We start from the raw sequence: 61,759 nt of genomic DNA on the forward strand, positions 1-61,759 counted from the left end.
GAATTCAATCTAGTTCATTTTATTGATTTTCTTCACATTTTACAATTATTTCGATTTGATCCCTTTGTATTGTTGAATTTATTTAAATTTTTATTTGTAATTTCATTTTTGTTCAATTTAGTCCTTAAAATTATATTTGCATATGAAATTAACTCATACTTATTACTTATTTATATTTTTTAATTTGCCCATAACTTTTTAAATGGGTATAATTTAGTATTTTTTATATTAATTTCCACCTCACATTTTAAAATTATTTCGATTTGGTCTCTCATCAGTGTTTGTTGTTTAATTTATTTAAATTTTTACTTCTAAATATATATTTGTTCAATTTAGTTCTTAAATTTATATTTTTCATAAAATTGATCCATGATTATTTATATTCTTAGTAATATACTCTAAATCATATACAATTACAAATTGCAATTCAACGTTTGCGAAAGACGAAAATAATTAATCAAAAACTAAAAATTAACCCTATTTGAACTCAATTTGTGTTTGATAGAGATCCGACCTGAATTTTATCTGCCAATGATATGACCTGATCTGAACGAGATCCGCCTGAAGTCTATCCGAACCTAAATTAAACTGATCTTTAATTGCTCCAGACCTGAATTGTTTTGACATGAACTAACATCAATCTGAACTGAAAGTAACTCGACTTGAACTCGAACTGTACCTGATGTCAAATCAACCTGAAAATGACCCGACTTGATTTGACATGGACCCAACCTGATCCAAGTCGAAGCATCAAATTTACCTGACTTGACTTGTATCTGATTTTACCCGACCTAACAGTATCCGACTGAAACTTGAACGATTATCCGATTTAAACTTGAACGATTATCCGATTTTGCATCCCTAGTGCTGATGAATTTATGAATTAAAAGTGTGAAATATACAAAATTTATATCAAGGTGGAAAAACACAAAAAGATAAGTATTTATGGGTCGATGAGTTGGTGTTGATTGCGAAAGGAAACTACATATTTTGATACTTCAATTATTTTTAATGTTTAATTTAATTCAATACATAAGTTTTTTTTATAAAAGATTTACCCTCTGTAAGTACATGTTGTACAGGCACATCAATCAATCTATCAATGTAAACGATGAGAGTAATACTCTCTATGTCAAAGACAACACGCTGCTGTCTCCATAGTAGATAGAATCATCTAAACGTAGTGTGATAATCTTGTTGGTAAATTGGCTTTGCTACAGCTGTTGAAATTCTAATACTCAGGTTTCTTGTCTATGATTCTTGAACAAACTTGTATTGCTTGAAATCTACTAGGCTTTAGTCTTCTCGGATGCAATCGGAGATTATTTCCGACCGATCGTGCTGACTCTGATACCATGACATATTATGTTGATATGTGTAAACACACATCTTTAGAAGTGAACCACGATAACACACCTGGTTGATTTGCTGAGGTTTTCCAGGTCCTTGGTGAGTTAGCATATGATTTGATAATGCAATTGCTAGTAAGGACCCTATCCTTTCTCCGAAGTGGTTTCCAAATGCTTCCATGGATGCATACATCGAATCTTTTGCAGCTTCGCAACCTGATTAGATTCTAAGAAGTTGACTTTCGTTTCAATGAAATCGAGTTCTTGATCTCTTTTGTTCAACCATGATTGATATTGCAACAAATTCCGATCTTCCTTCTTATATATTCATCATCTCATATGCAGCCGTCTTGAGTCTCATGTCATATATACTGGCTCGACATAGACTAAAAACTCTGAAATTGAAACCTCGGATCTTAAACATTTGATCCCAGGGTTTGTCAATCCTGTCCCTAATGTGGTCTGCATATAATAAATGCATTTGAAGCTATTGAGCCGTATGCACTGAGCTATTTTGATGGAGAAAGCCCTCCACTTTATCCAGTTGTACCAGTGGTTGACTTCAATGATCTGATTAACTCGATTGACAGTCATGAAATGCAAGGCTAGATGATCAGATCATCAGTAGTGCTCTTTACTTCCTTAGCTTCAGAAGCAAGGGAAGCTGTAAAGCACTCCAAGTAAAAGAAATAGCATTTGGGCTCGAGCAAAGCGGGTTCAGGTTCTTATGGTCCTTGTTTGTGTCACTGTCACGTCCACAAAATGATGCTTCAGAAATGTTGCCAAAAGGGTTCCTGGAAAGGGTCTAAGGGAGGGGGATGATATGCACTTGGAACAATCCAGGAAAGCTTGTAGTTCGGTACCAATCGCAACATGGCCTTTGCAGAACAGCAGATTAATGCATTCACGATGTCAAAGGAATCAGGGTTAATAATGGAATTCATGTTGGACTACATGAAAGATGGTGATGACAACAAATTGAAGATTCAAGGTAGAATGTTCTCCAGAAATATAAGGTATGTAGTATAAGATTAATTCAAACTATAATTAGTTAATTAGTTAGATTTGTTAATAGTTAGTTATGGTTTTGGGTTATATAAACCCAATAGTTGTGAGTGAGCTACCAGGTTGTATTGCAATTACTTCATCAAAATACACTTTTATTGTTTCTCTTCTCTATATTCATTCTAATCAATTACTAAACCCTAGCCGTTTACATTTATCACCATCAGTAATCTCCGGCCACCATGACACCTTTCCCACAAGGTAAAATGGAATTGTGCAGGAGTAACACAAATACACCTTACATGACGAACACTTATTAACAGATATGTCATAGTTATGTTACTTAAAACCTTGAAACAGCATCCTTAAAGTGATTAATTCAAGGTAGAGTGTTCTCCAGAAATATAAGAAAGTTGCATCATCAGCATTACAGTCTTAATAACAATTTGCCCGAGTCATCAAGAATCAAAGCAGAAAAAACCAAGTAGATGGAAATCAATCATTGAGAAAAGTTAACCTTTGGTTATGTTGAAAGAAAGAAAGAACGAATCTTTTGTGAGGCTTCAGCTTCACAGTGACAGCAGATAACAGATAAGGATACTTTAGCCCGAACAACATTGAATTACGAGGCAACGACAACAATTAGATTTTAGCTGTTGAAAAAAAAATGATTAAAAAGATTGAAAAAAAAGGGAATTATAGATAAGGGTAGTACAATTATGGATGGTGGGTTTGCAATGTTTTAAAAAGTGGATTTTTGTTTTCTTTATTATTTTTCATGTCTAATGAGGTGCTGCATATGTTTCTTTTAATAATGCATTTACATATTAGTATATGTTTAAAATTTCTTAACAATTAATAATATACATATACTTGCAGGCATAGATGTTTAAATCCAAATTTTTGAAAAAAACATTGCTTATTTTTACCATAAAAATTAATATGATAAATAATCAATCCTTCTGATTTGCCTAACTAAATTTAATTTATGGCAAAATAATAATAAAAAGTTAACATTTTAATCTTGATTGACTGCTAATAATATTTTTCCTTTATATATATATAAAAAAAATATTGATATAAAAGGAAAAATTTGTGGCATTGGTGAAAGCATGGTGGAGAATGTAACAGGCAATGAGGAGTAGGAATCTCCCGAGTGTATGGTAAAGCTAGTAAAGTTAACAGACTTGATGGGCAATCACTGTCTGAAGAACCAGGTTCTTGCCTATTGTCGACCACCTGTTAAAAGTTTGGTATACTTTGATAAATGATGCATTAGGTGTCCATGTGTCAATATATGTATTTGTAAGTCCAAAATCAATACCTCTATCAACAAGTGTAAAGAACATTCAACAAAAATCATTGTTGAATCACATTAATCTTGACCTCACTATAGTCACCTTCCAAACAATCTATGATTTCAAATAGACTCATAATTAATTCTAAATGTAATCATCTCAGGATTTAAATATCCACATTATTAAGAGACTTAATATTTCGTCTTATCTTATAATTGAATTTCAAGGGATTTTTAATTTTAATTCGAGGAAGAACTAGAGATATATAGCAAAAGATGTATTCCTTGAGCTATAAGAAAGCAGGAAAGTATGGTAAATAGAAAAAATTTAGCATAAAAAGAGGAAAGCAGTTAAAAGAAGCTTCAAGGCACCAACAACAATTCCTAGTATTGGGCCAAATATCCTATAGCAAACTCAGATATGGAGCCCATAAATCAATGCTTAACATATATATATATACACACACATGATCATGCATGCTGCTGCTTCTTCAAGGGTTTTCATTTCTGGTTTTGTTTGATTTTTTTCCTGTTGTTGTTGAAAGCAAACGAAAATGGTGTTGAATCCAGCGAAGAGGGAAAAGAAAGCTCAATACGATCAAAAAATATGCCGTCTCCTCGATGAGTACTCCAGATACTGGTTGTGGCCGCCGATAACGTGGGATCCAAACAAATGCAGAGCATCAGGCAAGGCTTGAGGGGTGACTCCGTTATTCTGAGGGCAGAATACTATGATGAAAAGGTCCATTAGGATCCACTCTGAGAACACCGGCAACGATGCTATCAAGAACCTCATTCCTTTGCTCGCGGTAATCCATTTTTTTACTTTTTAGAAACTTTTCTATCCTTGGGATTTTTTTTCATTTCATTTTTTCTTAAGTTTGTTGCGTTGCGTTGTTTTAATCAGGGTAATGTGGGTTCATCTTTACCAAGGGTGATTGAAGGAAGTTCGTGAAGAACTTGGGAAATACAGGTATACACGTACATAGAGTTGTTTTAATTAATTAATCTCATGATTATATGTTGTTTTAATTTGGTAACCGATCATTGATTACCATGTTGTTACCACTTTGATTAGGGTTTGTTCCGTTTCCCACTCCATGATTGATGATTATGTTCTTTCTGTTCCTGATTTTGATAATTTTATGTTCTATATTGGACATCATAGTATTAAATTACAGCCGCATCTTATTCGCAACGCAATTTAGTACTATGATGAACATGGAACATGGATAGTTTACATTAGCCCCTGTTTTTCCTTATATGTGTGCTTTTGACTGATCTTCAGGTTGGGGCTCCAGCACGTGTGGGTCTCGTTGCTCCAATTGATGTTGTTGTTCCCCGGCAACACTGGCCTTGATCCTTCTCAAACATCCTTCTTTCAGGTTTATATATATAACTATAAATATATATATATATACACACGCATATATAAGCATTTGATTTGTGTTTGTAGCTCTCATGTGTGCTATAATCTCACAGTGACATCCTCTAATCAGGTGCTCACATTCGACCAAGATCAACAAAGGCACGGTGGAAATCGTGACGGCAGTGGAGTGGTTAGGAAGGGTGAGAAGGTAGGCTCATCCGAGGCAGCCCTGCTTTCGAAGCTCGGGAAAGCCATTCTCTTACGGACTCTCCGTGGTATCTGTGTCGACAACGGGACGGTTCAGCCCTGAGGTGCTAGACCTAACTGAAGACGATCCATGGAGAAGTTTGCGGGTTGGCTCTCCAATGTCACTTCCCTTGCCTACAAGAATGCTCTTGCTCTTGCTGTGGCTACAGAGTACACCTTCCCCCAGGCTGACAAATCAAGAATACCTCAAGGTTGATTTTTATTAATGCATTTCATTTAGTTTGGTTCAATTTATGACTTGTGATTGCTTGACAATGCTAAGCGGTGGCAGTTGGTGGGGTGCAGCTGCTCAGCAGATTCGGATGCAGCCAAGGAAGAGAAGGTGGAAGAGGCGAAGAAGGAGGAGTCGGAGGAATCCGATGAGGATCTTGTTGCTGGTCTTTTTGACTAAGAAATGGTGAATGAGTTTGGAATTGGGGAGATACTAGTAACTGAACTTTGTATAGTAAGTTTTAGCATTAGCTTTTGAGTTCATTTGGTACGTACTCTATATTTAATATCATCTACCCTTTCCTTCGCTACATCAATTCTTTCTTCTCAATTTTTGGCACATTGATAGCCGATGGTCAAGATTGAATGTGTTAACAAGGGTTAAGGAAAATTTTATCAACTAAAAATGTACAGTTTTGGGGATTAAAAGAAAATGTTTTAAAATTATGGAGCCAAAGAAATATTTTTTCAACTAAAATTTTATTGATTTAAAGGCTGAAGTAATAATTTTACCTAGCCAGAGGGCTAAGGCCTTGTCTAACATCCGATACATTATTAATTTGATCATATAGATGTGCATTTATGCCTACTATAGGTCTATAACATAGCTGTCACGTTCTTTTCAGGAATACATTTATAATCACATATTTAGAATTTTTTTTGAGAATACACACATATTAATATTATAAAAAATTTATATGAAATAAATATAATTAAAATTTTCAATATGAACAAAATAAAATTAATTAATTAATTAAATTTTAAAAAAACACGTGTCTATCTTAAATAAAGCGTATATCCACCATTGTATATCAAGGGCGGATGCATTAAGCTCCCTAGGGGGCCAATGTATCCCTATTATTTTAAAAAAAATAGTTAAATTTAATTTAGTGTAAGAAAAATAAATAAAAATAAATTGCATACCCATCAAATATGCATTACTAAATAAGGATATGATCCCACCTTGTCCCTTGTACCAACAACACATTCATGCAGATATGAGAAGATATTGTATCTTTCATGCATCATATTATATTATATCTTAACACTTTAATCTAAACTTTTAATTAATAAATTTTATGTTTATTCTAAGTCTGAATTTTACTAACATTTTTTAAAATGATCAAATTAATATACATACGAATAAAATATCATTCAATGAAACAAAAAATACACTGAATCTTCTAAGCACTCGCAAAAACCAATTAGAAAAAAATATAATTTGCTTTGTATTTTATATACTTAAGGACCTCTTAACTTATTCCCCGTCAGAAAACCACCCATTACATAACATTATTTAGATCATGGGACATGCTTCCCGTTACATTACAACGGTTTACAAAACTGTCATGCCACGTAATCATCACTTCCCATGATCTCACAATGCAAACCAAACGATATTCAATATGTTTTTTTTTATTATAAAATTAACAAATAAAAGAACAAATATATATGAAATTACCAATCAATTAAAAAAGAACAAAAATACACATAATAGATGAAATTTACAATTTGCATGGAATTGCCAACAATTACAAGTTCTGCTTTAAACAGTGGCCGAATAGCCAATAGTACCTCGACACTCCCCTCATGGGTTGGTTTGGACTTAATCGTTGCAATATGCCAATATTGAAGCAGACTAAACTTGGCCACCATCTACGATTGCCATGCCTGCGGAAATGTGTGATTTTATTTACAAGTTAATGGATAAACTAGAAAGTGAAAAGCAATAAGCTCCTTGAGCAAACACACAGAAATATAAACCAATGTTTAGAGACCAAGGAAGACATTAGAAATATTGTACTAAGTAGAAAAGTTTTTTTCCAAACCTTAAGTCATGAATTGAGCAGGCATGCTGAAGATTGAAGACAGCTAACATATCAAAGCTGTCACAAGTCGTACGATACATTTGTGCAAAATTACTGAAGACAATTCCGAAATAAACGAACTCCCTGTACAAGATAAATTGTTAATGTTAAGAAACAGGTTAATTATTCGAAAAGATAGAATGTTGTCTGCGCTGAAATAATGAATCTATACCTGCAAAGCGAAGGAGATGTCAGCTTCATTAACTTTAGCATTACTCTTTTGAACTTACCATCACGAGATTGAACCAGTTTAAAGAGCCCCTGTATAATGAATCATGTCAATGTCAACCTCCCTTTCAATATTTGGTCTAGTTAGATACTTATGCCTCTTGCAAAAACAGCTACTGCAGTCATTTTAAGCTAGTTTTGAGCATGAACCAAGCGACCTCAGTGGTTCGGGTTTCGGATTCAAGCATTATGTATGTCAAGGATATGAGCACTCAATGTTAAATGGTTGAGAGTTTTGAACATATATACCTTGTATTCAACTCAGATTAATAAATAAATAACGCTAGCTTATAAGTTCAAACCGAAGAATAGGTATACTAAAGTTACCTGGTCATTTAGCACTGCATGCTTGAAAATTCCGAAATTCCAACTGGTGCGATCAGTGCTGATGTGCAGATGTCAATATATGATTTTTAGCTGCAGAAAATGCAAACTGTCAATTAAGTAACTACTCGGTGAGTCAGCACATCATTGTCAAACATTAAGAAAAAAACACCTCCCCAATAGTTGTATCCTTCTTCCCACCACGGAAATACTTCACGGCAGAGCAAGTATAATCTGCAGCCAAACTTAACAACATAAGTTGAAGTAGAAGAGACATGACTATAGATGAACTTTGGACTGCTGTATTCCTTATAGGCTCCAAGCTTACTTGTTGATGCTGAGAAGAGACTGTATAGTGTCAACTATAGGTGATCTGAATGTCTTTGACAATGGAAGTGCCATATGATCAATCCTCACCTGAAACATATCATTATGTAAGCAAACTGTAGGAGCAGTGATGGGGGTAAGTATAATGTGTAAGATTGATGTAACAAGTTCAAGATTGGAAACAGTAACATTAAGCTGTTGAAGGACACTTACAGTACTATTCTCTTGAGATGGATAGATTTCAAGAGCAGTTAAGTCTGTGGACTGATAAGCTCCCCCCTCTTCTGATGTCAAACTCAAATTACTTGCAGCTTCCCTTAATTCTGCTTCAAGAATTTCAACCGCACTCCTGGAACAACTCAAGAACATTAGCTAATAATTAAGAACACCTACTCTATTCAAAGGGTGATATACAAAGTAAAATATACATATGTGAAACATGATTCTCCAAAGACCATCACCTTTTTCCGTGCTAAACAGAAAAGGAAAGATAAATGCCTTGACATCAAATTATTTTTATTATCAGATATCTAGCTCACAAGGCATTAAATTCCTGCATCAGCAGTCAATTTTAATATCACTTCTAGGCCTAATTGGCTAAAACTGAACTATCTAATATTTCATATTAAAGTTCCGATAAAACACTGACCTACAAACAAAAGAGCTTTCCGCATATCTCCAGATGCAGCTGCAACTTCTGTTAATTTCAAGCAATTAGTATCTATTGAAAGTAGATTGATGAAGGTGTGAGGAGGTTTTCAAAGAAGCAGTATAATCACTCTGGCACAAAGTTCTAATGCTTGTTGGTGGAAGACAATGTATGGAAGTACCTGTTAAGTAGAAAGCCATTAAAATTCAATAACGTTGAGCTAGCGCACAATCAAATTCCAAGTAATTGAAACCAGGAGTGAAAGTGGAACTAGTAATTACCAAGAGCCTCTCCTGAAGTGTTGAAAGGATTTGATCTTTAGAGCACGGAAGGTTACAACCATGGCTTGCCTAACATAGAGAAGTGGTAGTTTAATACATTAGAATTACTTCCAGAACAGCTAAGCGTCTATATTGCATCATTGCAAGTAGCTACTTCTACAAAAAGGGACTAAAAAGCATTCTTTGAAGATAATATCAGCAAAGAATAAATAACGGTAACAATTTAGAAAGTATTGGACTAGCATTACTAAGGAGTAAATCCACAACCCCAAACCAGTAAATATAAGACTATGCTCTAGATGCTTCATTCTCAACTCTGGTGCTTAGGTGAGAAACTAGGAAGATGCCAGATGACATTCATTATTATAGTTGAACATATAAGGACAAGCAAAGTTACAGCCACTTCCAAAGCAAGGATAACTCCTAGAAAAGAAATTTCTATCACATAATCAAGCTTATATCAGTGTCAACCAATGTAATTATAGTAATTAACTCACAGTTCAATGACTGGAGTCTTGGAAGAAACCTATCTGCTAGATCAATGGAATTTGCTATTCCTGCAGGAAATAAATAAAAACAAAATCATGAGTGAATGTTGGCATGAATAAGACAAGCAACATAGAAATAAGCATAGTGAATGATACCTATCAATATACATCTTGAGAATGGAAATGTTGTAAGCATGAAAGATCATGAAGTACTTCCCTATCCCTTGTAATCAAATAATCCAACTCATCAGCATAATTAACCTGCAAAAATTCATGGTTTTATTAAGGCCAAGTGGGGGAATAAAGAGTTTCATTCAGTGAGGGCATTTTTCTCACATATCTTTGAGCCCGATGGCACCTGCTTGTTAGAATACAGGTTTTGTAGATGTTGTAAAGGTGATGTTGAGCCCGTGATTTTCTTCTTTGATTGGTGCATGCCAAGAATCTGCCAAGTCAATCATCAGGGGGTGCAAACCTTCCTGTTACAAAAGGAAAATTGAAAATGATAACTCACTTCAATAATATTTCAAGGTAAGAGGGGCTACATAACAATGAGCATACCATTGTTGCCCAATCAATCACTTGTTGTTTTACTTTCTCCATCGATACGATTTCCCGGTCCCGGACATCCGCATACATACAAGCTCCCAGCTTTCTCTTGTTCGACACATGTCTTGCAAAATCCAAAACCTTTTATTGTTCATCTTCTCGGCACACAACAGTTGATGGGGCTGTTGAACATGTAGAGCCCCTTCACAGCCCTCATTTGCTCAACATCTTTAAATAAAGTAAAAAAACTAATTCATACTATCATTGATTGCTCAAAATTAAAAAGGCACATTGTGGGGGTGGACTAGCTACAAAATTACCCTCGGATTCCAGCATTTCTTCACTAGTTTTCCGCTCGGGTCTTCCTTAATTTTCTGTTAATGTATAAATTTAAGGAATATCAGCAATCTTTTAAACCTGATCCAGTGCTTTTGTAGAACACGAATTTCATCAAACACTAAAAAGGAACTAAGCCATGAATAACTAGTTCTTATTTTAGTTTGTCAATAAATCAAATAAGTCTCATATTAATTCATTTTGCTTACCCCGTACATTATAACATATTACATTTGCAGTGCTGCTTGGACTTGAAATTAGGCGACGGCGAGGCGATTTGAGTTTCATCGGCTTTGAAAACGGACTCTCTTTGAACGCCTCCGAGTTGGACCTTAACCTTCGTTTCTGAGGAGTACAACTCCGTTGGATACAGCCACGTCGCAGCTCTCGGCGACCGACACTCCTTTGAATGGAGACGAATTGCGATCTGCAATTGCAGGCATTGTTAAACATTATACGATTTAGACAAATGTGAACTAAAATAAACGGGCTTCAATTCGATTGAAGAGTGGGGAAATATTGGAGCAATATACAAGAGAAAAACACCATTTAAAGAATATGAAGATGAAACTGAGAAGCGGGGAAATGTTTATTATCGCGGGAAACTTAACGTAACAATTTCGCCTTCCGCCTTTTATTGGATTAATCATAATTCTATAGAATGGGCTTCATACAATAAATCCAATGGGCCTTTGCTAATTCGAAAATTAATATGAGTTTTTGTATAATCCAACAACAACTCAACTACAAAAATAGAGTAATCAAGTAAATAATTATGCGAACATATCTCTAATACCAGCTTATTAACAGAATTATGATCCACCGTCATCAAAAATGGCAAATGCTATGATCAGAAAGCAAGGGATCCACCATTGTTGTCATTACAACCAGGCAAGTCGTTTGTTTCACAACTTACTTTGCACAAACAAGAGTGTTCACAGTCGTATACATGTGTTTTTCTTATATCATTGACACAATAAATTAGTCACTCAGATCGACAATAAACATTGAAAAATCATTGAACTACGTATCAGATTCGAGCGGCGTGAGATAAATATCCACGAACGTAATCGCAAATCTAAATCCAATCAGATTTTCCAAAACAGAAAAGATAAGCAATATAATAAATAAGTATCATCTTGATCAATCGAAGCGTTGTCAAATTCAATCATGATAAAAAGATAAAATGTAAATAACAATCAAATAACTAGGGATGGGCATGAGACCCGAATCCGATAGATCTAAATCCAATCAGATTTTCCAAAACAGAAAAGATAAGCAATATAATAAATAAGTATCATCTTGATCAATCGAAGCGTTGTCAAATTCAATCATGAGAAAAAGATAAAATGTAAATAACAATCAAATAACTAGGGATGGGCATGAGACCCGAATCCGATAGGTTCTGATTGGGTCGGGTTAAAAAATGGGTTTGGGTCGAGTTCAAGTTTAGGGTGAAAAAATATCCGACCTAACTCGAGAAAAACATATAAATTTACTTTTATATTTAGGGATAATCGCAATAATGCTCCTCCATATATTATTATTTTTAATTAAATCCCTAATTTATTGAATAAAAATAATATTTTTAATAAATATATTATTTCAGATCGAGTCGGTCGAGTTCGGATTTTATCTAAAAATTTGGGTTAGGTGGAAGGTGTATATTTTTCGGGTTTGGTCGATCGACCAACCCATGCCCATTCCTACAAATGACCAATAAAAAAAACATCCCACAAGACAAAGAAAAATGTATCAAAAAGACAGATAAAAATGTGTCATAAAAATAAAGTTATTAAAAAAATAAATCAAATATGTAATATAAAAAAATAACAAAAAAATTAAAGAATGTCAACGGTCAACGATTAACACTAAAACTAATATCACTATAGAAAAAAAGTTTCAAACGATACGAAAGAAACTTATAATAACCTATTTTTAGATACAGTAAAAAGAAAAATTAAATATATACGAAACTAATTTTAGTTATTCAAAATTTCGAAATCAAAGGCAGTTTTTATTTTATTTGTCAGTCTAGTCCAAAGGTTTGTCAAGAATTTAAGGTCGTGGAACCGTCAGTACGATGATTACATATTTTCCTGAAGGGAGCATATAAAGTTTCCGATACTGATTCATTTATTTCATCAATGTCAAAGCTAAAATGGAGAACCCTCACGTAGCAAATACGATATCATAAAAGGAAGAGTTATTCAGTGTCAACCTTTTTTTCTCAATACCTTTATAATTACTCTGTTAATTATTTCTATAATTTGTTTTATTATGTGATATACTGATAATGAAATTTGTTAACTGTCAAATTAAGATTCTATTAGGTGTCTCATTCATATATATAATCATCATCAATGGATTATATCCTATACCTTTGAAAATTACAATTTTCACCCAAACCAAAATTTTAGTTTTGATGCCTAAATTAAGCGCTTAATTTCGTTGTTTAAAACAAAATATCAAATTATAAATCTTTTAGTATATATCTAGAATATTTATTTATCATTGATTATGCACACACGTCCTTTAGATGATGTAACTGTTGTGACACATATTTTTTTAAAGATAACAACTCTTTCTTTTTTCATTAAGATCACTCAATAAATTCAAGTAAGTCCTTTATCTATCGTTTTTTAATATATTTACTTACTTGCCTAACAAGATATTTTTCTTCAATTGTCTTTTCCATGAGGCTTTTGTTGGAAGAATATGGAAGACACCTTAATTACAAGAATTGCCACAACTTTGTTTCAATCAATGACCAAGAATCTCGATTTGGATCCGGAATAATCCGAGCCTATAATAGAAGAATCCGCTGGATTCATTCGAGTTTATCGATATCCGTCGTGCCACTCCATCGGTGGTGAGGCTTGGGGCATGATCCCACATACGGTTAGCTCGGTGCTTTCGATAGTGAACCAAGACCATGTCGGGGACTTGAAATTTTAAAGGACACAACAAATGGCTCCTGGTTAACCCAATTCCAAACACTCCCATAGTTCATATTGGTGACATGATGCAGGTCTATAAAACATTCCTTGATTCAACTTTCATTTATAAATGCAATTATGAGATCTTACATTTTTTGTATTAAACGTTACCAGTTTAGGTCATAAGCGACGATGAATCATATGTGAAACACATGGTGAGATTAATAATAATTACATTCATTATTACAAATTGTCTTTTTTTCTTTTTAACCATGGTGATGATATTCATAATTTTTATTAGTTATTGATAATGTACACACTCTACAGATATATTTGCTCGAACTCGAAGTTTAAAATATATTTTATTTTACCGCTAAAGTTAGGCAATGACTTAGATAAATTGTGTTTCTCTAACTTTACTTATTGTAAATTTCTTATAATCATATTAATTTTATGTTTCATTGTTTTTACACTATACATTTTTTGAATTATTTAGAAGTGTAGAAAACTCGTTACTTGACGAGAAAGCATAAAGAAGGGAAAAAAAGGGGAGAAAATTTATTGTTCTCTCTCTGTATATTATAAATAAGCTGTTATTTTTTCCCCTTTTTTCAGTTACCACTCAATAACGTTCTTCAGTTGTAAGGGTATCAAGTTTTTTTTTCCTACTTTGGGGTCTTCGATGGCGGCGATCGGTGTTTTAGAAGACTCCGTTTGGAAGAAAAGGAAACGTATGAGAATTTTTGAAAGAAAGAAATTTGATATTAACGAAAAAGTTGAGGTAATGTGGCTATTCCCATTATCGTTTTTTTTTTCAGATTCTGGGTTGTAATTTTCTTGGGTCTCAATACAGTTCTCTTTATGTGGGTGTTTTTTTTTTGTTTTTGAATTTTTTTATTTTTTTAGAATGGTAGAATTGGGTTGTATTTGGTTTTTTCTATTGATGAAAATTTCGAATTCTTTTAATCAGTGTTGTTAGAGTTGCATTCTGCTGTTTAATTGTTTATCTCATTGATAATGCGCGTATTAGCGTGGCTTAGTGTCTGTTTGGTTGCCATGCAATGTTCATTAGTAGATCGTTTCAGACTTCTCCTCGTTTTGATCATTTAAATTTTGAATATGAATATCTAGTTGTTTCAGAATATGAATATGAATATTAATATTGTTTTGATCATTTAAATTTTGAATTTGAATATGCATTTTGTAGGTGAGGAGTGTTGAAGAAGGGTTTCGGGGTTCATGGCATCAAGGAACTGTTATTTCATGGGATAAGAGAGGGTGTCACGTAAAGTATGATCATCTTCTTCTTGATGATGGTTCCGATAGGCTGGTCGACATCGTCGGTGTTTCTCCTGTAATGAATGTTTTTTCTTGTCCGTGTGAGACTCACTATAACTGTCGAGCGACTATAAGGAAATTACCACCTAAACTAGAGTTCTGCAAATGGAACCTTTACTACGGGCTCTGCATTGATGTATGGTATAATGATGCTTGGTGGGAAGGTGTGATTTTGGACCATGAATATGATTCAGAGAAGAGGAGAGTTTTCTTCCCTGATTTGGGTGATGAAATGACTGCTAAAATCGACAACTTACGGATTACTCAAGATTGGAACGACTTCAAAGAGGAGTGGCAACAACGAGGAACCTGGTTGTTTCTTGAGTTGATTGAACAATATGGGCAAGAGTGGTTTCTTTCTGTTTCTGTGCAACAATTTTGGTATGATTTACGGGAAAAAGACGATTTTCAAAATGTTAGAGAGTGGACATTTTCTTGTGAGTCTTTGTGGAAAGAATTGGTACTGGAAGTAATAAAAGATAACCATAAAATCACCGTGGATCATTTTGTGAAGGTATTAGGCCTTCCTGGTTCCTCCCAACCAGAATCCCAATCGCAAGAGGAGCCTGCTATACCAGATGCAGATGTTAGTATGGGTACTGATGCAAATTTAGGTGATACTTTTGCTATTGTTCCCGTTAAGAATCAATTTAACAATCAATTTAACAGTACTTTGTTGAGTCCAGACAAAGCTATAATTACGCCGAGTCAAGAGAAATCTAGTTCTGGTCAGTCGATGCATATTTTCAAGGATGATAACAATGTTTTGGCTGAACCTAACGAACCCTGTGCTGATAATGCTGTCTGTAGTTTACCTGAGGCTTTGATGGTCTCACCCTCTGTTGCAGATGGAATTTCCTGCATCTGTTCTGTAACTAGCAATGAAGGATTTTCTGGAACTGATACAGATATGGCTGAAAGGAGGGCTAAACATTCAGGGCCCAATGTAACTGCTACATGGATTCCTGCTGACCCTGAGCTTGTTTCTAAAGCTGAGTCATGTCCTGATGTCATTGCCAAATACATTCATGCTGGTAAGAAACCCAATAATTCTCTGCTAACTGACGTTAGGAAGCATCTTCTATATCAGGGATGGAAAATGGAGTCTAAGCAATACGGAAAACTTATCAGATGGCGATACGTCTCACCAACTGGGCACCTTTATTACTCTCTTTATCAGATCTGTTTAGATCTGACCGATCACTCCAGAAAGCATATTTGTTCAAACACCAAAGATGTACATGTTGAACCAAACGTCAACCATCTAGGTGTTGTTGAACCAAACATCAGGGTACTACATTTTGTTGAACCAGAATATTGCCCTCAAGCTGTTTTGGAGTGGTCTAAGGCTGAATTGGATGAGATTCGCAAATGCAAGAGAAGTCATATGACACTGAAGGCAAAAAAGCATCTCTCATGGCTGGGTTGGGTGTTTCACTATGCTTCCAGTAATGGAAGGCGCTATTTGTGTTACACTTCACCAAGAGGAAGGATGTACCAGTCACTTAGGGAAGCCTGCAAAATCTGTATAAAAGAAGGTGGAGTTTCTCAAACTGATGCTACTCCTAGATCAGTAGAAGAAATTAATGCTGTTGAGGAGATTGAACGTCAGTTAGCAAGTGAAAAGCTTTCTTCTGCACTTGCGACCCTCGATATCCAGAGAAGCTCTATGCCATCAAATACTGAATCTGAAAACTGGTCCAAGAAGTGTTATTCGAGATTTGAGGGAAGAAATGTTGTTGAGCAAAGTAGAGTCAGTCAGAGAACTCAAAAGCCTAAAAGGAAGAGAAGGGATAGTTCATCATATCTTGCATTTCACTTACAAAAAGGGCGAGCTGACTTACCTGTTAAATACACTAGGATCTCAAGATTGAAAGGTGGAAAGTCACCTTCGACATTGATCAAACTAAGAGAGAATCTGAAAGGTAGTCAACACAACCGTGTGCTACGATCAACAAAAAGAGTGCAACAGACTGTAACTCCTAGTTCATTGCATCAAAATTCACGAACTGTGCTGTCTTGGTTAATAGACAAAAATATTGTTTTGCCAAGGTCAAAAGTACATTACCAGAGGAAGGAACAGAGGTTGAAAGCTGAAGGGAGGATAACTCGTAGTGGAATTATGTGCAAATGTTGTGACAAGGTATACACTCTTGGCGGTTTTGTAGCACATGGCGGCGGTGAAAACCACAGACCAGCTGCCAAGATATTCTTGGAAGATGGAAGGTCTCTATTGGACTGCCAGATGCAAGTAATACAAAATAGTAGAGTGGAGTTGGGAAAAAAAGAAGAATTCCCAGTTAGCATGCAATTGCCAAATGGACAAGAACGATGACATTTGTTCTGTTTGTCAGTATGGCGGTGAACTAATTTTATGCGATCAATGTCCATCCTCATTCCATAAAAACTGCCTTGGTTTAAAGGTATCACTTTTGTTATTATTATCAGTTCATTCCCATTGTAATATGCTGTTATTCCGTTTTCTTAAATCCTACAGATATTTGATTTCGTCTTTTGAATTTTCTGTCATAGACTGTTCCAGATGGTGATTGGTTCTGTCCATCATGTTGCTGTGGGATTTGTGGTCAACACAATCTTAAAGATGGTGCAAATATGGTGTATGACAGACTTTTCACTTGTGCTCAGTGTGCGCATAAATGTAGGTTAATTTTCTGTATTTGTTTTGATAACTCAAAGTCTATTGGTTTATTTATAAATTTTTTGTGTATTTGATGCCAGATCATGTTGGCTGCATATGCAGTGCACGGGCAGATAGGTTGGAAATATGTGCAAAAGAAAATTGGTTTTGCAGCAAAAAGTGTGAAGAGGTACTTTCAATCAGCTTTATTTCTGTAATTTGTGTTGTGCATCTATGAGTGATAGCTACTGCTATTTCTTTCTTCCTTGGGGCTCAAGTTATTTCGTGTCTTCAGTAACTTTTTTGACTTCTTACAATTGCTGTTTTCTTGCAGATATCTTTGGGCCTTAGTGAGCTTTTAGGGAGACCAATTCCTGTTGGATCAGACAATCTAACATGGACATTAATTAAATCCGTGCAGCCAGAGAGTCATGATCTTGATGCTTCAGATAATGAAACCATGGTTGAGAATTATTGCAAACTTAGCATTGCGCTTGAAGTGATGCATGAGTGTTTTGAGAATGTCAAAGACTCTCGCACTGGAAGAGATCTTGTTGCTGATATTATATTCAGTAGAAGGTGTTGTCTTCTTATGCAAATCATTGCTTCAAACTTTGCATTCATTTGCAAGTCACTTTTTTATGTGTCTTAACTTGAGCGTTTTAAATTTATAGCTGGAGTGACTCATAATACCAACAGTGGAGTATGATGTCTACGTTGGCACCAAGGGGAGGAGAATTATCTCCTCTGCGTGATTTGTCTCTTTTAATCTCGCAAATCTTTATCTTGGACTGAATGTTTGATGGTTTGAATTAGCTAATTTTAAAGATTTCTATTAAATTAACTGCATTTTATCTTTCTTACAGCTAATCTGGTAGCAATTCAGTTTCTATGCCAGTAGGCCATAATAACCTACAGCTGATACTTGAGCTTCATAATGTTTTTGTTGCTTCTATACTGTTATGATTTATTAGAATTTTGTTTGTTTAATGCAAGCAAGTGGATTACATGTTTGATCCATTTGTTTTTTTGAATTTTACAGCTCACAACTTAACCGCTTGAACTTCCGAGGCTTCTACACAATACTTCTGGAAAGACATGATGAACTCATTACTGTTGCCAATATTAGGTAAGCTTCTCTAAGTAACAGTAGTTTGTTGTATAGGACTGAAGGCCTTGGTTAGGATTTTTTTAAATGTTTGCCTTGTTAATAATGGTAGTTTTTATTTCTATTTTCCCATTCAAGGGTTCATGGAGAAAAGGTGGCCGAAATGCCTTTGATTGGTACCAGGTTTCAACACCGGCGACTCGGAATGTGCAGCATTTTGATGAACAAACTTGAGATGGTTAGCTATTTCATGTTTGGATGGTTTCTTTTACTAGTAGTGCTTTATATCCACTATTGTTCAAATTTCTGGGATTAGATATCATCCAACTCTTTCCATGCTAAACGCATGCATCTCACAAATTTCTAACCATTGCTTCTTGCATGATTTCTTCAGATGCTAATGGAGTTAGGAGTAGAGAGGCTGATATTACCTGCTGTCCCTGATGTGCTACACACATGGACTGGTTCATTCGGATTTTCAGAGATGACGCCATCCCAGAGATTAGAGTTTGTAGATTTTACATTTTTAGATTTCCAGGGTGCTACCATGTGCCAGAAGCTTTTGCTCAATAACCCTTTACCGGAATCAAGCATATCATTTGGTATTTCCAATTCACTAGCCACCTAGTTCAAGTATTAATTACGTCACATTTTAGTTTTCACTATTGTTTTTCCAGGATCCCAGTTTGAACTTCATAGCGATAATGTAGATGATGGTCGGTCTGATTCAGTCTGTGAAGTACGACTAACAGAGGAATAGTGATTATGGATCAAGGACTACTGGAGTACGTCTCGCCTCTTTTGCACTCTATTTAGAAGAGAAAAACTGAAATCGGAAAACTTCACTTTTCCTGGGATGGCCTAACCAGAGAGAACTACTTGCTTAGTACCCTAACCATATTATAACCATGTAAATATCATCTGTTTAAAAATCTTTAATCATTAAATTCAAGTCCTTATGACTTATGACATGTGCAAGATAACAATCCTTGTAGAATGCCCTGCACTAATATTGCTTTTAGTATTTGTAGGGGGGGGGGGAAACAATGTATTTGGTGCATTATGCTTTGCCATAATTCTCTGTATATCCTCTTAAATATTGGCTAGTTGGGTTTAATTGCAAAGTTGTTGACAGTTGCTCCTGACCCTATTTTCCAATTGCAGGTAAACCAACAGAGTGCTTAGTGGAGGGGGGGAAAAAAGAAAACGGGTTCATAGCAATTTTAGAAGGCTGTGGAGTTTTAGTTTCATGGATACTCAAACTCGCTTAAGGTTTATGTATAATCCTGGGAAATATGTAGAGCTGATTACCTTTTAAGACGAAGAACGTTGTGCTCATTTCGAGTATCCTTTGTCCATATTAATGGTTGTGCAAGTTGAAGGATCACCAGTAAACCAATATTTTCCATCTATTTATGGTGGTGCCATTAATGGTTGTCGCCACCGTTAACAGTTCTGTTTAGTAAATAATCGCCCCCAACTTGCAATACTATGAGCCAAATGACTTCAATAGTTAAGAGAACGGTTGTGACTCCTAGAGGTCTCGGTTTAAACATTATTTGCAAGGACGTTTGAACGTTTAATGTCAAATAGTTGAGAGTCCTTCAAACAAATGTTATTTTGTTGAGTTTTTCGATTATTAAAAATTATAAAATGGTCATCCAACTATTCATATGTCAAAACTTGTCTTTTCTATTAAAAAATTAATGACAATCTGAGCTTGACGTTAACCTGTAAATTGAGATATGATAGTCGATTGAGATTTTAGGATCATATTTTATTATATCATGTTCATCGGGTTAGCGTATAACTCATACTGTCGTCAATTTTTTTAACAAAAAATGTTGAGTTTTGAACATATAAATAATCGGATGACCATTTTGTAACTTTTAATAGTCGGAAGACTCAATAAAACAATGTCCTATGACAAATAATTATTTTGTAATTTGTAATAGTTAAGAGAACTCAATAAAGCAATGTCTTATAATTAGAGGACCATGTGCGTACTTTACCCTAAATAAACCTTAATGTTTCTTCATTACTGTGTGCTGCACTCATAACTAGGGTCGGGTTGAGTTTTTTTAAGTGTGATGTTCGGGTCGGATTAGGGTTTAAGGTGAAAAATATTCGTCCCGATTCAAAAAATATAATTTTATCTTATATATTTAGGAATAATTATAATAATATCTCTCTATATATAATTTCTTTCAATTAAGTCACTATTTTGGGTAAGGTCAAGTTTCTAAGTTATATGTCGGGTTGGATTCGGGTCGAGTGAAATTTTATTTTGGGTATACCAAAAAGTCAATCCGACCCATAAATTATTTTGATTTTCCAACTTGCTTTGCACCAATAAATTAAAGTCAAAGTCGAAGGGGCAGGTAGGGGTTTTGGATTTGGTCCTTTGGTATACCATTCATTTTAGTCGTTCTATTAAATGAAAATCTATTTCTATCCCTCATAAAAATCAATAATTTAGTGTGTAAACTACATTGATGGTCACTAAAATTATAAGATATTATTACTTTGATCATTAAAATTGATTTTTTTATTATTAGAATCACTGTAGTTAAGTACACCTACATATCAACAGCAACTGATGTGTTATGCAATTTTTCTCAATAAATTAATATCCTCCAATAAAATAAACAAGAAGTAAGATAATGATGTATATCATAACTCCATTAAGAATACATTAATTATTAGCATAATGTATTTGATTAATTTAAATCTTTTTTAAAAACACTTTATCAATGAACATTGAACCTGAAAATGGTTGCTCATAAAAACTGACAGCAACAACATTGCTTTTGTTAATGGTATTGATAACAAGCAAGTACCTTGTCTTTTTACAAATCATCAAACAGCATCCAAGCTTGGCGCCTATCATCTTTGAGGCTATTGTATTAATAAAAAAGGAGTGATAATATTATGAGATTGTTTCGATTTAATCAAGGTTTCGAGTTTAAAATTTTAAGAATATAATAACTTTAACTATTTGATAGAAATTTTGTTAACAATATTTTATAAGATTTTTTTAACTGAGAGAAAAATAACCATTTTGCTCTTTTTCTGACGTGAAGGGTCTCTCTTAATTTTAAATTCAGGGACTAAAATGCAATTTTTGCTGTAATATAGGGATTCATATAGTACTTTTACCAATTCTTTTATGCTAATTTTCTAAATTTGGACGACTTTAAACATCAAAGTCATGACATAGTCACGATTGAATTATCAGAGAACCCAAAGAAAATAAAATAAAAACCATATAGAAAACACAGAAATTAGGGGACACCATTAAAATGGAACAGGATAAAGTTGCAGACAAGGAGGGGTCTACAATAAGAAGCTCAAGACATGGTTAAAAAGGGTCTAAATCATATTGACATTCACCGCCAAGTTAAGCTCACCACAACCCTTTTCACCTTCACATGCACACCCTTTTAATCTCTTATAAAAAAAATCCCACTTTCTTTTCATTTGTCTTCTGCTGGCTTTTTCTCTTACAGGACTCTGCAAAAATAAAATGACCCTTCTTTCATGTCTGTTACCCTTTGTTTTACTAGCCTCGTTCCAGTTTCTGACAGGTTCGAGCTTGAAAAACCACCATGGCCACGTCCAACGTGGGAAGCCAATGTTCCAAACGAACCAAACCACCTGTGCATTGTTCTCCGGCACTTGGGTTCGTGATGATACTTATCCGTTGTACAAATATTCCGACTGTCCACTCATTGATGCTGAATTCAACTGCCAAATGTACGGGAGACCCGATTCTGATTACCTCAAATATCGATGGCAGCCTCTCGGCCGTGTGCTCCCGAGGTTCAACGGGCTCGTGTTTCTGTCGAAAATGAGAGGGAAACACGTGATGTTTGTCGGTGATTCTCTGGGAAGGAATCAATGGGAGTCTTTGATTTGTATGGTCTCAGCTTCAGCACCCAAAATGAAGACTCAGATGAGCAGAGGAGATCCTCTCTCCACCTTAAAGTTCATTGTAAGTGAACATATTATTTTCCCCCAAAAAAAAATGCAAATTGGACACGTGTTATAAATGATAAAATTGCAGGACTATGGCTTATCGGTATCATTCTATAGAGCTCCGTATTTGGTAGACATAGATATGGTTGGAGGGAGGAGAATTCTCAAGTTAGAGGACATACATGCACATGGAAACGCCTGGAGAATTGCAGACGTGCTGGTATTCAACACAGGCCATTGGTGGAGTCATAAAGGATCCCTCCAAGGGTACGCAAAAACAGATCATTTATTACAACATTTTCTAGGATTATGTTCAAAATCTTTCTTAATCATTGACAATGCACACACTTAACTCGAGTACTTTAAAAAGAACAACATTCATTTTACCACTGAGAACATTCAATAAATTATACTACGTTTTCTATGTTTGGGTTAACTATATCGTATGTTATATTATATGTATGTTACAGGTGGGATTTGATTGAAACAGGGGGTAAATATTACAAGGACATTGATCGTTTGGTTGCACTGGAGAAAGGGTTGAGAACATGGGCTAATTGGGTCGACACCAATGTCGATAGAACTAAAACCAGAGTCTTTTTCCAATCAATTTCCCCCACACATTATGAGTAAGTCTCTCTCTCTCTCTCTATCCCCTAAAATTATTGTATAGGGTGAGCCATTGGCAACTTGCAGACATTGCTATAATTACATCATAAATGTAAAGACACAACTTGGAGGAGTTAGAAACTAAACTCCTATCTGGAAAACCAACTTCATCAGTTTCCCTACAGAGTTTGGTCACTTGTTCATCAGTTGTTCCTTGCTATAATAAACAATTTCTTCATTACCAAACTGTTTAAAACTGGCAACAACTGAAAGAAAAATCATTGCATAACTGTGGGTCCTTCATGTTTATCAATATTATTATTACCCTCCACGTGTTCTCACCTTATCTTCTCATGTTTCATGAGATACTCAAATTCACTTTAATTAATTAAAGTGTTTAGTTGATTTTAACTGTTTTTCCTTTTACAATCCGTGAAACAACGAGGTGTCTTTCTTAGCCACTCTTTGTGTCGGTGGGAATTTACCCTTCATTTTAAATGTTGAGAAAAAACACAATCAAGTACAAAATAAAGGGTCTGCAAAATGACCAGCAGAGACCAGTTGCCTGACTGCTCTAGTGGACCACTGCCCTCAGCCTCTAGTATAGTCTCTCACATAAAGGACATGATGCATGAATGACCAAAATTTGTGACATAAGTTATATGATCTTTGATGAAATGCTTTTGACAGTCCAAGTGAATGGAGCACTAGAGCAACCACGATGGCGACAAAAAACTGTTACGGAGAAACAACACCGATGACCGGAACGACCTACCCCGGAACGTACCCTGACCAGAAGAGAGTGGTGGATGAAGTCATCAGAGAAATGTACGTCCCTACATATTTGTTGAACATAACCATGCTCTCTGAGCTCAGGAAAGATGGGCACCCTTCGATTTACAGTGGTGATTTAAGCCCTGCTCAGAGGGCTAACCCGGACCGCTCAGCTGATTGTAGCCATTGGTGCCTCCCTGGATTGCCTGATACTTGGAATGAACTATTTTATGCTGCCTTGTTCCACTAAATTACTTGCGGTTTACGTAATTGTGTAATTAATAACTAGTACTAATTGTGATTATAGGTTTGCAGAGGGTGCAAAACTGCACTCGACCCTGTATTTTTAGTGTTTATGAAAGAAATAAGATAAGCTTATTTCATACTTATTTGCTTATTTATTCTCATGGTGATATTTATTATTTCAAGTCAAATCTGATATTATCTTCAAGATTTAGACAGGTTAAATGATGCTCCATTAAACTAGTGGGGACAAAATGTTTCTTTTTGAATTATTGTTTAGTTCCAATTTATCCGATATTACAGTCCTTAGGGCAAGAAAGCTGAAGATCTTTCACATTACACCAACAAAAGGGAAGATTCTCATTAATGATTAACTTCCGCCACAGAATATCGATTACACAACATAGAAAACATAGGAAACAACAGGCTTAATGATAACAAAGATGATCTGATGATTTGGGAATCTTTTAGTACTGGTATATATCGTCTATATTATACAGAAACGCGTTCCGAAGCTTGATGGATATGCCACTCAAATCCTACTCCCTTATTAAATGAGTCGACACGATTTGATTCCTTTAAGTAGGCACTAACTTTGTATGGCGACACCAGGAACTTCCATCATACTATCGATAACCTTGGATGGCTTGTTGCTGAGAGGAGTCTCGGCGTCGTAAGCTGAGAGATGAACCCCCAAGGCAGCCCGGCCTGAGGGGTCAAGGTTGTTTTTCCAGGCAGCATCCCACTCTACAGCTTTAGCAGTGCTGCATGCCACACTAGCTCCTCCAGGGACAGTCAATCTAGCAGAGTTCTGTTAATCCAAGCGAAGAAAGATGTTCAGTGAGCACTTTAGTAAATCATTGTGTAAACGTATTTGAAACTGCAGAACTCGGAAAATCACCTGAGGGAAGAACCTCTCGAAAATCATCCGGTAGTAATATGCTTCTTTTGTAGTCGGTGTATTGTGAGGGAAGATGTTAGAAGCATTGAACATCATCTTATCAGTCACCTGGAAGATTGTAATTGTAAATTACAAACAATATACTAAGTAAAAGCATATAAGAGAAAATGCATTAGAATGATATTTACATGTCGTGCAGCATGGGTTTTGAGACCATCGATCCAACAATAACCGACGCCGTCACTGAACTGTTCCTTTTGTCTGTATAGGATATGCTGCAGGACATCATATAGGACAATTTAGTTTGGCTTTATAGTTTACAAATATCAAAGAACAGAGATGATGTTAGAATATTTTAAGACCTTTGGCAGATAGGGATGTTTTTCGTCATCAAAGGCTCTTCTTAGAACCCATTTCTCGATGCGTCCTTCATCTTTTCTGATCTGATTCATAAACAAAAGTATTGGTATTTTTCACCAGTCTGTAAATCTCAATCGCGAATAAGAAAAAAATGTTTACATACATACCATCTTCACTTCAGGGTCGATAGACATGGCAACGTTAATAAATTCTTTGTCTAAGAAGGGGACTCGAGCCTCTAATCCCCATGCAGATGTTGCTTTGTTAGCTCTCAGGCAATCATATTGGTGAAGGGCTTTGATCTGCACAAAGATGTATCAAATCAGACCAGATTACGTTATATGTGTTCAAGCCCCCCTACTTGTGAAGTGCTGAATAAGACGATGTATTACCTTGCGGCATGTTTCACGGTGGAGTTCTTCCTTGTTTGGTGCCTTGTGGAAGTATAGATATCCACCAAATATCTCATCAGATCCTTCACCAGAAATAACCATCTTCACTCCTAGTGACTTAATCTTTCTTGACATCAGAAACATAGGGGTGCTTGCCCTGATAGTGGTCACATCGTAAGTTTCGATGTGATAGATGACATCCTCAATCGCATCGATTCCATCCTGCCACATTAAAGAGTAACTAGCTTGTTATAGGACTATTAGACCAGAAATTACTGAACAGAAAATGTTTTAAGAATGTTAAGAGTCAATACTTGAACAGTGAAATGAAACTCATGATGGACAGTTCCCAGATAGTCTGCAACCTCCTTTGCTGCCTTCAAATCTGGGGAACCCTGCAGAGAAGTTGACAAACAAGTTTCAAGAACCATTTAAATACATCAAAGCTATACTTTAAGGTTTCATCGTAAACTTTCGATTTACCTCTAGGCCAACACAGAAAGAATGGAGCTGAGCTCCCCACTGTTTGGCAGCCTTGGTGCCAACCAAATACCGAGCAGTGATCGAAGCAACCAATGATGAATCAAGGCCTCCAGATAGCAAAACACCGAAAGGCACATCGGTCATCAGTCTTTTGGTCACAGCCTGTAAAAAGCATATCCGATACCATCCGTAAGCCAAAATAACAGGAAAAAAAAAGAGTCAAGTGTTCCTTGGGCAGCAAGTCATCGATCTTACATTCTCAAATGCACGTCGAAGAACAAGGGGATCATATGGAACAGATGGAATGGCCTCGGAGAACCAAGCCGGGTTGTACCACCTCCTAAATCCTCCTGATTTGCTAGAGTATATGTGACCAGGGGGAAAGCTTTCGAAATGTTCACAGTCATCGTTCAACCCTTTCAATTCCGACGATATCCAAACCGAACCTGATTACAGAAAAAAGGAATTAGGAAAAACCAGTTTCAACCCAAATTCCTAGCAACTGAGAAAAAGCAAGATTTAATATACCATCAAGTCCCCAGCCAATATAGAGGGAGGTGACACCGATAGCATCCCGAGCAACAATGAAGCTGTTGTCTCGTGTGTCCAGCAGCACAAATGAGAAGATTCCATCCAACATGTCCACAAAGTCTTCCCCGTACTCCTCATACTATCATGTAAATTAAGTTTAATAATCAATATTTACACTTACTAGAACAATAACTCCAGTAGTTTTGCCATAGAAACTTACCAGATGAGCAATAACATCACAGTCACTGCCAGTCCTGAACTTGTGGTTCACCAGCTTCTTCCTCAGCTCTTCATGGTTATAAATCTCTCCATTCACCTAGTTTTTACCGCATAAATTGACCAATTTCAACACATAATTTAGCCCTTAAATGTTTGAAAAGTTAACGAGTGATCATATAGGGTAAAAAATGGAGCATGGAGAGAGTTACAGTGACAGCAACAGTCTTGTCTTCATTAAAGAGAGGTTGGTCACCGGAAGCAGGATCGATGATGGCAAGGCGTTGATGTGCCAAATAACAGTCTCCGTGCTGGTAAAGGCCACTCCAGTCAGGTCCACGGTGCTTCAGCCTGTTCATAAAACATCATAAAAAAACATTACTAACAATTTCAGCTCCCCTGTTTCACTTAATAAGTTTCTTTTCTTGCAAGTAATTGTTGAATTATAACCCAAACCCCACGTGGATAATATTCATTATCCGATTGAATGAGCATCTTAAAACATGCACTCTGTCACTTTTCTTATGTTTCCAAGTTGCAGAGTCTCTGCTTCGAAACTCCCGACATAGCTTAAAGACCAAGAATTCAAGACCAAGTTTAAGCTTAAATTTCATCAAAATCAAGTCTTTTAGCTAAAAGAAAACACCCCCAAAGCTAAAAAAGTATAAAAACTTGAGAAAAAAAAAAGGAAAGATTATATGCCTGCGAGAAAGTTCCAACACTCGAACTCTTTTAGCCTGAGAATCATCAGAACAACCCAAAACTGCTAAAATCCCACACATTTTTCTCTTGGAAATTAACACTCCAAAAGACTTTCTTGTCTGAAGAACAAGAAAAGACCACGAAGAAAGCGGTTACTATTACAGGGAAACAAAAACAGGGCAAGGTAACTCGTTTGCTGTGGTTTGAAATCTCGTCGAAGCCCCAAACGCACCGTATTTATAGCTGCAAACCTTCGGGGGTACCTTTCAAGCGGCGAGGTTTCGTCGCTTCTCGGGCCCCACCTCTCACGTCTCTCCACGTGTATTAACGTGGTTGGTTATTACTGTTGCTGTTTTGACCGTCCCACCCTGTTTTCCCATTGATGACTCAGCGCTAATAAATTGTCAAAGGTTGAAAATGTAATGAATATATTTAAATTCATTTCAACTCTATGATAATACATTTGTAATTTAATATATGAATCATTTATTTAAATATAATAGAAATAATAAAAGAAAATAGATTTGTTCGAATTTTATGAAAGTCAACTGTTGCCACTTGGCACCGTTAAATCTTTCTATCAATCCACGTGTCATCTATAAACAGGATGTCATAGATGATGATGAGTAGAGTTAGTGGTAATGTAAAGATAACGCTGGAGATGGATTATTATTTCATCTCTAGAGTAGAGATAGATATGCGGTAGAGTAGAGATGAGGACTGGAGATGACCTTAGTTCCGGTGATGCAACCTATGCCGTTGATTGGTTTTACTCAAAGATATGATCAAGGGAGTATCTTAATAATCGAGGAATATATAAATAATAATTATTATGTAACTTTCGAAGAAATTGTATTTTAAGTATGGTATTAAATAATAAAAACCGAATGAATAATTGGAGTTAGATCATCCAAAGCAATTATTGAGGAAGAGGTGAACGAATCATCGCGTATGAATAAAATACAAATAAAACAGCATGCCAATAATCGATGCTCCAAAAACATTGTCTATATTTTTTTTGTCATTTTCGTACATTTGTTTGATGGATGGTCCATTTATTTTTGGTCTGATTTCTATTCCATGTCGAAATAATCGTCCAATGACTGTTGTATTGACGGTGATTTTCTAATATCTCAGAATAAAATATGATACAATAAGATAAAATGATGACAAAAATAAAGATTATGAGAATGAGTTACATATCGTTAAATAGTGAATTCTTTAATTCGGAATGAATCAAAATTTCTTAAGGTTTGAACTTGCAATCAGTCAGTTAACATTTAATTGTTCTATCATTAAACTACTAGGGAACAAGGGGAGATTAGTTCTCATATAATTTAATTCTCGTTCTCAATCCATAACCAATATGAACTTGGAATTTCCTTCGTAATCCCTAAAACATCATAGTTGTAGTTTTGTTCCATGCCGCATTTCATAAGAAACCCTAAAGTGGCTCTATTTCATTTCATCTGATCATAATTTCATTTTTATATTGTCATTGATATGCGCGATTATAAAGTAGTATATATTCATAATTTTTTTAACCATTAATAATATACACCTTACACACATAGTTGTTTTAACTCAAGACCTTAAAATAAAATAACATTCTCTTTAACCACTGAGACTCTTCAATGAATTATTCTTACATGATTATTTAAACATTAGTTACGGTTATAAATAACATGTTGATATAATCGAAGTTAAGATCAAGTTCAAATACATATTTAGACTCGACCTAGATGTTAAAAGACAACTTTGTATGGTTTGTTTATCGCGATGAATAACCTCTTTAATTACACATTTAATCATAAAAGTGCAAGTGCAAAAGAATAAAAAATTGATTTGAAAATTGACATTAATATATATTACCGCAATCATAATCAAACTTTGTAGGATTCTTGTATTTTTGCCTATGATTGGAGTTAATTGTGCTAAAGTGATTTGGTTTTTTATTGATCAATAATTAATAATAAAGTTATAAAAAATGACATAATTTGATTGTTTTATTGATAACAATGTAGAAATTATTTTTAGGTTAGATTGTTTTGTAACTTTTAATAATCGAGTGACTCAATAAAATAGCGTCTTATAGTCGGGGATATTTTGTAACTTTTAATAGTCATGGACTCAATAAAATAATATTATATAATTGAGGACCATTTATGTACTTTATCTCATAATTTAATGATCTCTAATATATTTTATCCCGTAAATAAAATAGTAAAAGGATTTTAGCTGACTTTTCGATGGTTATTTTACAGATTTTACTTTTCCTACAATTATTTCTCTTCAAATTAAATGACTTTTGGCAACTCAATACGCCATTTCACATAACATAAACCAACGAACACTAGAATATCCTTTAAGGGATTCTGATAGTTTAAAATAATAATAATAAGTGATGCACATGGCATTATAAAATATAGGTTTATTTTGAATTCTGTTAATTCTCTATTCATAATTTTTATTAATCACTGGTAAAGCGCGCACACCCTGCAAATACAATTACTAGAACTTAGGACTTCAAGATATAACAACATTTCCTTCAACTATTGAGGCCACTCAATGAGTTTGAACTTTATCTCTTTTTTGAAGATAAATTTTCGTTTATATCCAAAGAAGCAGTCTGCTAACAAAAAAACAATTACACCAAGCTTACTCCATTCTTCAATCTATACAAAGATTAACATTGATCCTATCTTTCATGTCTATACATCAACCAACAAACCTAATTAATAAGAATAAGAAGGGACTTACCCGAAGGATATGAAGGCAGTAAACGTTATGCCTTCATAATTATTAAAATATTTTGTATTGGACGAAGCTCCATATTTGGTGATGAGCTACAACAGAGTATTAGCAGCGTTTTTTTAGTCCTATAGCGGCGTTTTTAAGCGCCGCTAAAAGAACTTACGGCGATTGGAAAAACGCCGCAAGAAACGCCGGCCATACCGGCGCCGCTAAAGTTAGCGGCGTTTGAGAACTAAAAACGCCGCAATAGGTCAAGATCTACTGCGGTGCTTTTGGAACAAACGCCGCTAAAGGTCGATATCTATAGCGGTGTTTTAGGAACAAACGCCGCTAAAAGTTGATATATATAGCGGCGTTTTCATAACAAACGCCGCAAAATGTCATATCTATAGCGGCGTTTTTAGAACAAAAGGTCGTTCTATAGTGGCGTTTTAGATACAAACGCCGCAAAAGAACAACATCAAAAGCCGCTAAAGGTCGATATCTATAGCGGCATTTTAGGAACAAACGCCGCTAAAAGTCGATATATATAGCGGGGTTTTCGGAACAAACGCCACAAAAGGTAGTGATATATAGCGGCGTTTTCAGAACAAACGCCGCAAAATGTCAGATCTATAGCGGCGTTTTTAGAACAAAATGCCGCAAAAGGTCATTCTATAGCGGCATTTTGATACAAACGCCGCAAAAGGTCAGATCTATAGCGACATTTTTTGAACAAACGCCACAAAAGGTCAGAATCTATAGCGGCATTTTTTGAACAAACGCCGCAAAAGGTCAATTCTATAGCGGCGTTTTTAGAACAAACGCCGCTAATTGAAACTGCTTCTCAACATATCTTCTTCCAATTTTGTATTACTCAAATTGAAGCTGTAACAATATCCAATAACCATCTTAAATTTCATTACGATTCTAATTAAGTATGAATACATAAAAATATAAAAAAAATTCAAATTTTACAAACATCCAAGTTAAATAAATAAATCTTCGGTCGGTACTGAAACATCAAGCTAGACATTACATAAGTTTAGACACCAAAATACTGTTTATGTAAGAGAATGTTTAGGACATTTGATTAAAACACATAAAAAAAGTCCTACCAACACTAAGAAACACATGATATATGAATATCCTCAAGACCGACAACCAGAAATTTGCTACTTAAAGCCTCTCCAGTAATCCATCCGCAAGATCATTCCTACAAAATTCAAATCGAAGAATTAAATGGTAAACAATTAGAACAAATTCTTGTAAAGGTAATTTGACTAAAAAATATTGAACAATTAGAACAACATTATTCAAATACTAAGCTAAAATGAGAAAATTCATTTAAAAATGATGAAATTCATTTAAAAATGATAAAATTCCAAACAAACTCAAACATACATCAACAACAGATGCATCTTCACTAGGAGTAAAATTTGCAGCAGCCCGCAATGCCTTTGCCTTCTGATCTACTTCCTCGTATGAACACTCTGTAAAACGAATTAAATTTTTTAAAAAACATATACATTTTTAATCATATTAAAAACCCACATTTAAATTGTAATAAAAATTAAATCACAAATGACCCAATCTTAATCAAAAGAAAAACGACTTACTGTAAGAGAGATAACCAACATAGCCAGCAGTTCCTGTAATAGCCGCAATGAGTCCGTACTTGAGCTTTTGTTAATGCTCTAAGTAAATTCTTATTGAAAACCTCAAACAATTATCATATTTATAGGATGATACTTCAAACCGTTACCAAAAGGCCTTTTGTTATACTTTATCGCCTAAGAAAAAATAACCATACGACATTACATATTTATTGGATTTATAATCTTTGTGACCATAAATTAGGATTATTGAATAAGGAAATAAAAAAATTAAGAAAAATAAATATTCTAATATAAATTCATAAGAATAAAGAATCAATATTTAAATTAGTAAATTCCTAAAATCAAGTATCAAACTTCTTACTTTGCATCTCCTTTTTATAAGTAAATGAATCCTGCATAACTGAAGCAGATGCCCTAGGATCCATACCTAGCAAAAAATGACAGCACAAAGCAAGTTCTTCAGCAATGGATACTGAGTTTTCCATGTTGAAGAATTGCTCGAAGTAGCCGAATCTGTAAAGACAAATAATTACAAAGTAAACACGTAAAAGATATAGATTATGGAATAGTTCTAAACGAACCAGGAGCCATCTTCTGCCTGCATCTTTTTTATAAACCCAACAGCTCTACCAATACAATTTTGAATTTCTTCTGTTCTATGTTCAGGATTTAATTTCCTGAATGAGGCTAGTGCCTAAATTGCTGCTGAGGTGCATTCAATATATCTATGTTGCCACTCCATAAACATCAAATCAGAATGCAATCAATTATAAAAAATTGACTTATACAAAAAATGTAAGCTAGGAACTTACAGGTAATCGATAACTATGTCGCCAAAAGTTTCAGCAGGGTTGATCAACTTAAAATGGGAGAAACATGAAACAGTGCAATTATACATGCCACATTACAAAATGCAAAAAAAATTGACAATTATAAAGGTTAAATTGTTCTAAGAATAATTAATAATAGTAACGTAAGCGTTAAACCATAAACAAACAGTATATCACACATATGTTAACTCCATCTTTCCTAAACAATGATTTCATCTCAAGAAGCAGAGTTTTCATCTACTTTCATTTCCCCTAGTTCAAATAAATTATAAGGCCATATACGTGTCAAGCAGTTACCTCTAACCACTAATAGGATCTTCTCAGCTCATATGTAGCAAAACCACCATCAACATTCTGCAGTGATAAAAAAATATAATTGAATTTAAGGGAATATTTGTATAACCAGATTTCAGATATGTCCCATCAAATATTAAGTTAGGTGATTAAGGTAAATAGGTAATAATAGCAACGAATGCCGACCTTCAGCAATTAACTCCCATGTTGCTTTATTTCTAACAAGAGCAATTGTTCCATCATAACCTCCTCTTTGTCCTAAAGCATTTGAGGTAATCTCTAACTCATCCTGCAAATGGCCTCCGATCGTATTAAAAGCAGTATAACCAAACTCTCTTAGAAACAGATTAATTAATGTGAAAGAAGAAAGACCAGTGGGATTATAATCTGCAATGGATCATAATACACGACTGAAGAGAACCAACTACATAAAAGCTAGTAGGATTATAGAAAGATATTCTTTCAATTCTTCCTTCAGCTTCAAAACAAGAGGCGTGATATAAGTTTAGACCTGCAAATTCTGACTCGAAACCAAAAAAACTATGAAACTCAACTCGATTTGATCATATAAATCAACAATCTAAAGCCCCTTAACTCAAATCCAAAGAAGATTTGAAACCCAGGATGAATCAAATTGAAAACCCTAACTGGTAAACACATTACCCGATCTCACGTCCTTTGTTACAATTTTCAACTAGCATATCTTTCTATTGGTCCAAATTCAGATGGTGAAAAACTCGGGCTACTTTAATTCATGATCAAATCGGCTAACCGATTCAAGCAGCATAAAATACGCCCAAAATCAAGAAATAATTAATAGATGTGAATGACTTTCTGAAAACACTCGATGCATCGTAAGACATGATCAGTACTAAATTAAAAGCAACCCACTAGAGCAAAGGAGCTAGAAATTCATTATTGAACTTAGTAGTTCCCAGAAACGAAATGGCCCCCGCTGCTAAATTCCCATTTTTATCCTACCAAAGTTAATTTATTCAACAAAAAGAAATGAAGCCAGATCTGATAGAATTCTAATTCCAGGGAATTTGAGATAGGGTTTTATTGGGGACAACTTACGATGAGGCAAGGAGGGACTTTGAAAGTGCAGGAAACGAAACCATGCTCGACCCTTTCGACACGGAGAGCGCTTAAGCAGAACTCATTATAGAAGTTGTGCTCATAACCGACTTGGTGGGGGTGAACAAGCACGTACTTCATTTTTCTCTCCTGATTCTGCCTTCGTTGAAACTAAATGGAATGGAAAAACAAATGAACAAATAGAGTCGTTATTTATAGCAGTGAGAAATAAGCAGCAAAGCAAAGGGCGAAATCAAAATCAAAACCAAAATAAAAAGAACAACAACGACTGATGACGGTGTTAACGATAAATTTCGCAGAATGAAAAACGAGGATTTGAAAGTTGGGGGAAATGTGGATAAGGGAACCAAAATCAGAGATAGAGTAAAAATGGCAGTGAAGTAGATGGGTTTGGGGTTTGGTAGTGAAGCAGATGGGTTTGGGTAAAAGGCGGGATTGAAAATTGGGTGAACGGAGAAAAATGAAAAAAGGGTTGAAGGTGTAGGACTTATAAATTTGCGGCGTTTATAAATACAAACGCCACTAAAGTACTAGTGTATAGCAATGTTTGTATACAAACGCCACTAAAGTACAAGTGTATAGCAGTGTTTATATAAAAACGCCACTAATGTACAAGTCTTTCGCGGCGTTTATAAACAAAAACGCCACTAAAGTACAATTGTATAGGGTGTTTGTATAAAAATGCCACTAAAGTACAAGTCTATAGCGGCGTTTGTATAAAAACGCCACTAAAGTACTACTCAGTTGCGACGTTTTTCTAGAAATGCCACTAAAGTACTACTCTGTTGCGGCGTTTGTTGAAAAAATGCCACTATTGATGAACCTATTGCGGCGTTTGTATAGAAACGCCGCTAAAGCTACAATTTTGTGGCGTTTGCTATGTAAACGCCACAATATGTTTAAAATTAGTGACGTTTACTTCCAAAACGCCGCTAAAAACGCCGCTGTAGAATAATTTTCTTGTAGTGGAGAAGTGAGCGCACCTTAACCACCAAACCAAAGCACATATTTGATAAAGTTTACCATATTTCATATATATAATTAATTGTAGTTAATAAATTGTATGACTCAACTATTAATAAAATTAAAGAGAATTATTTTTTTAAAATAAAATTATTATTTAATTTAAAATACTCAATTTAATAATTATATATATGCAATTATAAAAATAAATATGAAAAAAATAAATTTAGTTTAATAATATAAAAATCTCAATCTCATTTTTATTTTAAATCTTTCTTTAATCATAATTTATTATATCATCTATTATATTTATTTTGATGATTTATATGCACATGTCTTCAATTATTTTTCTTTGTCCATAGTTATAATTAATATATGCACATATTATAAACTTTTATCAAATATGTGTTTTAGCTTGTTTTCTTTTTTTTAAAACGTATAGTGTGATTAAAATGGAACGGGACTATACAATTTCGGGCATCGAAAGAAGCCTCGTTAAAAAATTTAAGACCTGGGTTTGATCGCTCTCATTGCTTACTCTTTGACAATTTAATTAAAGTTAAGAAAATATCATCCAATCATATCACTATCTAATTAGAGATTAAATTAATTAAATTGAATAAAAATTATAAATAAATTAATATAATAAGTAAATATTAAGGACTAAATCTGTAATTATACTAATTCTTTTAACAGACATGTAAACTTCTACATTAAATATTAACGACGGATGATTTGATTAATAACACTTATAAGGTGAATTAGTTAATAAAATTAAAATATCAATAGTTAAAATTAAATTCACTTGATCGTGGGTGCGGTTTAGCAAATAAAATTATAAGGACAAGTCTAACTGCCATTTAAAACAAGATAGATCTCATGAAAAACGTGATCTATTATTACTAGAAAGACAATGCACTAAATATACAGTTGATTATATAATTAATTATAATGATAAGCTAATCAATGTTTTATTATAATTATTGGTGTTTTCTTCTTCCCAAACTATTCTGGTGTTTTGAGTGTTGAATTTTTCTTAATTATTTTAGTGTCGGGAAAAAAATAATCTAATTTAACCGATTTACATTACATATTTAAGCAGAGGTGAATAAAACTTGATTCAGCTTAAAAAATTAATCATGTCTCGTATATTAAATTAAACTTTTAAAAAATTAAAATAATAATAAAATAATCACAGATACACCTATGCTAGCTATGATATTGATTTTTGCTATTACCATATGCTTTATCTCTTACGTTTGTATTTTATTTTATTTTTAGCTAAACATAACAGCAAGGGATTTCATATATATAGAACTTCATGGACGAAATTAAATATTAAAAAGAATATGGGTTGGTATGGGCTAAACAACGATGGAATTTAATTATCTGGACCGTCCATGTGTGTGATTTCTATAAGTTGCTAAGCTCTCATACTTATCAATGGACGGCAGCGATTTTGTACTTATCATATTTTTTTTTCCTTATAGAAACGCCATCAAAAAATGAAATTAAAATGAAAAAAATTGAAAACATGAAAAATTCAAAGAGTGTGCGAAACATAAAATCATAAGCTAATATTTTAGGAGAGAATTAAAAATCATGTGTTCTCTCCGGGCGCACGTTAGCAGGGCTAATGGCATCTGAGAACTCCCGTCGTTTCGCCGGTATTCCTCTTCCGATATTCATTTCTGATCCTTTTCTGTTGGTTTCTTAACACTGTGCTATTTGTGCTGATGGATTGGATGTAATTGTTTGGCAGTGGATAAAGTCAAGCCCTCGATTATTTTCCCCCAAAATCTTGCGAGGGTAACCCAACTGTTCTCCCCCCTCCAGAGGTTCTAGAAGTTGGGATTCTTGAATGGAAACAGTCTCTCGTGGGCCAATTCCTGGGAGTTCCCCCCTCTTTCACCTTAGTGCAAAGGATTGTTGATAGTTTGTGGGGAAAAGCTTTGCAGGGTTCACGGATACAGGTTAGTTTCGCTGGTCAAAATCTGTTTGTTTTCTCTTTCACTTCTGAATCAACCCATGAATGGGTGCTCAAAAATTGACCATGGCATGTGCATAATAAGCCTCTCATACTTAGAAAATGGGAACCCAGTATGAAAAGGCTTAGTTTAAATCTGTCTAAAATTCCAATATGGGTAAATCTGTATAACGTACTCTTAGAATTATTTTCTCGAGCTGGTTTAAGCTATATAGCCAGTGCTATTGGAGTTCATATCTCTATGGATTCCATTATTGCTACTAAATCTAGGCTCGAGTATGCTAAAGTCTGTATTGAGATTGGTGTACACGATGTCATTCCTAAATTCATTGAAGTAGTTCTACGAGATGGACAGTCTACTTCGATTCAAGTAGAGGTGCCTTGGTATCCTTCTTTCTGTAATAATTGTATGGTGTTTGGTCATAATGAAAAAGATTGCATTAAGAAATCTTCCAATGCACCTATTGTTTCTCAAGTTTGGGTTAAAAAAAGGAAAGCTCATCTAAAAAGATTGCCACTCAAGTGGAAGGAATAGAGGTTTTACAGGATTCTACAACCAATAATATTAACACTGAGGAAGTCCAACCCCTGAACATAGAAGATTTACAGGATGATCAATGAAAAGTAGATAACCTTGTTATCTCTAATGTCTCGGCCTCTCAGAATGTGCATAAAGAAACTGTAACAGTAACAGTCACTAATGTTAAACCTGAGAGTGAAAGTGTTAAACAGATTGTTGAAGCAACTGATGTTGATAATCCTATACAGCACTCAGATCATAAAAGGGGAAGAGCTAGGCCTGCTAAGGAAAAATCAAAAACCTCTTTAACAGGTTCTACAAACAGATATGCAATTCTTAACTCTGATGATGGTATTTCTCTCAATAACGATAGTATGCCTAGGATTCCTAGAGCTGATTCTCAGGGAGTGGCTGAACTGGTAAATGTACTCAAATCAAAGAAGAAGAAAAATCTAGGTAAAGCAAAGAGTGATTCAGTTGTTAGTATAGAAGGGCCATTGGGTTCCTCTACTGCTCTTCTTAAATGATTATAAGCTTCTGGAACATAAGAGGGCTTAACAGTCCTCTTAAGCAAAATAAAGTAGTTCTTAGAGCTAATCTTAATAAGGTTGATGTTCTAGAGTTAAAGTTGATAAGTCAGAAGCCATTTTGAAATCTAAGTTTTCGAACTGGAACATCTGTACGAACTACGATCATGCTAGCAATGGTAGAATATAGGTGTTGTGGAGGAATGATCTAAACTTTACCATCATTCAAGTTGTTGACCAAAGTATTACCATAAAAGGTATTTTTCTTGGATCTCATGTGTTCATCACTTCTATCTACGGTAGTAATGCTGAAATTGCTATAAGAAACTTATGGCAGCAGATTAAAGGTGTTGGAAATACGATTAACCATGATCCATGGGTTTTAGGGGGAGATTTTAATATCTTTTTGCATTCTAATGAGAGTTCTGATCATGACGTGTTTGGTAACTATTTGACCATGGATATGAAAGAGTTCCAAGATTTTACTTGTGAGATGGAGCTTATTGACCATCCTTTCTTTGGGCCATTGTACACTTGGAATAACAAACAAAAAGACCTTTTCCTGGCCAGAAAGCTTGACAGAGTTCTGATTAATTCAAGCTGGTATGCTACTTTTAAACACTCCTTTGTGGAATTTGTTCCTCCAGGAGTCTCTGATCATTGTATGGCCATTACTTGGCTTTCTAAAGAGAATTATGCTAGCATACCTAAACCGTTTAAATTCTTCAACTGCTGAACTGCTCACCAGGATTTTTTGGAAGTGGTAAGATAGTCTTGGATTCGTTTTGCCCAGGAGACCCTATGCCGATGTTGTTCTCCAAACTTAAAAGACTCAAAGATAGTTTAAAGTGCTTTAATAAGGAACATTTTAGCGGTATTGTGGAGCAGGTAAAAGCTAAAAGAATTGAATTGGAGAATCAACAAATTTTCACTTTAAAAGGGGAAGATACAATTGAAAAAGAACTTGCTCTTCATGAAGAGTTAAAGACCTTGGAAGAAGCTGAAAGTATGTTCCTTAAGCAAAAGGCTAAAACTCAATGGTTAAAGGATGATGATAAAAATACAAAAATTTTCCATTCTATGATGGCCTTAAAAAACAAGAGGGATACTATTAGAATTCTTGTGGATGATAAAGGAAATAGAGTTGAATCTTTTGACTCTATGGCTAAAGAGGTGATTGATTTCTTTTCCAAGCTTATTGGAACAGTTGATCATTCGGTTAAATCTATTGATCCTAATCTCATCAATTCTATTATTAACTATAATCTTCCCTCTGAAGCTTCGTCTAGCCTTGTTGATGAAGTCACTGCAGAAGAAATTAAATAAGCCATTTTCAATCAAGGAAATGAAAAAGCCCCGGGTCCTGATGGGTTTTCTTCTCTCTTTTTCAAGAAAGCCTGGAATATAGTGGGTAAAGACGTTATTGTTGCTGTTAAATATTTCTTTTTGAATGATTCTTTGCTTCCAGCTTTCAACTCAACCATTGTTGATCTTGCTCCAAAAGTTCCTGATCTCTCTACTGTTAAAGACTTTCGCCCCATTTCTTGTCGTTCAATTATTTACAAGGCCACTTCCAAAATTCTTGTTAAAAGAATGAACAACAATCTTCCAGAGATAATTTCTTTAAACCAGACAACATTTATCAGAGGAAGAAACATTGTCGATAATACTCTTCTTGCCCAAGAGATTGTCAAAGGTTATGGTAAGAACTCTATTTCCCCTAGATGCACTTTGAAAATTGATCTTCATAAAGCTTTTGATTCCATAAGCTGGGGATTTATTTCATCCATTCTTAAAGCAATAAATCTCCCTCAAAAATTCATTGAATGGACTGAAATCTGTTTCACCCAACCTAGGTACTCAATTTCTTTCAATGACACTTTGATAGGTTACTTTAAAGGGGCTCGAGGTCTTAGGCAGGGGGATCCTCTTTCCCCTTATCTCTTTGTTCTTGCGATTAACGTCTTATCTCGAATGCTCAACCTGGCTGCTTGTAAAGGCTTATTTAGTTTTCACCCGAAATGCAAGAAGATTGGGCTTACTCATCTTTCCTTTGCTGATGATCTTCTTATTTTCTGCAAAGGAAATCCTGATTCTGTTGCTGGCGTTCTTAGTGTTCTGGATCATTTCAAGGATATCTCAGATCTAAATATTAACCCATCCAAATGTGAAATTTTCGTTGCTGGAGTCTCTCCAAGATCAATTGAGGGCATTATTCAAATTTCTCGTTTCAGAATTAGTTATCTTCCTGTCAAATATCTAGGAATTCCTCTGGTCACACGGAAGTTGAATGAGAAAGATTGTGAAGCTCTTATTACTAAAATTAAACAAAGACTTCTTCATTGGTCTACTCGGAACTTAAGTTACGCTGGCATACTGGAATTGATTAAATTTGTTATCTACAATGTTAGCAATTACTAGTGCAGACAATTGTTGCTGCCTACTTCGATTCTTAAAAAGGTATAGCAACTTTGTTCCAGATTCTTCTGGAAAGGTTCTGATAAATCTGCTGCATGAGCTAGAGTGTCATGGGATAAAATTTGCCTTCCTAAATCAGAAGGGGGTCTCGGTTTGAAGAACATTACAAGCTGGAATAGAGCTTGTATGATTCAACTCTTAAGGAAAATGCTTGCTGGTGATGGTTCTCTTTGGGTGGCATGGTTAAACAGATATGTTATTAAAGACCAAAACTTCTGGAAATTCGTTCCTAATTCTAGTACGAGTTGGAGTACCAGGAAAATCCTCAAAATAAGGACTGATGCTTTGCAATTCAGTTCTGATTCTAATGCGATTAAGGATATTTGGGATGATATTCGACCTAAAAGCCAAAAAGTCCCTTGGCATAATCTCCTTTGGTTTCCATTGCATATACCGAAGCATTGTTTAATCGTCTGGATGACCATTCAAGACAGATTGCCTACAAGAGATCGTCTGCAAAATATGGGCATTAACGCTGCTGCTTTATGTGTTAACTGTAGTAATTATCCTAAGACTCGAAACCATCTTTTCACAGACTGTTCATTAGAAGATCGCTTATGGAATATTATTTTGAATGTGAATGGAATGAATGCATCACATTTGACATGGAACGACATGGTTTATAGAGCAATCACTTCATAGAAAGGGAAGTCTCTCATTACCTCTATTTTAAAGATTGCTTGGTCTGCATTCATCTATTCTATATGGCAGGAAAGAAACCAAAAAATTTTTCAAGCTCGGTCTAGATCTGCAGAACAACTTTTTACTGAAATTTATGAGGTTGTCCGATTAAGTCTTAGGGGAAAAACATCAATAGGATTGATAGCATTAATCTTTCCTTGTGTAATGCTTGGGGCTTATAGTTTTTGTACCAATCATTATTTTGTTTAGGTTGTGCACTGTTATTTTTTGTTTTATTTGGTTGATTAGATTGTAGCAAAACTTTATTATTTTGGATAATAAAAATTTTGAATTATCCACACACAAAAAATCATAAGCTATCTTTTCCGTGAATTCTTCTATCATTTTTATTGAAAAATAAGTAACTATCATTATATTCTTTACTTCCCTATCTAAATAAACTAAATAAAATATTATATCTAACTTTTAAATATAATCTTATACTCTCTGAATCAAATCACTAAAATTCTTATTAACCATTCTAATTATCAAATGTACCAAAATTTATCAAATCCATGTCTTACTTCGATCCAAATTTATTATCTTATTTTTATTTATTTAAATAATTATGAATTATTTAACAAATTTGGAAATGATAAATGAATTTAAATATTTAGAAGGTTTCAAATATCTTATCTCTGCCACCCCCAAACAACTGTGTTTATCATTTGTGTTCCCATTTTCCAACTTTTGTATTTTGCTCCACAATATAAAATTATATAATTTTGCTTTATCTTTGTCGTTATTATTGTGTCATTTAGAAAAGGATAAACTTCACAGTGGTTGATCTTATCTTCTGCATTCTCCAATATATAAGCAATTATTAACCACATTTTCACGACCTTTTTTTTTCTGTTATTTTTGCTCCACTCCTAATTCCCTAAAATGGAGCCCACCTCTATGTTACTTTGTCACCTTTTATCTTGGATTTTGATATCACTAATGAAATGTAAAAGTTTCTCAATGAAATAATGCATTTTTATTTAAGTAATATATAAATATTAATACTATATTACTATATTTATATTCCACAATATCCAGACGTGTTCTTATAAAATTACGATGTTGCTTTGAACTTTAAAAAAATTTAATGTTATTTTACGTATTAATTTTAACATGTGTCGTCGTCTTACTGATTAAATAAAATCAATTTGAGTAATAAAAAATAATGATTTAGAAATTCAAAATTATCATGTTAGTTGTAACGTTATTGCAAATTCAAAACCATAATATATGGTTAGATATATTTTAAAAAAAATAGTTGAATAATCAAAACAAAAGCACGAGAATAAATAGCGACTGAATTTATGATTTTTTTCTTTTAATCATTTTTTTTAAAAACTATAGATTAAAACCATACACATTAAATAAAAATTCAGAGATGCTATTTACACAAAACTTAAAAGTGAACATTGTGTATTTTTTTTCTGAATTCGGTTGTACTTTTATTTTCAATTCTATATATATAGTGGCAATTGGACAGGTTGGATTAATTAATGAGCTGAAATTAATTAACTAATTATATTTATATTAACACGATTTATTCTTTAAGATTCAAGTCAAGGTGGGAATACAAGTTAATTAAAACCGTATTGATGGATATTTTTTTTCTAGTACAAGTATATGTTGATATTAATGTGTTTAGTGTATTATTTCAATTTTCTAATTACTTTGTTTTTTTAACCGGATAATTACTTTGTTAAGTATTTTTATATAATATAAATATGCATCAATTATAATTTATATACATATAAATATATTTATATAAAGAATGTGATGACCAAAGAAATTAATTAATATTATCGATGCTTTTTGTTTTCTATTTTTCCACCTTATGATAGTGAAATAAAAATGTGGTATATTCCAAGAGAGTTTCGTAACTATTATATATATATATATATATGTAGCTCAAGGAGGCGTAGAGCAATGAACAAGCAAAGGAACAATATTACCTCAAATTTTATAATTTTTTTACAAGCATCAAATATGGATAGTAAAATTAAAAATATATAAAAGAAAATAATGAAATGAAAATTTGATAGAATTTAAGTAAATAAAATCATTTATTATTCGAATTTTAGTCATCTCATGCAAGGGGAAAATAAATAATTTATTGACTTAATGAAAAACTAGACTTTTTTTTTTGGATAAGTTAAAATTTATTACCCGAATAGAAGAGTTCAATAACAAAATACATCCCATTCAAGGAGCAAAGACAAGCTACTTACAACATAAAATGGTTAGCCTATACCCCAATTGTTACAAAAAAAAATATTAACATTATCAAGTCTATTAAAATTTCTACCTCTAAGTTGAATGCCAACTATCTCTTTAATGGAGCTTGCCATCTCTTCGATCGTTCGAGATCTTCCTTGGAATAGTCTTCTATTTCTTTCCTCCCAAACAATATAAATGAAAGCACCCCAAGCAATCTTCATAATGATAGTAAAGAGGGATTTACCTTTCCAAGTTCCACAAGCCCAAGCAAGCATATTATCCCATGACATAGGAGACTTGGTAAGTGAGAGAAGTTCAATATAGCTTTCTATAGGGAAACAACCGTTGCATAGTCAGCAAACAAGTGATTTCTCGATTCTAGGGCCTCATTACATAAAATACATGAAACATCAAAAGCAATTCCCATTCGAGTAAGCCTCTCCCTAGTTGGGAGTCTATCCAAGATTGTCATCCAAGAAATAATGTTGAATTTAGGAATGTGGAGGGTGTAGACACCCGTTTTTGTCCGGGTTTTTTTTTATATATATATTATTATTATCGTTATTTTAATTATTATTATTATTTTATTTACATATTACATTATGTTTCCAGGCCCAGTACAAAGACCCAAAGCCCAATACAACTCAAGCCCACCAGGAGGCCAACCAATCCACAGGCCCAGTCTGAACTAACCCACCAGATTAGGGTTTTAAACCCTAAAACAAATTAGGGTTTTAACCCTAATCCCCTAACACCAGCCGCCGCCTTCAACTCCCCAGTTCCCAGTTGACGCTCGAGCTGGACTTCACTCTTGTCGCCGCCGACAGCCTCCATCGCCGCCTCCGTCCTCTTCTGTAATAACATTGACCCACCATCGTCATCAACAGTGAAAAATATCACCCAAATCAGTCAAATTAAATCAAATCCAAAACCCATTAAAATAATACCTAAAATCCCGATAAATCGGGAAAATTGTCCCCTATACATAGATATCATTATTCCTACCAAAAATCAAGGATAAATGAAGCAAAAAAATAGCATGCAAGGGGAGGATTCGGAAGGCCAGAAAAAAGAAAGCAAAGAGAAACCAGAGAGCATTGGGTGAGGAACCCATTCGGGAAAAAACAAAAAATAACTGAGGAAAAAAACATATATTCGAGACAAAAAATAGATAAAGGGAGGAGATTTTACCTTTCTAGGGTCTTCATTGGAGTCCCTAACTGTTGAGTTTATATTGAGAGGATGTTTCATGGCTCAAGGAGGTGGTTGCGGTGTTCTTCGAGCCTTATGAGGCTCGGTTGAACCATGGGTAACAGAGGGTGAGGAACTGGGGGTCTTTGGGGGTTTATTTAATCCCTGTGGCCACCGATCTACGGTGGCCAGGGAGCCCTTGGTGCTCTGTTCTCCTCGTGGCGAGGAAGCAAGAGGGAAAGGGGGAGAGTATAAAGGGAGAGATGAGAGCGGCTGAGAGAGGAAAATAAATGAGAAATAGGGTTTTAAAATCCTTATTGGGTCTTATAACCTACAAGCGAAACGGCGTCGTTTGATCAAGGGCGGCTGCGCGTCCGAAGAAGGGTATAACTACACTTTTAATCCCTGTGGCTTTGTAAACTCACCCAGCGTGTTTTCATATTTGGGGTAAATCCCTGTTTAGGTCCCTCCGCATTTTGTAATGTTGGATTATCTTTTATCAATGAAGTTTTTTTATTTTTATTTTGAGCTCTGATTTCATTTTTTTTATAATTTAGTACTTTATTGCCTTTAAATACTCTTGTGTTTATATTTGAGTTTGGATCATTGTACTTTAGTTTGTTCATACTTATGTAGAATACTTTTCTTGCACGTTCATTATAGTCACTGATCTTGTACATTATACACGTTTCTGTGACTGTTTGAGTATGGTTTTAAAATTCGTAAATATTATATTTTAGTCACCATTTTATATGTTATTCCATTGTTTTTAATATTTGACTCTGGTAATGATGTTTATAAAGGTTCCATTTTAGTCACGAATGCAAGTTTCGATTTCATGTTTTGAGTTTTAAATTTCATAATTCTTTCATTTTGATCACTGAACGCAATTCCGTATCATTTTATTTCGAGCCACTCATTTTGCAGTATTTATATTTTAGCCATTGCCTTGTTATCATTCCAATTTTTGTTGATATATGATTTTGAGTGTGAAACTCATTATTCTTTTCATTTTGGCCACTGTTTGCTTACCATTGACTTTAGGATTAATGCTCTTGCATGTCTACTACTTTATATTACATTTCATGTTAGTCCATAACTCTGTTATAGGTGGAAATGAATCTATTCATGCTTTTAATTCTATGTTTAGCCTTGCATTTATTTTGGTTAGTATCTATGGTTTAGTGTTTAAAGTTTGGGGTTTATCATCCATTAGGACCTTGTTGTTATGTTTCGGTTAGTTTTAATCCTTGAAATTATTGTATGAATTGTTTGTGTTCCATTTTCATTGTAATTATATATGTATTTTTACAGATTTAAATTAGTTAAATTGTTTTGTATTCATATATTAACTTGGTTTGTTCAGTTTTATTATTTTGTATTCTAAATCATCATGTTTGCAAATTATTACTTATGTCTCTAATATGTATGCATGAGTATATATTATGTTAATTTTTAACCTTACATTTATGTATGTATTTGTGGTTATTATAAATGCTTATTAATTAAATTTTATTTCATATTTACTCGATATTTTCAAGAATGCGAATTTGTAGAACGGGCGTGGAAAGTATCACTTGATCGAAGTGGTACAATCCGACACGATGTTCTAACGAAATGGGTTTTGAAATGAATGGATTTCATTTAGTCAATTAATTCATTTTATTTCATGTTGAACAATGTAATGTATGTTTTTAAATAGCGATTTATTTATGCAAAGATCGATTTTCATTTATATTTGATTCATGTTTTTTAATATCAATGAGAAGGGAATATTCTAATAATGATAAGAAATATTAGAGTTAGCTTTTCCGATGGAGGATTGCTAATTTTGATTTCTTTTCGAGTTAAAGAATTTTCTCTATTTATTTAATCGAATCAAATTAATCAATGTTCAATAAATGGATCACATTTTAATTTCATATTCGATTATAAGTCTGCCATTTACGACAACGTGTAAGCGATCCAGTACCAGTTTTGGGGCGTGTAGGGTGCTAATCCTTCCCCACGCGTAACCGACTCCCGAAACGTTTTAATACGATTTCTGGTAAACGCATGCCATTTTTGTCTAAAAATGATTTTAATTAAAATTGTTTTAAAAACTTTTTTTAGGTATTCGACTTACCTAATCCAAAGGTCGATGGCGACTCTATTCAATTAATTCAAATTAATCCAAAATTGCCCAATTTTTTCCAAATTAAAGTCATAATCGTTTTTAAAATAATATTTAATTGTTTTACAAAAAAAATGGTTATGACAGCTTGGCGACTCTGCTGGGGACTTTTTTAGAGAGGTAGGCTGTATGTCGTTTACATATTGTCATCTTGGTGGAAATTATGATTTCTAGTTTTTAGTTAATTTATGATCATTTATTGAAGTTTTTAATTGCTTCATTTTTAATATTATACTAATATTTATCTTTTGCTTTCAGGCTCTGTCCAAGTTTTTGTCGAGTTTTTTTTCATTTTGAGTCAAGGTAGGTAGTTCCTCCTCACACAACACATACATGTGCATAACATAAGCTCTAGACACGAGCTTCGATCCAAATTAGTCGGGGTGAGTTTCGAGTCCCATTTTCCTGTTAGAGCCGAAACCATGCATAGTGAACCGTAGAACGGTCACCCTAGGTATAGTTATATCGAACCTCTGTCCGTCAGTAGGTACCCAAACTAAGTGTACACAAAGGAGGAGCATTTCTGAACCTTTCCTTTTTGCTTTAAATTAGGTTAAATAAAAGCATGCGAACTAGATACCATGCGGTTAGGATTAATTTCTTGAAAAAAAATCATTTTGGGTAGATAACATGTCTAGGTAGGAATGTTATTTATTGAAAGCATTTTCGGGTAGATATCATGACGGGTAGGTGTTATTCATCTCTGAATTACATTTTTTATTTGTATCAGTTATTTTACATGTACTAACTTATTTTTCTCTTTTGTTTGTGTATACTAACTTATTTCTTCTCTTTTGTTTGTGTCATTTTGTCATTTGCATTGCATTGCATTGCATCATCATAATGCAAAAGTGTTGATCCGTAAGGGGATATTCGAGAGAAAATTTTCACAAGAAGAGATAAAAGTTTTCAATCGAGCGATCGCATACACAGACATGCATCGAGGGCTAAAAGAAGTCCAGAGTACAAGAATGAGATTTTCTCGAATATCGTGCATCATTCGAGACTGATATGATAATCCACTGATCTAAGGAGTACCAGCAGTAGATTCTCATCCACAATTATTCCATCGTTAACCATCAGGGAGTGAAGCACAAACTTCAGCATAGCCGAGGTATTAATGGAGTTAGTTTACAGAGCATTGAGGGGCATCGGTTCCAAGTACAAAGATCTGAGATGAAGCAGTGAGCTCGAAGATCGTGCATCATTCGATACTGAGATGATGATCCACTGATTCAAGGAGTAATCTAGCAGTGGAGTCTTATCTACAATCATTTCATCGCTAGTTATCAAAGAGCGACACACCGACCTCACTACCACCAAGGCATTAACGGAGTCAGATTACAGAGCGCTTGAGGGGCATGATTATTGAGGACGAAGATCCGAGATGAAGTGATCCATTCCAGGCTCACCATCTAAGCGAAGACATGTTTGTAAATTGGACTGTCTGTAATGTGAAACTTTTATCTCTGGTGAAAATTGTTCTAAAATATTCGTCGTTGGGATCAATATTTTTGCATCTGCATTTTCATCATTACATTTTGCACAACATTCATTTAAGCATTGTTACATGCATTAATCATACCTTGCGGGAAACTTTAAGGAAACACTTCTAACTGTGCAACTGCATTCACACAGTACTGAGAATGGATGCAAAATACGAGCAACTGAAGAAAGAGCTAGAAGAGAGGTTACAAAGATGCAAGCTGAGTGGAGGTTAAAATGGAGCAGATGCAAAAGACCACCGTGGATCGTATCTTGCAAAACCAAAAGGACATAGTTGGCCAAATGGTAGCTCGTCCAACAGGATTCCTAGTCACCAAGCGACGAGAAGAGCCAACGATCCCGAGAGATTTGAAACAGTGGTGCAGAGAGACATTTCAGGGAATGAGGGACAAACCCTCCACACGGGATGGATGCAACGAACTAGTACTATTCCCGACTTGGTGCTCCCCCCAAATTCAAGATGCCCGAGTTTTGAAAAGTACAGGGGAACCAGCCCCAATGCCCACCTCACGATGTATCGAAGGATGACTGGATACACTAACAATGATCAGATGTTGATCCACTGCTTTCAAGATAGTTTGATTGGACCCCCGCTTCAAGGTGGTACACCAACTGAGTCGTTCTCAAGTCCGCTCCTGAGGGATTTGGCTAGTGCTTTTCTGGGCCAATACAAGCACATGATTGATATGGCCCCCGATCGAACAATGCTTCAGAATATGGGGATGAAGATTATGAGAGCTTTCGACAGTACGCACAACGATAGAGGATATTGCATCTCAAGTGCATCCACCAATGACTAAAAAAGAGTTCATCACTCTATTCATCGATACATTGAAGTCTCCATATATCGACTACATGATAGGGTGCCACTAAGAGTTTCTCTGACATTGTCATGTGTGGAGAATGATCGAAAGAGCAGTCAAGAATGGCCAGATAGGAGGCACTAGTCTTTCCGACAATGAGGAAAGAGATGAGATTAACATTGAAGGATCTTATCTAGCTAATCTGGGGACCAAACCTCATAAGACATTCCGTAGCATCAATCCAATCCCAATGACATATGAGGAATTGCTCCCAATGCTAGTTGAGAGGAACCTTGTGACTCCAGTTCAATCCAAACCAAGAGAGACCCCATATCCTGAAGGCCATGATATTAACGCCATATGCATCTATCACATTGGGAGCTCAGGGCACACCACGGAGAATTGTAGGACATTGAAGCGCAAGGTCCAAGATATGATCGATTTAGGGGCATTAACGTTCAAGGTGTGATGGGGCATTCTGATCGAAATTCGGCCGGGCATCCATCCTGAGAATTTGTTACATTCTCATGCATGTCATCTTGTTTGATCTTGTTTTTCTTTTTTATGTGTGAATGTTTATAAGTCGCTTGACGTGTGAACATTTTCAATAAAATGCTTCATTCTTAGGAAATGAACAATGAGCAGATTTAAATTTTGAATATCATCATTTTAATTAAAAGTTTTTTAATAACTGAGGTTGTAAATCTTTGATAAATGACAAGATTGAACCCTGCAAAACAATGACCCCTTGATCCTAATCCAGAGGTACACCAGAGTACATACCATTTTCTTGCAGGGACCGAGCTAGTTTTCTATTCACATAAAGAGTCAATCAAAGGGTTTGGCATTCAGGTATGTGTTAGGAGCGGATAAAATGGGGGCAACTAGCACATGAGATTGCAAAACTAATTGGTTATTATTTCTGTTTATGACGTTCAAAGATGATCATAATCTTCTCAGATGGAATGGTCAAGTAGATGAATCTAGTTTAGGTCAGTTGCTTGGGAATTAAACTCTAACGATGAGATTTTCTGACCTTCAACAAACACCGAGACTATAACAGGTTTTCCTCAGCAAGCTTAAGAAATGGAATCCGTAAACAAAAAAAAACATATATATGTATACAATAAAGCTGAGCTATTCCGCTAAAGCAATTGGTAATAGAGGAAATTCGAAAGCCCTGGCTTTATGAATAGATTACATTCAAACCATGACATTGATCGGGTACTTGGTAATCCGGTGTAAGCTCCACTGTGGTTGTCAAGTCGAAGACTTTGTGATGACATGAATCCTTCAGCTAGCTTGATAAAGGCAATTATAAAATATATGTACAATAAAGCTGAATTCAGCTAGCCAAACATGGCAAATTAAATCAAATTTACTAATAAGGAGTTTCGGTGAATATGGACTAAGGGAGTTGAGGAACGCCTGTTATAGTCAACTTCACACGAGCACTCAGAATTCTCGTTTTTAGACCGATATTTCTGCACTACCTTGACTAGGTAAGTCTACGAAGCTTGAACAAATTGAAGATTTCAGAGAACTGAAACAAAAGTGTTCTAAAGAGTTTAGCAAGTGACTATGCTAGTTGTGTCATTTTGTTCGCCTCTGATTAAAGTGCCAAATCAAGAAAGAGGGGTATGTCATTACCTTCACGAGGACCAATGGATGAAACACACCTTAGAATTTAGGTAGCCAACCTCTAAACCCACCTGTCGATCTTGATATTTGTCAAAGATTTGTAACTATCAATGATTAAAAGAGCATTTGATTCTTTTGATATCCAATGAATTCATGTTTTATGATTGGCTTCAATTGTGAAACTTAGAAGGAGGCAATATTTTTCAAAATTTTGAAAATTCAAGAAGAAGAAAACATTTTCAAACAAGATAATCTCTCTGGAGGCATATATTGGAATTCAACGAAGATCCCTCTGAAGCTCAAGATTGAAGCTGGGGCAAGAGAAGACAAATTTTTGGGGCAAATTGTGATGGGCAAGAAAAAAATTTGTCTCAGGTTGAGGTTTGTAAGAGTACACCTTAGTGGAAATACAAACAAATTGAATCAAATATAGAGTGAAGACTGCTCTCGCGATCATTCTCCTCCCAGATCGAGAAAAGTATACACATACATACATACATACACATATATACATGATACATAAAATTTGTATCAAACATTTATCATCATGTGTATTAAAGACATTTTTCTCCTCACTTGAGGACAAATTCAATAAAAGAAAATCAAATAAATTTCATCTTGACATCTATCATAACTTCCAAGATAGTTAGTCAAAAATGCATCATTCTGATCTTTTCAGGAAATAAGAGCTCGGAAATAACCAGATGTTTTCAACCTGAAAGAACAATGCAATCCACATATTTGGCTTCCTGAAGTCAACAATCAGATCTTCTGAAGATGTTTCCTCAACATGCAGGAATCAATAGACAAACTTTGAGCTATTGAGATTATTTTCTTTTAAAAAAATAAAGTGTCGTCTCACTTGAGATAGTTTTCTTAAAAACAAATTTTATTTTGTCTCGCTTGAGACAACTTTCTCTTTAAAACAAATTATGTCTCGCTTGAGACATTTTTCCACAAATTTTGAGAATTTTAAAACAAATTGCGTCTCGCTTGAGACATTTTTCCTTTGAGATACAAATTTTGAATTTGATTCACTTAAAACAAAATTAATCTCACCTTAGATTGTTGTTTCTTTCAAAACAAATTTTGTCTCATTTGAGACTATATCTTAAAGCAAATTTTGTCTCGCTTGAGACATCATTTTCTCTCATAATACAAATTTCAAGGTTGTTGTACTTAAAGCAAAATTAATATCACTTGAGATTTTCAAAGCTGATTTGTCTCGCACGAGACAGTTTCCCCTTTAAACAAATCCTGAAATTGTTTCATTTGAAACAAAATAAACACTTTTGAAAAACACCTTTGAGATTATTTCCATATAAACAAAATCGACAATCTTTGAATCTTTTAAAACAAAGTTTTGTCTCTCTTGAGACAATTTTGTGAAAAAAATCTTTGAGATTGTTTCTTTGAAAAAAATCTTTGAGTCTATTTCTTTTGAAACAAAGTTTTGTCTCTCTTAAGACAATTTCGTGAAAAATCTTTGAGTCTGAAACAAAGTTTTGTCTCTCTTGAGACAATTTTGTAAAAAAAAAATCTTTGAGATTGTTTCTTTTGAAACAAAAATCTTTGAGTCTGTTTCTTTGGAAACAAAATTTTGTCTCTCTTAAGATAATTTCTTTTGAAACAAAAATCTTTGGGTCTGTTTCTTTGGAAACAAAATTTTGTCTCTCTTAAGATATTTTCTTTTGAAAAAAAAATCTTTGAATCTGTTTCTCTTAAAATGAATTTTGTATCTCTTGAGACAGTTTCTCTTGAAGTAAATCTTTGAATATGTTCATCTTGAAAATCTTTGAGTTTGTTTCTCTTAACAAAATCATCTTTGAGTCTATTTCTTTAAAAACATATGTTATCTCTCTTAAGACAGTTTCTAATGAAAAACTAACTTTTGAGATTGTTTCATTTGAAACAAATTTGGTCTTACTTAAGATGTAATCCATCTTTGAGTCTGTTTCTTTTGAAACAAAATTTTATCTCTTAAAGGCAATTCCTTTTGAAAAAAATCATTGAGTTTGTTTCCTTTGAAACAAAATTTTGTCTCTCGAGACAACTTCTTTTGAAAATACCCACCTTTGAGATTGTTTCTATTAAAACAAATTTTATCTCGCATGAGACAGTTTCCTTCAATGTCATCTTTGAGTCGTTTCCCTTGAAACGAATTTTGTCTCTTAAAACATTTTCTCTTAAAACAAGATCATCTTTGAGTTTGTTTCTCTGGAAACAAGGTTTTATCCCTTAAAACAGTTTCTTTTGAAGAAAAATCTGAGTCTATTTCTTTGGAAACAAAATTTTGTCTCACTAAGATACAATTTTCTGAAAAACAAAGTTTTGTCTCTTATGAAAATGTCTTTTAAAAAAAATCACTGAGTCTGTTTCTTTGGAAACAAAATTTTGTCTCACTAAGATACAATTTTCTGAAAAACAAAGTTTTGTCTCTTATGAAAATGTCTTTTAAAAAAAAATCATTGAATCTCTTTCTTTGGAAACAAAATTTTGTTTCTCTCGAGACAGTTTCTTTGAGAAAAATCTTTGCGTTTGTTTCTTTGGAAAACAAAATTTACCATCATTGAATTTGTTTCCTTTGAAACAAAACAAACATCTTTGAGATCGTTTCCCTTGAAATGAATTTTGTCTCATTTGAGACAGCTTCCCATGAAACACAGATATTTGAGAACGTTTCCCTTAAAAACAAATTTTGTCTCGCTTGAGACAATTCCCTTTAAACGTCATCTTTTGAGTTGTTTCATTTGAAATGAATTTTGTCTCTTTCGAGACAGTTGCTTTTGAAACACATTATATTTGAGCTTGTTTTTCTTGAAACAAATCTTTGAGTCTGTTTCTTTTGAAACAAATCTTTAATTTGGTTTCTCTTGAAACCATAACTCCTAAAGATGGCCAGCCGTCCTCATCATGTAGGAACCGTGTCATCCCCAGACCAGATCTCCTCATCACGTAGGAGCCGTGTCAACCATAGATAACCAGCCGTCCTCATCACGTAGGAACCGTGTTATCACCTTTAGATGGCCAGAACTCTTCATCACGTATGAGCCGTGTCATTCCCAGACCAGATCTCCTCATCACGTAGGAGCCGTGTCAACCATAGATAACCAGCCATCCTCATCACGTAGGAACCGTGTTATCACCTTTAGATGGCCAGAACTCTTCATCACGTATGAGCCGTGTCATTCCCCGACCAGATTTCCTCATCACGTAGGAACCGCGTTAACCTTAAAACGACCCGAACTCTTCATCATGTATGAGCAGTGTCGTCCCCAACAACCCAAAATTATCCAATTTCTAAGGGAGAGAGCCAGACAAAAACGTGATGTCTTTTCATCTTTGCCCTATTCTTGTTAACACAAGAATGCGCAAAGAGGGGCAGCTGTAGACACCCGTTTTTGTCCGGGTTTTTTTTATATATATTATTATCGTTATTTTAATTATTATTATTATTAGCATTATTATTATTATTTTATTTACATATTACATTCTGTTTCCAGGCCCAGTACAAAGACCCAAAGCCCAATACAACTCAAGCCCACCAGGAGGCCAACCAATCCACAGGCCCAGTCTGAACTAACCCATCAGATTAGGGTTTTAAACCTTAAAACAAATTAGGGTTTTAACCCTAATCCCCTAACACCAGCCGCCGCCTTCAACTCCCCAGTTCCCAGCTGACGCTCGAGCTGGACTTCACTCTTGTCGCCGCCGACAGCCTCCATCGCCGCCTCCGTCCTCTTCTGTAATAACATTGACCCACCATCGTCATCAACAGTGAAAAATATCACCCAAATCAGTCAAATTAAATCAAATCCAAAACCCATTAAAATAATACCTAAAATCCCGATAAATCGGGAAAATTGTCCCCTATACATAGATATCATTATTCATACCAAAACCAAGGATAAATGAAGCAAAAAAAATAGCATGCAAGGGGAGGATTCGGAAGGCCAGAAAAAAGAAAGCAAAGAGAAACCAGAGAGCATTGGGTGAGGAACCTATTCGGGAAAAAACAAAAAAAAAAACTGAGGAAAAAAACATATATTCGAGATAAAAAATAGATAAAGGGAGGAGATTTTACCTTTCTAGGGTCTTCATTGGAGTCCCTAACTGTTGAGTTTAGATTGAGAGGATGTTTCATGGCTCAAGGAGGTGGTTGCGGTGTTCTTCGAGCCTTATGAGGCTCGGTTGAACCATGGGTAACAGAGGGTGAGGAACTGGGGGTCTTTGGGGGTTTATTTAATCCCTGTGGCCACCGATCTACGGTGGCCAGGGAGCCCTTGGTGCTCTGTTCTCCTCGTGGCGAGGAAGCAAGAGGGAAAGGGGGAGAGTATAAAGGGAGAGATGAGAGCGGCTGAGAGAGGAAAATAAATGAGAAATAGGGTTTTAAAATCCTTATTGGGTCTTATAACCTACAAGCGAAACGGCGTCGTTTGATCAAGGGCGGCTGCGCGTCCGAAGAAGGGTATAACTACACTTTTAATCCCTGTGGCTTTGTAAACTCACCCAGCGTGTTTTCATATTTGGGGTAAATCCCTGTTTAGGTCCCTCCGCATTTTGTAATGTTGGATTCTCTTTTATCAATGAAGTTTTTTTATTTTTATTTTGAGCTCTGATTTCATTTTTTTTATAATTTAGTACTTTATTGCCTTTAAATACTCTTGTGTTTATATTTGAGTTTGGATCATTGTACTTTAGTTTGTTCATACTTATGTAGAATACTTTTCTTGCACGTTCATTATAGTCACTGATCTTGTACATTATACACGTTTCTGTGACTGTTTGAGTATGGTTTTAAAATTCGTAAATATTATATTTTAGTCACCATTTTATATGTTATTCCATTGTTTTTAATATTTGACTCTGGTAATGATGTTTATAAAGGTTCCATTTTAGTCACGAATGCAAGTTTCGATTTCATGTTTTGAGTTTTAAATTTCATAATTCTTTCATTTTGATCACTGAACGCAATTCCGTATCATTTTATTTCGAGCCACTCATTTTGCAGTATTTATATTTTAGTCATTGCCTTGTTATCATTCCAATTTTTGTTGATATATGATTTTGAGTGTGAAACTCATTATTCTTTTCATTTTGGCCACTGTTTGCTTACCATTGACTTTAGGATTAATGCTCTTGCATGTCTACTACTTTATATTACATTTCATGTTAGTCCATAACTCTGTTATAGGTGGAAATGAATCTATTCATGCTTTTAATTCTATGTTTAGCCTTGCATTTATTTTGGTCAGTATCTATGGTTTAGTGTTTAAAGTTTGGGGTTTATCATCCATTAGGGCCTTGTTATGTTTCGGTTAGTTTTAATCCTTGAAATTATTGTATGAATTGTTTGTGTTCCATTTTCATTGTAATTATATATGTATTTTTTACAGATTTAAATTAAGTTAAATTGTTTTGTATTCATATATTAACTTGGTTTGTTCAGTTTTTATTATTTTGTATTCTAAATCATCATGTTTGCAAATTATTACTTATGTCTCTAATATGTATGCATGAGTATATTATGTTAATTTTAACCTTACATATTTATGTATTATTTTTGTTGGTTATTATAAATGCTTATTTATTAATTAAATTTTATTTCATATTTACTCGAATATTTTCAAGAATGCGAATTTGTAGAACGGGCGTGGAAAGTATCACTTGATCGAAGTGGTACAATCCGACACGATGTTCTAACGAAATGGGTTTTGAAATGAACGGATTTCATTTTAGTCAATTAATTCATTTTATTTCATGTTGAACAATGTAATGTATGTTTTTAAATAGCGATTTATTTTATGCAAAGATCGATTTTCATTTTATATTTGATTCATGTTTTTTAATATCAATGAGAAGGGAATATTCTAATAATGATAAGAAATATTAGAGTTAGCTTTTCCGATGGAGGATTGCTAATTTTGATATTTCTTTTCGAGTTAAAGAATTTTCTCTATTTATTTAATTCGAATCAAATTAATCAATGTTCAATAAATGGATCACATTTTAATTTCATATTCGATTTATAAGTTCTGCCATTTACGACAACGTGTAAGCGATCCAGTACCAGTTTTTGGGCGTTGTAGGGTGCTAATCCTTCCCCACGCGTAACCGACTCCCGAACCCGTTTTAATACGATTTCTGGTAAACGCATGCCATTTTTGTCTTAAAAATGATTTTTACTTAAAATTGTTTTAAAAACGTTTTTTAGGTATTCGACTTACCTAATCCAAAGGTCGATGGCGACTCTATTCAATTTAATTCAAATTAATCCAAAATTGCCCAATTTTTTCCAAATTAAAGTCATAATCGTTTTTAAAATAATATTTAATTGTTTTACAAAAAAAAATGGTTATGACATAGGGGAAACCAAATCAATTTATGTCAAGGAACTTTGTCTCGTTTGACTCGAATCTTTCCCCAGATATCTTTAGTTTTCGTTGCACGTGCGTTTAAAATAGGAAGAGCCTCTGTTTTTACTTTTAAAAGTATGTTGAAGCACCAACTAAAAGAAGCACCTCTGGTAATGACTCTAAGGTCTTATTCTTTATCACATAGCTATAAATCCAAACAATCCATAAGGAGCCTTTACCAGTAAGAAGATTTTTAATGAGTTTCACTTATTCTTTTTTTTAGTATTTTAACCTCTAACATTTTATTTTAGGGCAAAAAGACTTCTAATATTTAACTGAATAGTTACTTTGACTCTTTTTTTAAAGCATTTTGACCTCTAACATTTCATTTTAGGATAAAAAATATTCATATTTCTTTAATGTTAATCGTGTATTAACTAAATAAAGTTGTTTTCCCTTCATTTTTATCATCAAATTTATCTAAAATATATTTATAATTTAAATATTATAGAGAAACATCTGCCTAACTATCTTTTCTCGATCCATCCCTACATGGACGGGACAAAGATTTTAGAAAATGTGAGGACCAGACATCGTACGTGTTGTGGATAATATCAAGTCTGTCCACAATGTCTCTGTCAATTATAAGCTTGTAGACTGAAGCTGCTAGACTTTTTTGCAGAATATCCGTAAAACTTGGTACTTATCATCTAATTCACTCCATTTATCTGGTCTACTAACAAGTTGGATTCTCTTTAACAAGATGGAATTATACGTCTCTAGTAATTGTTGAAAATTGAAAAAAAAATCATTATATTATTTTAAATTTAGTAAGTAATTGAAACAGTTATAATAATCAAACATAATTTTTTTATTAGATCTATTGTTCATCCTTTCACACTACAATTATTTGCCTCCATAATTTTTCTCTGATTTTTCTAAACTTTCTTCAAGAAGTGAAATATCATTCTAGTTTACTTCATTATATCAATTGTACAAAAATTATAAGACCATATTAACTTTAGATATGAGGTCCATTATTATTGCATCGATTTAAATGATATATTTCCAAGACATTGACTTATATGATACAAATATAATATTTTTTATTATCATTATTAACCTTTTTTTATAATAGTAATTAGTCAAATCAGATTACTTTTTCGAAAAGCATTGGTGTTTAAATTATAAAATATATAAACTATTTACGTATTGTATATAAACAATATTTAAATAATAAAATGAACTTTCAAAATAGTATTATTCAAATCACATGGTGACTTTTCCACCTTATAAATCCCTATTCATCACGTAAACTAGAGAATTGAAAAAGTAATGATAGTGAAATCTTGATGTGATTTATAGTATTAAAATATATAAAATTAAAGAAGCGTAGAGCAATGAGAAGTTAAAAAAAACAATAGTATTTGATAGCAAGGATACGTTAATAATCCAAGATTACACGATGTCGTTTTAAATTACATTACAGGATTATGATATTTGTTTTTGTACCACAATTTTAAATTACCATTAAGATATAATATAGGATGTAATTCTACCATTATATTTTTTTTGGAAATTTAAATTACAAGTATAATTTTAAAAGTGAACTCATTGAATACCTAGATTTGAATGGTTGTGTACGTAAGGTGTATATATTTTCAATGATTAAAAAATATTTTTTCGTAGATATTATCTTGTAATCATTCATATTATTAAAAGAAAGTATAATCGTAAATGTTTGATCAATTATCTCTTTTTACTACTTTAATCAATTTAGTTTAATTAGAAATTTATCCACTTGAAATAGAACAGGAAATTAAATATCTTCTAAAACACTAAGCTGTTTAACCACTTGAAAGCGTTTCAGCACTTGAACCGGTGGAGTTGTAAAAACATTATCTTGATGTTTTGATGTTGATTTCGAAAGACCGTTTATAAATTCTATGTTACCATATTCCAATTCTGTACATCAACAAGTCTCTGTACATGCCCAAAAACATCTGATATCGCCCATAGTTCAACATTCAGCACCGAATATTTCCTTATATTTCGTGAAAATCCAGAACCAATCATCATCGAAATATACTCCCAACTGCAACATGATTTTCAACAGTATCCATCACACTGTCCGTGTTTATTTTAATCCACCCATCCCGCGGTCTCCTCCGTGAGTTGGTCTCGTCCAAAGAGGGTATTAATTTTGGAAGTAGAGAGCAAAATATTATTAACAGTAAGTGAGGTACAAATGGTGGCGGTCCAATCTCGTCTGTGTGAAAGGATAGCCTTGTACAAGTCCTTTTTAAGTTAACACTTGGGCCAAAACCACAAAGCCCAATCCAAGTACCCAAACCCTGTGGGGTATGCTTTCATATCATTCAGGCCTCACCGAAGAGGTGATCGGCTTTGCTGATAATCCAAAACTTTAAGCATTAATATTATATGTATATAATTTTATATGGTAAGTAAATCGGGTTTGCTGTTAGGGTGCGTTTGGTTCACGGAATGTAAGATTATCAGCGTGAATGTAAGATTACCAGGGAATTGGATTACTGAGAATGTTGTATTTTGTGTTTGGTTGGCTTAGCAGGAATGTAAGATTACCGTGTTTGGTAAAAGGAATAAAAGATTATTGGAATGTATATTTGACCAAATTGTCCTTATTATATATTTGTATAATATTACAAATTGTAAAATATTTATATATTTTCTTTAAAATATTATATTCATAATATTTATATAATTTTTTTACAAAATTAAAAATATAAAAAAGGTTTAATGAAAGGGTAAAATTTTATTTTAACCCCTGAACTTCATATAAAATTTTAATTATAGATTTTTTTTTGTAAATCTAAAATAATTTAAGGATAAATTTGTAATTTAACCTTCGTAGAATTTTTATTATTCAATGACAGAATAATTATATTTTTGGAAAAAAAATAAAAATTTAAGGGCATTTTAGTCCAAAACACTGGTAATCCAACAATACCTAAGGAAATAGAGGTAATGACATTTCCGGTAATATACCACAAAAAATCCACTATTGATAATCTTACATTACCGGGAATGAGATTCCCGGACTAACCAAATGGGGGAATGTGGATTTCATTCCTATGGGAATCCCACATTCCCCCATCCAAACACCCCCTTAGGAGGTGTTTGGTTCAAGGATTGTGGGATTCCCATGGGATGGGAATCTCACATTTTCATGTTTGGTTGGCTGGGAATCTCATTCCCGGTAATGTTTTATTACCAATAGTAGATTTTTTAAGGTATATTACTGGGAATGTCATTACCTCCCTTCCCTTAGGTATTGTAACATTACCGGCGTTTTGGACTAAAATGCCCTTAATTTTTTATTTTTTTTTCAAAAATAACATTCTTCTGTCATTGAATAATAAAAATTCTACGAATGTTAAATTACAAATTTATCCTTAAATTATTTTAGATTTACAAAAAAAAATCTATAATTAAAATTTTATATGAAGTTCAAGGATTAAATTTTTTTTACACTTTCATTAAATTTTTTTATATTTTTAATTTTGTAAAAAAAATATATAAATATTATGAATTTAATTTTTTAAAGAAAATATATAAATATTTTACAATTTGTAATATTATACAAATATATAATAAGGACAATTTGGTCAAATATACATTCCAATAATCTTTTATTCCTTTAACCAAACACGGTAATCTTACATTCTTGCTAAACCAACCAAACACAAAATACAACATTCCCAGTAATCCTATTCACTGGTAATCTTTTATTCCCACTGGTAATCTTACATTCCGTGAACCAAACGCACCCTTAGGGATTTAGATTTAGGTCGTAAGGTTAGTTTAGACGAAATAAGATTCCTATAACATTACATGTCATTGATAATTAAATATATATAAAAATATCATTTTAAAAATAAACATTAATTATTTGTTAAATAATATTTTTTATTAAATAAAATCATTTTGTTAGAAAAATAAAAAATTGAGGATTAAATTAAATGATAAATTTATCCATTTATCGAGATAAAAGAAATTAAAGATAAAATAACATAGATGACCCATTGATTATAAGGTGATATTTTGTTGAGTATTTAACTATTAAAAATTATAAAATTGTTACTTGACCATTCATATATTTCAAATTATTTTTTTTTATAAAATAATTAATAGTCGTCAAAGCTAGACGTCAAGCTATTAATTGTGATATGATAGTCATTTGAGATTATATGACCATATTTTATCATATCTCAGTTAATAAGTTAATGCCCAGCTTAGATCAACATCAAATTTTTAATAGAAAATAACGAGTTTAGAACATATGAAATACTTATGATCATTTTATAATTTTTAATAGTTAGGAGATTTAACAAAACACCTTAT

At 34.0% G+C, this 61,759-nt stretch overlaps 4 protein-coding genes and 2 pseudogenes across 5 annotated transcripts; 4 read left to right on the plus strand and 2 right to left on the minus strand.

Moving 5' to 3' along the window:
• The first annotated feature begins 3,960 nt into the window (after positions 1-3,960).
• On the plus strand, positions 3,961-5,678 carry LOC120144054 (annotated as a pseudogene).
• A 1,738-nt stretch (positions 5,679-7,416) lies between these two features.
• LOC120144079 lies at positions 7,417-11,008 on the minus strand (annotated as a pseudogene).
• Positions 11,009-14,168: 3,160 nt separating this feature from the next.
• Positions 14,169-19,330, plus strand: LOC120144056. The gene is made up of 10 exons (XM_039158209.1): positions 14,169-14,267; positions 14,694-17,075; positions 17,116-17,247; positions 17,357-17,483; positions 17,564-17,652; positions 17,797-18,041; positions 18,505-18,591; positions 18,709-18,808; positions 18,965-19,172; positions 19,248-19,330. Exons 1-10 carry the CDS (start codon positions 14,169-14,171, stop codon positions 19,328-19,330), a joined length of 3,552 nt encoding a protein of 1,183 aa, XP_039014140.1.
• Positions 19,331-22,081: 2,751 nt separating this feature from the next.
• Positions 22,082-24,210, plus strand: LOC120144063 (protein PMR5-like). The gene is made up of 4 exons (XM_039158216.1): positions 22,082-22,564; positions 22,637-22,815; positions 23,019-23,177; positions 23,848-24,210. The coding sequence occupies exons 1-4, from the start codon at positions 22,097-22,099 to the stop codon at positions 24,179-24,181; spliced, it is 1,140 nt and encodes a 379-aa protein (XP_039014147.1). The 5' UTR covers positions 22,082-22,096; the 3' UTR covers positions 24,182-24,210.
• Positions 24,211-24,507: 297 nt separating this feature from the next.
• Positions 24,508-49,456, minus strand: LOC120144086 (asparagine synthetase [glutamine-hydrolyzing] 1). 2 transcript variants are annotated; one of them, XM_039158241.1, is made up of 16 exons: positions 49,447-49,456; positions 47,851-47,856; positions 40,001-40,004; positions 27,760-27,845; positions 27,270-27,408; positions 27,062-27,157; positions 26,839-26,980; positions 26,566-26,756; positions 26,311-26,472; positions 26,142-26,222; positions 25,828-26,049; positions 25,603-25,737; positions 25,438-25,518; positions 25,264-25,350; positions 25,076-25,183; positions 24,764-24,985 (listed from the first exon to the last, which is right to left on the minus strand). In XM_039158241.1, the coding sequence occupies exons 4-16, from the start codon at positions 27,837-27,839 to the stop codon at positions 24,764-24,766; spliced, it is 1,746 nt and encodes a 581-aa protein (XP_039014172.1). In that variant the 5' UTR covers positions 27,840-27,845; positions 40,001-40,004; positions 47,851-47,856; positions 49,447-49,456. The 2 variants fall into 2 exon arrangements, with proteins under 2 accessions (XP_039014173.1, XP_039014172.1); XM_039158242.1 differs by lacking the exons at positions 40,001-40,004; positions 47,851-47,856; positions 49,447-49,456 and having other exon boundaries at positions 24,508-24,985; positions 27,760-27,839.
• Positions 40,956-41,450, plus strand: LOC120144057. The gene has a single exon (XM_039158210.1). The coding sequence runs from the start codon at positions 40,956-40,958 to the stop codon at positions 41,448-41,450; it is 495 nt and encodes a 164-aa protein (XP_039014141.1).
• Positions 49,457-61,759: the final 12,303 nt, after the last annotated feature.

Source organism: Hibiscus syriacus, unplaced genomic scaffold, assembly GCF_006381635.1.
Source record: "Hibiscus syriacus cultivar Baekdansim isolate YM2019G1 unplaced genomic scaffold, ASM638163v2 tig00110879_pilon, whole genome shotgun sequence".
Taxonomy (NCBI): domain Eukaryota; kingdom Viridiplantae; phylum Streptophyta; class Magnoliopsida; order Malvales; family Malvaceae; genus Hibiscus; species Hibiscus syriacus.

Excerpts from the sequence above, each read along its gene's own strand:
- LOC120144057 (XM_039158210.1), top strand. The coding sequence starts at position 40,956 with ATGCTTGCTGGTGATGGTTCTCTTTGGGTGGCATGGTTAAACAGATAT.
- LOC120144086 (XM_039158242.1), bottom strand. The coding sequence starts at position 27,839 with ATGTGTGGGATTTTAGCAGTTTTGGGTTGTTCTGATGATTCTCAGGCT. Across the intron at positions 27,409-27,759 it reads GTGTTGGAACTTTCTCGCAG|GCTGAAGCACCGTGGACCTG; the intron begins GCATATAATCTT and ends TTTTATGAACAG. Across the intron at positions 25,738-25,827 it reads ACCGTGAAACATGCCGCAAG|ATCAAAGCCCTTCACCAATA; the intron begins GTAATACATCGT and ends ATCTTTGTGCAG.
- LOC120144056 (XM_039158209.1), top strand. The coding sequence starts at position 14,169 with ATGGCGGCGATCGGTGTTTTAGAAGACTCCGTTTGGAAGAAAAGGAAA. Across the intron at positions 17,248-17,356 it reads AAAACTGCCTTGGTTTAAAG|ACTGTTCCAGATGGTGATTG; the intron begins GTATCACTTTTG and ends TTTCTGTCATAG. Across the intron at positions 17,484-17,563 it reads TGCTCAGTGTGCGCATAAAT|ATCATGTTGGCTGCATATGC; the intron begins GTAGGTTAATTT and ends ATTTGATGCCAG.
- LOC120144063 (XM_039158216.1), top strand. The coding sequence starts at position 22,097 with ATGACCCTTCTTTCATGTCTGTTACCCTTTGTTTTACTAGCCTCGTTC. Across the intron at positions 22,816-23,018 it reads CATAAAGGATCCCTCCAAGG|GTGGGATTTGATTGAAACAG; the intron begins GTACGCAAAAAC and ends TGTATGTTACAG. Across the intron at positions 23,178-23,847 it reads ATTTCCCCCACACATTATGA|TCCAAGTGAATGGAGCACTA; the intron begins GTAAGTCTCTCT and ends TGCTTTTGACAG.